Below are 72,089 nucleotides of genomic sequence, written 5' to 3'. Positions count from 1 at the left end.
CATTTACATATGGAACATACTAGAAAATGCAGTCTTTAAAGGCAAGATTGCAATGGCCAACACACCAGATATATAAAGTAATATCTTAGGGAAAAAATGACGTGATTCATTAAATCGTATTATGGTTACATATAGACTCAGAAATGTTGGCATCCCTTGATGATAGGGATAGTAAAACAGAAAGAAAAAGTGGCTACAGGAAAGGGTTACAGATAATTGATATACAACATACAACAGGTAAGTACTAGAGTTTCTAAATGGGAGTTTCCAAATGACCATCATAAGATCACGTGATAGGATTATCCGTGATTTTGTGCGTTATCCTTATCTCTTTGACACTCCCCCTCAAGCTGAGTGTAGATCCGTGACTCCTAGCTTGTGTATAAGAAATTGAAAGAGATCTCGGGGAAGGGCCTTGATAAACACATCTGCAAGTTGTAATTTTGTTGAAATATATTTAGTGCATATGGTTCCTGATTGTACTTTTTCATGAACAAGATGACAATCGAGCTCACTATGCATAGTTTGCTCATGAAATACTGGATTTGCTATGTGAATGGCAAATTGATTATCACAATACAATATCATTGAATCTTCATGCGTGATTCCAAAATTTGTTAGAAGCGCTTTTAACCAAATTAATTCACACATTGCAGTCGCCATGGACCGATATTTTGCTTCAGGCAGATGATCGCGAGATGATAGCTTGTTTCTTGCTTTTTCATGAGAGAGGGCTAGTACCCAACATGGTGAAATATCTTGTCATAGATCTTCAGTTCATTGAACAACTAGCCCAATCCACATCATAGTAAGATGATAACTTAAGCTCGCTTTTGACAGGTAATAGAATTTCATGACCAGGGGAGGATTTTAGATATCTCAAAACCCGAATAGCAACATTATAATGTGGCACTCTGGGCTCATGCATGAATTGGCTCAGAATATAGACTAAATAGACGATATCCGATCGAGTCACTGTCAAGTATATGAGATGTCCTAATCTCCTATAGCATGTTAGATCTTAGATAAGTTGCCCATCTTGTGTATTCAATTTAAGTTTTTGATCCATTGGGAACTCCACCGTTTTGCACCCATAAGTCATGCATACTATAATATGTCCAATACATATTTCTTTTGAGTGATGGTGCTCTAGCCACCACAATTCTCAAATAATATTTTAATCGGCCCAAATCTTTGAGGTGAAACCATGAGTTTAAAAAGTACTTGATTCAGGCTATGATATAGTTATCATTCTGTGCCATAATAATGTCATGGACATAAATTAAGATGACTTGACTACGATTTTTTATCCAACCCTCTTGGTGAAAATAGTATAATCTGATGATGATTGTGTAAATTCGGCTTCCTTAAGTGCAGATATGAGTTTGTTAAACGAATTTTTGGATGATTGTTTTAATCTATAAATTGATTAATTTAACTTGCAAACATAGCGAGTCTCTCCCTGATGTTGGTATTCCAGTGGCAAATCCATGTAAACTTCTTAGTAAAGGTTCTCATGTAAGAATGCATTGTTTATTTTCAATTGATAAATCATCCAATTATTAATGACAACAATAGCAAGTAAACAATTCACTTGGATATAGCCTTTGACGATTAAATGGGTCTTATAGCGCTCGATTGATCCATCAGTGCTTGACTTTATAAATCCATTTGCATCTAATGAATATTTTTTATAGTGAAAGAAGCACTACGACCTATGTTATTTGCTTCTAAAGCTTGGATCTCCTTAGCCATAACTTCATGCCAATGCATATGCTTAGTGGCTTTGCTATAATTGTTAGGTTCAACTGTCATTAAAAACCATATGAGAATGAGAAAATTTAGAGAAAGCAAAAAAAAATTGGGTGGGATACGAGTGACTCGAAGAGGCGTGGATGATGAAGCTTGTGAGGGCACCATGACCAAAGAGCATACCTAATCAAGTAGGTATGATGGATGGGTATGGGTACGCGTGGAGTGTCGAGTAATGGAGGTTAGGTGATTATTTGAATGGGGATCCACATCCGGTTTCTTTGGTTCATGGTATAATTCTAAAGATGGTGGGTCATCCATGGCTTCTGGGACCGATGAATCCGGATCTAGACTGTCAAATCCAGTTCGTTTTGGTGAAGTGCCTTGCTACGCATCAACGCATATATATATATATATATATATATATATATATATATAATGTTATTTATGTATCCATGTTCATGCATCTAATTTTTCAGGTCCTGTTGTGTCCGACATTGACACATGCATCAATGTCCAAGTAATATAAACTTTAAGTGAAGATTCACCAAAGAAATACATTCAGCAGCTCAAAAATGAGTTGAACCTATTTAAGTTTACATGAAAAAACAAGACCATCCAACCCAAAATTCAAACCAGCAGCTTCACACATCCAGTTGGCACCTTCAAAATTATGTCGATTATGCCTTTAAAAAAAACGGCAATGCTCCCCCATGTGGGAGGAATTCAGCGATCAGAGTGAGTGAATCTCATGCTACACAATAGTTGGAAGATGCCCTCTTCTAGGAACAAGCATCCCATCGATGTTTTTTTTTTAAATTTTGTCCAAGACTCCAAGCCAAGCATAACTCCCACAAGGAGGAGTAGACCAAGCTTTGACCTTGCATCAAGGGAAGCTCCCCGTGGTTTTTGAACCATGATCGTCTCATATCAAGTGAATAAACGAGTCTCCCTTAACCAGGAATGCAGGACCTTGGCGGGCATCCTATTGATAGATTTGTGAATAATGAAGCATTTTCTACCAATTTTCAGATCTTTATGGCATCCATAAAGTGTGATAAAGAGTCTCAATTTTAGGCTAAAGGCAAAAACAATCAGCGCTTGGATTGAAGTGATGGCGAACAAATCAATGCTCTCCATAAGTGTGGAACCTAGGAGATAGCAGACCAACCTTATGATAAGAATGCGGTAGTTTCAAGTGGATTTACAAAATAAAGCATAGATATGACGGAAGCATTGACTGACTAGTTGCTAAGGGTTATATATAGAAACATAGATTGAACTATGACGAAACATTCAGTCTAGTGATATGATGGACACTATTCAAGTTGTTTTATGATTTTTATCCTTGGCATTTAACTTCAAGTGGGAGTTCGAGCATTAGATGTTAAAAATGTATTTTGCACCACAATTTATATAAGTGCAGTGCAAATGGAACAATCTCCTTATTATAGTGAAGGTGCTCCATCAACTGCAGTATACCAACTTGGAGAAGATATCTATGAATTCATAAAAAAAACACAAATAAAGGGAAAGTGATGAAATAAAACCTAAAGAAGTGGTTGAAACTAAAAGCAAAGGTCAGGAAAAAAAAAAGCACACAAGAAAGAATTAGATCCGCCACTGATTTCTTAAGAAGGACAATTTTCTCGAATGGCTGTTATTTTTGGTAAAAAAAAAGGATGATTTCATCAAGATTATGACAAGGATGGAATGAGAGAAGAGAGCAACAGTGACTGGATAACAGAAAAAAAAATCAATAGAGAGAAAAAGAACAAAATTAAGAAGACAAAGTGCAACAACTTCATTGTTCCTGCTTTGTTTTTCATAGATACAATTTCCCATCAATATAAAGGGCAAAGAAGGGTCACTCAGATAAAATGCTGTGGAAAAATGACTCTAAGTGTTTCAAAAGTACAACTCTCCATTATCTGGTGAAGAGGACCTAATGCAGGAGAAGCTGCAGCTCATTTTCCCATCAGATATAATGATATGGTATGCTAAAACACTAAAAGCATCAACACTTTTTCTCAAAGTTGGGAAATGCAAGCAGCAACCTTAATTAGGTCTGGTAAACGAGCCGAACAACCTGAGCTTGGGCTGTTCGGGCTCGGCTCATTAAGGGTACACCCCAGCTTGTCACGAGCACAGCCAAGCCCGAGCTCATTAAGAGCCGGCTTGTTTTCTTTTAAAAATTATTTTTAGGTGTTTTTTAAGCTTGATAATACATAAAATATATAAGTATATAATATGTAGAACGAAACTATACCAGCCGAGCCCGGTTTGCCATGTTTGTGATCGGCTCGGCTCGGCTCAGAAATTGAGCTTGGGGAGATGAGTTACGAGACGGCTCGTTTACCTAATCAGAATATAATACATATGAAGGTAGAAAAGACAATATTTTCCTGATCAGAAACATCGTGCCAGTAATAATAAGACAAAATACTTCAGAAAATGGCGCTCTCTTATATGTTCCTGAAAAACTTTATGCTTTGGGATTTGGGTGATCAAGATAACAAAAGAAACAATAAGAATATAATAGTAATAAAAGATAAACAAGGTTGCTTTGGCAAATTATTTTCTCAACTAAGAAAACAAAAAGGTTTGATGAAACTTGGATGGATGATGATGATGGTCTATTGGTTATGCAGTCTACAACAATAACAGTAACCATAATAGTAATAAAAGGGAGACGGGATTTGTTAAGAATGCATGTTTTTAGCCGCAACAGAATAGAAGAAAGTTTTCAAAAGGAAGAAAGCAATGGAACCTTGTCTAGAGGCTTGAATTGATTATTGGGAGCTGTTGGTGTGGATGTTGGGGTCCTGGAAGAATCAGAGGCCATCTTTCCTTGGGGAGGGGGGGGGGTCTGATGGAGCTCAGAGTGGTCCGACGCTTTTCTACTGATTGGTGACTCTTGTTCAAACTGTGCATCTACTGCTTTGCAGGGAGCCGTATTCTGAGCAGAACCAGAATCAGTACTATCTGCTGACTGGGAATTGGTCTGCCAAATATTCCAACCTCCCTTTGATCACAATATTCACACTCTCAAAATGGAATCTCCAATACATTTTGCTAAGAAAATCGAGATAGACAACTTGGTGAAAGCATTATTTGCAACACTGAACAATGATCCGTACAAAAGCAGCATGAAAGTGGTAAAACCTTGAAATACTTCTCAAATCATAAGTTTCTGTTTGAACAGAAAGGGTGCCTTTTTCTATCGCCCACAAAGGATCAATGATAACACGGCAAACCATGCCAGAAAAAATCGGGTAGCAGAAAGGCAAACATAGCAGTATGCTACTAATGCAGCGTCATTTTATAACAATGAAGGATACCAAGTTTCTTCACAAGAAACACACGGCAATTGAGATATAATAGTAAAGCTACCCTCTAATATCGGCCAGAATAATCCTCTAATATCGGCCAGAATAATTGCAAGAAACAAGGCGGACAAGCATCAAACAGTCTCAAATTTCTTGAGCATGTCGCAGTGCGGCGTCTGGTATGAAAAACCCCACTGGAGACGCTGCAGCTCAGCCCGGCAATTGCTTGTAAGTATCGAAAAATATTCTCTTTCAATGCGATCCTCGAGCCTGGAGCGCTCTGAGCTACCCTGAGGATAGTCCCGGTGGAACGCCTCAGATTTGACAAAATACGGTACCCCCTTTGGGGTGTCCAGTCGATGTATATAAGGATGAGAACGCTGCAGAAAGTAGACGGGGTCGGACGATGACAGATAATTCAAGACCAGCAAGAGTATCACAGGGAGAACCTGAAACAGAACCCTGAGGTTAAACCCTCCTGAGCTTTGAGCTTCGGCGTGATGGCTCGGCCCTCTCCCGGTCCGGAACCTGTACACGCCGAAGGGAGTGCCCGCCTGAGGCATGCCAAAGAAGAAATTCCGGAAGATCTCATCCGCGTCGATGTCTGCATCGTAGAACCCATTGAAATGGTGGGATCTGGCTGATGGGCGGTCATATACCTGCTCCTCCGTCCCCAAGAGATCATATTTCTTTCGGCTCTCCTCACTGCTGAGGCACTGGAACGCCTTCGAGACGGCCTTAAACGCCTCTTCGGCGCCGGGAGCCTTGTTCTTGTCGGGATGAACCTTGAGCGACAGCTTCCGGTAGGCCTTGCGGACGTCCTCGACGGAGCATCCCTTCTCCAAGCCCAGGATCTCGTAGTAATCCTTCTGTTTCTTGATTTGCCTCACAATCGCAACCTGATCCTCAGTGTACGGCTTCGACGAAGACCCATTTGCGGAAATCGCAGGCGATGCAGGGGGCGGCTGCCCCGAATGGATCGACGAGGAAGGCGCGGCAGCGGAAGAAGAAGAAACCGGCTGCGATGGCGTGTTATCGTCATCGGCAGCAAAGGAAGCAAGGAGATCGTCGACGTCCAACGTCGGGTCGAGCCGGCGGGCTTTGCTGATAAACTTCTGGGCCCGAGAGCGGTCACCGGAGTCGAGGGCTTCCCGGCCGATCCTCAGGCACTTCCGAGCCTCATCCTTGTTCCCATCCATGGTCTGTTTGAGAAGGACACAACTCTCGCCCTAAAAACAAATCCCGATCAATCAAGAAAACCCAACACCATAAACAAAATTTCCAAATTTTAGAGATGGGGAAACCCTCAGATACCCAATATCAGGCAGAAGAAAACAAACCCAAAAATTTACCGGCAAAATTCAAGAAAAGAAGAAAAAGAAAACTTGCATAGAAAGGCTCAGAAACCCCAAAGAAAGAGAAAAAAGAAGAGATCCCCAAAACCGAAAATTAGGAAACTCAGCTCACAATCAAAACCAGAGAGAGAGAGAGATTACCTGATGACGCTGATGATGATGAGAAAACGAGAGAGAGAGAGAGAGAGAGAGAGAAAATGACTTCCCTAATTGGGAATTGGAGGGTTGAGTCGGAAGCGCGTTTCCTGCCCCTCGGGTCAGAAGGAGAAAAGATGGTTAACGTCAGAGCGAGCGCTCGAAAAGAATGGAGTCCGGATCAGGTGCAATCACATGGCATAAAATTTGTGCATTAAGACCTGATCGCCCTCCGTCAGCTTTGGCCCACAACTGACAAGCCCTGTCCCCAGTTGCAGTGTGATCAGATTCTTAATGCACAATCATCAAAGTCTCTGCGAGTCAGACTTCGGAAACCTCACCTTTCCAGCTTCTACTTTTCAGGTCGAGTCTGATTAGGGGTTTGAATCAAATTTCTTAAATTAAAATTTTTTATAGTTAATTTGATTTGGATTTTTCTTTGATTTGATTAAGGTTTTTTTTTATTTTTTAATCATTTTTTATTAAAGTTTTTTATAATTAATTTGATTATGATTGTTTTGTTTTTTTTTTATTAGGGTTTGAATTAAGGTTTTTATATTTAATTTTATGATTTATTTTTTTATAGTTTAGGGTTTTTGGTTTATTTATGATTTATTTTCTTGCATTTAGGATTTTATAATTTATTTGTGATTTTTGATAAAAATTTTCATAATTAGATCCAATATAATACCGATTAAAGCATTTATAAATCAAAAAAATATCAATTGTTTTTTTCTCAATTTTTCAAAAAGTGTAAATATTTTTTGGTATTTAAATCCAATCCGAGATCCATATCTAGGTTAAAAATCTATAATAAACATATTAAAACACTCATATTGTGGGTGGATCAAGTAGTACAATCCAAAATGATGTTATCTAACCCATTATCCATATTTGTCTAACTGCACAACATAAAAATCAAACAATAGACACAAAGAACATAACTTCATATTCAGTCAAAACAAACACTAGAAGCAGTACAGTTGTTACAAAACATATGTTTTGTTGTTCTATCCAATCTTGAACGTGCCATCAAATACACTCTAAGGGGGCAATTGAGTGCATCAACAAGGTGTGTAAAACAGATCTGGTCAGTTTCAAAGGTTTCCTGAACAAGTAGAGTTTTTGTTTTGAGTGTTCGATTATTACTTTTTTCAAATTTTTTATTTTTTAATGTTTGTCTCATTTGTGAGAACACCATTGCTTCATGAAGAGGGGTGGAGCACTATGTGGGAGTTTTTGAGGATGCATTTAAGATTGGTTAGAATAGCAAAACATAACAAACAAAACTCAGGTTCCTATAACAATTGGCGTCCAATGTTTGTTTGGATTGAATAAGAAGTGATGTTCTTTATGTCCAGCATTTGATTTACAATTTGGACACATATAGATAATGAGTTTGATATATTTGTTTTAGATCATACGATCAACCATATTTGTGCTTTAATTTGTTTATTATGGATTTTAGCTCTAGATATGGATCTTGAATTTGATCTAAAAACTAAAAAATGTTTAAAATTTAGGTAATTTGGGAAAAAATAAGAATTAATATTTTTTATATATAAATGCTTTAATCATTATCATATTGGATCTAATTATGAAAGTTTATTAAAAACTATGGATTTTAGCCTCAAATATGAATTTGAAATGGGATCCAAATACAAAAAAAATGGTAATTTGAAAAAAAATAAGAATTCATATTTTTTATATACAAATACAAAAACCATAAATAAATCATAAAACCCTAAAATATAAGAAAATAAATCATAAATAAACCAAAAAACCCTAAACTACAAGAAAAATAAATCATAAAATCAAAAGAATCATAAATAAACTGTAAAATTAAATATAAAAAAACTATAATTCAAACCCTAATAAAAGAAGATCAAAGAAAAACAACCATAATCAAATACAAGAAAAGCCCTAACCAAATAAAGTACAAGAAGCCAAAAAAATTTGATTCAAAACCCTAATCAAAGAAAATTAAAGCAAAAAAAGTCCTAATAAAGTTAAATATCAAAAACCCTAATTAAAGATATTTGATTTAAAGCTCTAATCAAATAAAAAGAAAGCCTTAATAAAATTAAATAACAAAAGCCTTAATTAAAGAAAACCCTAATCAATGAAAAAAAATATAATTAATGAAAATCAAAGAAAAATATACTAATCAATAAAAAAATCTTAATCAATAAAAATAAATAAAAATCCCTAATCAAAGAAAAAAAAACTAATAAGAAAAGAAGAAGAAGAAGAGGAAGAGAGAGGGAAGGTCGGGGTTAGATCACCCTCTCCCCGAGTTTTTTTTAAGTGGCTTTCCCCGTCATGTTCTCATTGTAGCAAGGGCGTTGAGTGGTGTTTCACCATTCCACGGGCGTGGAGGATGCGCATTCGGTGCGTCCAATGTTTGATGGGTGTCGTGCCTCATGCGACGCACGGGATGCGCCATCAAATACACCACGAATGCTCAGGATGTCATGTTTCAGGCGCCCCATGCACCACTGTCTGTATGGATGCTTGAGGTGCCAACAACAGCAACTTGTGGACACTGCTATCTGCACAATCAAACACCTCCTAAATGTAGTTTATCACATGTTGCAGGAGTGCTACACATACCAGTTTGTTTTTGAAAGGCAGTTATTTCAAAATTAGCCAAAGCCCAATAAATTGGGATTTTCATATTGGGTTATTTCGAAGCAAGAAGATGATTTATTAGTCAAGAGAATGATTTAAAGTTCTTAGAGAGACACGAGATATATCTTCCAAGGAACACGGGTTGAAGAGAGGGGAATCTTTCATCTTTTCCATATCCAACTTTCAAAAAAGTAGCAACCTACAGTTGTTAAGTGAGTTATCCAAGAAATTTTGGTAAACCCTAGAAAGAGGATCATAAAACTTAGGTAAGCATTCTTGTAACGACCCCAACTCATACCCCTTGAAAATGCGGATTTTTTTTTAAATCATTACGAAAATCTTCCCAGAAACCCAGGGTCTTTACAGTTCTACTCCCAATAGGATAAAACAACCAACTACAATAGAGCTTACATTTATCATCCATATCAAACCAAACCTTTATTGAAATAATAAGTGATAAGTCTCGAGACGATTGCATAAATGAAAAACTCAGAGTGCAATAACAACTAAATGAAACAAAAAATGAATAAAAGAAGAGCCATGTTGTCCATTTGTGATCTGTCTAGCAAATGTATGACACCCGTAACTCTCCCAGAAGCCAGTCGCTTCACTGATCACCTGCGGCTGCGAAAAACTATATAAGAGGGTGTCAGAACCGAAATCCTAAGCATAGGTACTTCTAATGAAACAAGTGAGCTAAAGAACACAGATAAGATTTCATGCAATAGTTCAGAGGAATATAATTATGACATTTACATAATTCAATTAAGTATTCATGCAATGGAGAGCATTTATTAAGCATGAAAGAACATTAATCAATAACAGAAATCATAATTTAAGCAGGACATTTAACATGCATTAGAAATTAAACATCATGCATCCACCAACATTTAACAATTAAGGGAACAGGTAAAATATGCAAGTTCTAATGCATAGCAGGAATATGCATGATTTATGTGCAATGCATGAACACTTTATTATTTTTCATTAAAGTTTTCATTTCCATATGCATGTCCTTATTAAATGAAGAGAATTTAAGTACCTCTTTTTAATTTTCATTGCTCGCGGATACACCAAATGGGTACAATTTTCCGAGGTTAAGTAAGGTTCCTAGTGTAACTTAATACACAAGTTGTATTTTATTACTGGCTTCTCAACTTAGCCCTCAACTGAACCACCTTCGGAACATTAAACCTTCACATCTAATGTCGGGACACCAGAGACCCTTCACGCCCACAAGTGTCATTTTCTTGGTATACCAAAACAATAGCTGTATTGAACACACCACCCCCAGGTAAAGTGACGAACTCTCCTTAAAACCGTGGTCAGGAGAAAGAAGCTCAACATCGAGTACAGGAGTAAGAAGTAAAGTACACCGAGTTTTTGTATCCTCGTGGTCTCCCAAAACCGAATCTCTAAGATGTTCATTCTTTCGATGGGAGATCTCAAATCGTATACTACACTGTTCTTATTCATTATCTTTTTATTTAAAAGTCATTTATTAAGTTTTGCAATTCAGCGTGCAAAAGCAAAAGCAAAAACTTGCATCTACCCCTGCGAGAGTCATCACAGGACCACCGCCCACGAAAAAGCATAGAACAGTGTAAACACAATGCAATAAAAATAAATATGATCTTAGCGATGCATTTAAAAGTAAGGAAGGAGCATTCAATATTCGAAGCTCTCCAAGCCAGCGATGATTCACTCAGATCATCGGTGCACCACATGCAAAAACCATCATTTACATACCACAATGCATTACCTTTGAATACTTCACCATACACACTCAGGTAAGTCAATTAAACATGAGCTTAAAGCGATAATATGCATGTGCACAAACTCACAATTTTATATTCATTACATATTTCATTTGATGTGTATATCCATGTCAATTGCAGGCTTGAACGTACATGTTTTTATGCAATACCCATTTTAACCATCCACGAGAACATTCACGCAATGGCGCAAAAGCCAAACTTGTTCATTTGATGTATGCATACATATAAGATGCATTACAACAATACACCATATAAAAGTATATTTTGTTTTATTTAAAAAAAATGAATATGATCCAGCACCTAGTCAACTGTCAGTCTGTTGGGGCTCGGCTCTAGCCCAGCCGACCCAGTCGGCTAGGACCGGCTGCCCCAGGCACAAAACATCTAAAATAGAATCTTACCTGTAACCCAGCCGAGCCATGTGGTTGGGTCAAGCACATTGTCAAACTCGACCTTGCCAGGCCTGTCCCAGTCCTGCTCAAGGGCTGAACTAGGCCAGGCAGGTCTCTGCCAAGTCGGGTTGGCTGAGTCAACCCAGCTGACCCTGTCGGCTGGGCCTGACAGCCCATGCACAGGCCCCAATCCGAGCCTGTGTGTGCTATTAGGGTTGAACAACCACCAACACACACCAACAAAAATAAATAAGTCTATTTAAAACAAGCAACCCACTAGCCTAGTCTGGAAAACAAATTTTTTTTCAGAAGCAACTATACATGTATCATGCAAGGTTCCATAATGAACACACTGTAATTATTCGCAAGGTTGCACATACATGTGTTTACATATTTAAGGCTTAAACATGCAGAGTTAAACATGGTTACATTCACATATGATTGTAACCAAAACAAATCATATACACGTTCATAAGTCTAACAGAAACACTAAGCCACTTGTGTATGCTTATTCCATAATGCATACATATTCAATATTTTCAGCAAGCACATCATTACATATGTTTTTTCTGAAAAATTTATGCATACCACATGATTCCAGCCTATATTTTCATGTATGTAAACCACCCATATCAAGATCCATCCATGGGAGTCAACACTCATCAAAGTGGTTCCAAAAAAAGCACTCCTACGACGAAAAAAATTTGTCATAGCATGTACAGAAAAAAAAATCCCATGAAAAAAGATGCAAGAAAAACAAGAATCCAGCCATGGAGGAAGATCCATGGATCATCCTCCATGTGTTTTTGAGAAATCAACCATAAAAACGTGTTTCCCATGGATTTCATCCAAGAGATTACACAAAATTAAACTGGCATTCAATTTCTCACTTATTTTCAAAAGAAGAGACTCGTACCTTGCAAGAGTTGAAGAAAAATATGGGAAACGGCAGTGGAGAAGGGGTTGTTGGAGAAAAAGAACCCTCTTCCTCTCTCTCTCTCTCTCTCTCTCTCTCTCTCTCTCTCTCTCTCTCTCTCTCTCTCTCTTTTAAGTAATGGGTGGGAGAGGGGGTGACACTCCCCCTTTTTCTCCAGCTTTCTCTATAAGAGTTCCCAAAAAGTGGAAATCTCGCCCTCTTTGTTTCCTAATTTTTTGAAACTTTACCAAATGTTGACTTTTCCACATTTGGTAGTTTTTCCAACTTTTTTAAAACTTTTAAAACACTCTTTAATTAAGTATAACGGCTCTTTTAAGGAGTCCCACTCAGCTCTAAACCAAAATTCGGAATTAATATTATTTAATTATTTAATTAATTATTAATTAATTACAAATATCTAAAAACTTCCAAAAATAACCAAATTAACCCAGAAGGCTCCCTAACCTTATTTAAACCCAAAATAAAGCTTTATATTTAATTTAAAGCTAGAAAAACGTTCGACTTAGATTTGAATCCGGATCCAAGATGCAAACCCATACCCAAAACAAAAATTGGAGTAAGACCTTGATCAAATCCAGATTTACGTAGGACCTAAATAGAACCCAAATCCATAAAAATTTGGATCCTAGGCCTTGGATCCAATCCAATCTAACTCTGGATTTGTTTCGATAAACTGCTTAATTTTCAGAAAAATACAATTTTTGGCTCAATCAGAACCCAATTTGAGAAAAGTAAAACATTGTTGCGTTAAGAATTCTGAGATGCATCCAATGATATATTACACGAATATCAAATTCCGAATTTCGCTAGAAAATAACCCAAATTTCGCTCAAAATTTGCTTAAATTTAAAGATTGAAATTAAAACTCTTTCTCACGCATCGACTGGCTCGCCTCAACCTTGTCGATGAGACCTAGGTCAAGCCCAGACCCAAAGACTTCAGTCTAAAAATCGAGCCTCATCAATTTTTCTCTCAAACTTAGCCAAATTTTCATCAAAATTCTAAAATGACTAAGTACTAAAATACGCGATATTACATCCCTACCTCCTTAAAAGAATTTCATCCTCGAAATTAAAACGTACCAAATAAGTGTGGATAGTATTGACGCATATTTGCCTCAGCTTCTCAAGTGCACTCATCCAGCCCGTGATGTTGTCAACGCACTTTCATGAATGAAATTGTCCCATTACGCAACATCTTCTTTTGATGATCTACAATCTTCACTGGCCTTCCCTCTGTCAAGTCACATTGTACCTCGATCATCTCGTAGTGAATCACATGTGAGGGGTCAGGTATATACTTTCTCAATATCGAGACATGGAATACATTGTGGATCTGCAAAAATTGAGGAGGAAGTGTTACTCGATATACGGTCTCCCCTACTCGACCAAGAACCTTAAAGGGGCCCGACATATCGAGGACTTAGCTTCCCCTTCTTTCCAAACCTAAAGACACTCTTTGTAGGTGAGATTCGAACAAACACATGATCACCTACCTTAAAACTGAGCTTCATCCACCGCTGATCGACATAGCTCTTCTGCCTGCTCTGCGCTGTAGTCAATCTCTGCCAGATTAAACGCACCTGGTTCGCATAATGCTGGATAATCTCTGGAGACTCCACTGCTCTCACTCCAACATCATCCCAGCATACCGGGGGTCTACATGGTCGGTCATACAGAGCTTCATACGGAGCCATGCCAATACTGGCATAAAAATTGTTGTTGTACGAAAACTCTGCAAGTTTTACATGTTTGTCCCAATCACCTGCCCAATTCAAAGCACATACTCTCAACATATCCACAAGCGTTTAGATTATACGCTCTGTCTGCCCATTCGTCTATGGGTGGAACGCAATACTAAACCTTAATATAGTGCCTAAAGCCTTCTAAAGTTGGTGCCGAAATCGAGACGTGAAATGTGAATCCTGATCTGACACTATCAAACGCGGTACCCCATGAAATCTAACAATCTCATCCACATAGAGATCGGCTAAGCTCTCCAAACTCTGACTGATTCTGATCGAAAGAAAATGGACACTCTTCGTCAAACGATCTACTATCACCCAAATGGCATCTCACTGTCCTCGGGTCTTAGGCAACCCTACGATAAAATCCATCGAGATGTCATTCCATTTCTACTCTGGGATCTCAAGTGGTTGCAGAAGTCCACCAGGTCTTTGGTGCTCGATCTTCACCTGCTGACAGGTGAGACACCGGGATACGAACTCTGCAATGTCCCGCTTCATCCCATTCCACCAGTAAGTCCTCTGAAGATCTTTAAACATCTTGGTGGAACCAGGGTAAATGGAATATCTAGACCTATGAGCTTCACTCATCAGCTCCTCCTGCAACGCCTTCGGAACCCAGCATCTATCTTCAAACATGATGGTTTCGTCCTCCTCTCGACGAAACTGTGCCTCTGGCTTTTAGGAACTCTCACATAACTTCTCAAAATCTGGATCGGTTGATTAAAGTTTCTCGATCCAATCTATGATCTCTGGTCGCGCCTGCATCCCAGCACAAAGGATACACCTGGAGTCATTAGCAAAAGGTTGTCATCTGACAAACTTCTCAACCAGAACCCAACTGCATCCAATCAAGCTAGTTGTTATGACTGATGTCTTTCTACTAAGCGCAACTGCCACCACATTCGCCTTACTAGGGTGGTAAGCGATAAAGAAATCATAGTCCTTCAGAAACTCTAACCACCTACGTTGCCTCAAATTTAAATCACGTTGCGTGAATATGTACTTGATACTTTTGTGATCGGACATAACCTCAAATTGTTCCCCATAAAGGTAGTAGCACCAAATCTTCAATGTGAAGACCACTGCCGCCAACTCCAAGTCATGTGTGGGGTAATTTTTCTCATGCACCTTCAGCTGCCAAGAAGCATACACTATGATCTTTCTGTGTTACATGAGGACACAACCCAGTCTGGTCCTCAAAGCATCACTATACACAACGAAACCACCCATCCCAGAAGGCAATGTCAAAATGGGTGTCGTGGTCAACCTTTTCTTCAGCTCCTGGAAACTATCCTCACATCAAGGTGACCACTAAAACTTTACTCCTTTCTATAATAATCAAGTCATAGGGGCAGCTATATGCGAGAAGTCTTGAATGAATCAACGATAGTAGCTTGCCAATCTCAAGAAACTTCTGATGTCAATCACCGTCTTCGGCTGCTCCCACGACAAAACGACCTCTACTTTGGTTGGATCAACCTCTACGCCCCTCTCAGATATCATGTGACCGAGAAGCATCACCCTATCAATCCAAAACTCGCACTTTGAGAACTTAGCATAAAGTTGATGTTCTCTCAGTATTTGTAATACGATCCATAGATGCTCTCGGTGCTCTTCCACACTCTTCGAGTAGATAAGAATGTCATCAATTAACACGATGACAAACGAATCCAACCATAAACCAAAAACCTGATTCATCAGGTCCACAAACACTGCAGGGCATTGGTGAGTTCAAAGGACATCACTAGAAACTCATAATGCTCATATCTGGACCTGAATGTTGTCTTCGGAATATCCTCCATCTTGATTCTCAACTGATGGTACCCATAATGAAGGTTGAACTTCAAGAACACCTTTGCCTTCCACAGTTGGTCGAACAAATCATCGATCCTAGGCAATGGGTACTTGTTCTTCACTATCATTTGGTTTAGCATATGATAGTCGATACAAAGTCACATTAAACTATCCTTCTTCTTGACAAAGAGTACTGGCGCACCCCAAGGGGATACACTCGGCTTGATAAAACTTTTGTCAAGAAGCTTCTGCAATTGCTTCTTCAGCTCCACGAGCTCAGCAGGTGCCATATAATACGGAACTCGAGAAACTGGCATCGTACTAGGCACTAACTCGATCAAGAACTCAATCTCTCGATGCGGTGGCAAACTCGACAAATCCTTGGGAAAGACATCCGAGAACTCACGGACCACGTCTAACTGCTCCAAGGGTGTTGCCTGACTGTCTTGCGCGGACACACTAGGCAAGAACACCATACAACCTTGCTTGTGGCATTTGAAGATCTTTAATGCAGAAACAATCTTCACCTTGCTTGTCGTTTCGGTCAAATGAAAAGAAAACGCGGACAAATTGGGATGCTCCAAGATAACTTTCTTGCCACGACACTAGAGGGTCACATTATGTTTGGACAACCAGTCCATACCTTGAATGACATCATAAAATGTCATATCTAGTATGACCAAGTCGACAGACAACTCATGCCCCTCGATCACAATGCAAACTGCCAGAAAATACTTTTTGCACGAAGAGGATGCACCCATAGGTGACATCACATCAAGAGCCTTTTCAAGACTGAAAGGAACTGGTTCGAGCAATTTTGCAAATGAAGCAAAAATAAAACTATGGGTCGTTCTCGAATCAAACATCACACATGCAAAGTGATCAACGACTAAAAAGATACCTTTGATCAGGTCAGTATGATTTCCCTGAGTAGTTATTGTAGCAGTGTAGACTCGCCTATTGGTCTTGCGCTGACCTTATTGCTATTTAGGCTTCTGTTGTTGCTGCTGCAGTGGCTGCTGCTGTTGTCCTCCCTGAGCCGTTGGCTTGTTCAGACAGAATGGAGCGATGTACCCTTGTTGTTGGCACTGATAGCAGACCCCCTTGAACATCAGGCAAAAGCCTAGTGGATGGCTCTTGTCGTACTTGTGACACACTGGCGGGGCCTTTCCCTTCTACCTCTACTGCTGGGGTCGACCCTGTTGTGTGCCCTGCTGTCGCCCATCACTGGTCCACTGTTTCTTGCCACCTTACACCTTTCTGCCTGCAGGTGGGTTCTTCATCGTTCTGCTCAAAGAACCACCTTTGTTTTCACCTCTCTTCTGAAATGTGGTCCTGGAACTGTCCCAGTCCTCTGTCAGGACTGTAGCTGACTCGATCACATCGGCCAAGGTAGTAGGTTGACTCATCAGCACTCGAGTCGTAGTTCATCCTTCAACCCGCGTACATACTTCATCGTCACTGCCTTCTCATTCTTGAAGAGGTTCGGGAAGTACCTTTCAAGACTTCGAAATTCAGTGATATAGTCCATCAGACTAATGTTCTCTTGAGTCAAGTCGAGGAACTTCTGTTGCATCTGCTCCTTGGTGTAAGAGGAAAAGTATGCATCTAGAAACTCTTCTCTAAACACCTCCCAGGGAATCACGTCTATGTCAAAGAACTTCACCATTCGCAGGGTGTCTCACCACTTCTTGGCATCGCCCTTCAGACGGTACATGTCAAATAGTGTCTTCTTGTCCTCGGAGATAGGTAGGATGTCGAACGCTCGCTCTATCTCCTCGACCCAGCTCTCTGCTACCTCTAGGTCGGCCTTGCCCACAAAAGTCGGCGGGTCTAACTTCAAGAACCTCTCAAAGGAAACTTAGTTTGCGTTTAGAACAACCTCAACAGGCGGATCATCCGCAGCTGCCTGCGTAGCCTCGGCCGCCTGTGCAGCTGCACAACCTAGGCCGTTTGTGCAGCCTAGGCCGCCTGCATGGCTTGTGCCGCTTGCACCGCCTGTGCTGTTTGTGTAGCCTGAGCCGTCATGGTCTCGGTCAGGGTGTTGATGGCTTCCATCATGAAATCCTTCTACTCATGCTAGTTTGCTGGAGAACAAGTGGAAGATGAAGTACCTCTGCGTGAATACGATATCTACAATGCACATATTTTTTGCACAAAATTAGACAATTACCGATTCTACCCCCTTGAGGTTGATCTTGAACAAATTCTTTCATAGAATTACATCAAGATTTTTAAGGTACAATATAAGAGAATTAATCACGAATACAAACAAGCATAAGAGATTCAATGCTTAATTAAAGTATTAAATAGCCTTACCAGTGAAGGAGACTGCTCTGGAGTATGAGGCATGGCTTGCTGACACTTCAGGACAGAGCTCACTTACCAAAATTTTAAAACTTAATGCTAAAGAGATGATAAAAATGTAAGATTTTGTGGTGACTCTGATACCAAACTTGTAACAACTTCAACTCATGCCCCTTGAAAATATAAATTATTTTTAAACCATTGCAGAAATCTTCCCAGAAACCCGGGGCCTTTACAATTTCACTCCTAATTGGATAAAACAACCAACCACAATAGAGCTTACATTTATCATCCATATCAAACCAAACCTTTATTGAAATAATAAGTGATAAGTCTCGAGACAATTGCATAAATGAAAATCTCAGAGTGCAATAATAACTAAATGAAATGAAAAAAGAATAAAAGAAGATTCATGTTGTCCATTTGTGATCTGTCTAGCAAGTGCGTGACACCAGTAACACCGCCAGAAGTCAGCTGCTTCACTGATCACCTACGGCTGCGAAAAACCATAGAAGTAGGGTGTCAGAACTAAAATCCTAAGCACAAGTACTTCTAATGAAACAAGTGAGCTAAAGAACACAGATAAGATTTCATGCAATAGTTTAGAGGAATACAATTATGACATTTACATAATTCAATTAAGCATTCATGCAACAGAGAGCATTTATTAAGCATGAAAGAACATTAATCAATAACAGGAATCACAATTTAAGTAAGCAGGATATTTAACATGCATTAGAAATTAAACATCATGCATCCACTAACATGTAACAATTAAGAAAACAGGTAAAATATGCACGTTCTAATGCATAGCAGGAATATGCATGATTTATGTGTAATGCATGAACACTTTATTATTTTTCATTAAAGTTTTCATTTCCATATGCATGTCCCTATTAAATGCATACAATTTAAGTTTCTCTTTTTTATTTTTGTTGTCCGCGGATACACCAAACGAGTACAATTTTCCGAGGTTAAGTAGGGTTCCTAGGGTAACTTAGCACACAAGTTATATTTTATTACTGGGTTCCCAACTTAGCCCTCGACCGAATCACCTTCGGACCATTAGACTTCCATATCTAATGTCGGGATACCAGGGACACTCCACGCTCACAAGTGCCACTTTCTTGGTACACCAAAATAACAGTTGTGTCGAACACACCACCCCCAAGTAAAGTGACGAACTCTCCTTAAAATCGTGGTCAGGAGAAAGAAGCTCAACATCGAGTACAGGAGTAAGAAGTAAAGTACACAGAGTTTTTGTATCCTCGTGGTCCCCCAAAACCGAATCTCTAAGATGCTCATTCTTTCGATGAAAGATCTCAGATCATATATTACACTGCATATTTTCATTTGATGTGTATATCCATATCAATTGTAGGCTTGAATTTACATGTTTTTATGCAATACCCATTTTAACCATTTACGGAAAGATTCAAGCAATGACGCACATGCCAAACTCGTCCATTTGATGTACGCATACACATAAGATGCATTACAACAATACATGAAATAAAAGTATATTCTGTTTTATTTAAAAACAAAAAATTGAATATGATCCAACACCTAGCCGACTGCTAGTCGGCGGGAGCTCGGCTCCAGCCCAACCGACCCAGTCGGCTAGGACCAGCTGCCCTAGGCACAAAACATCTAAAACAAATTTTTTTTTCTTACCTGTAACCCAGCCGACCCATGTGGTTGGGTCAGGTAGGGATGGCAATGAATCGGGGCGAGGGCGGGGGACAGGGTCTCCACCCCCGCCCCGTCTCAAGATTAGAACCTCCATACCCGCCTCCATCTCCGCACGGGGATGAATTTTAACCTCCACCCCCACCTTCATCTCTGTTTCATGTCCTCCATCCCCAGTTCAAACGGGGATGAGGCAGGGCGGGGCTCTGTTTCCTTGTAGTCTATTGCCATCCTTTAGAAGGACTAGGGATGGGGCGGGGTGAGGCTAGGCGGAGACGGTGCGGAGCAGGGAAAAGTGTAAGTCCATCCCCGCCTCCATCCGCGAACGGGGATGGATTTTAACCTTCATCCCCGCCTCCATCCTTGTTTCATCCCCGGTCCAAACGGGGCAAGGCGAGGTGAGGCGAGGCCCCACTTTCCCCCGGTCCACTACCATCCCTAGGGTCTGGCACACAACCAAGCCCGACCTTGTCAGGCATGTCCCAGTCCTGCTCAAGGGCCGGACTGGGCCAGGCAGGTCTCTACTAAGCCGGGCTGGCTAAGTCAGCCTAGTCGACCCTATCGGTTGGGCCTGACAGCTCATGCACAGGCCCCAGTCTGAGCCTGTGTGTGCTATCAGGGTTGAACAACGACCAACACACACCAACAAAAATAAATAAGTCTATTTAAAACAAACAACCCACTAGCCTAATCTGGAAAACAAAATTCTTTTCAGAAGCAACTATACATGTATCATGCAAGGTTTCATAATGAACACACTGTAATTATTCTAAAGGTTGCACATACATTTGTTTACAGATTTAAGGCTTAAATATGCAGAGTTAAACATGATTACATTTACATATGACTGTAACCAAAACAAATCATATGCACGTTCATAAGTCTAACAGAAACACTAAGCCACTTGTGTATGCTTATTCAATAATGCATACATATTCAATGTTTTCAGCAAGCACATCATTACACACATTTTTCTGCAAAATTTATGCATACCACATCATTTTAGCCTATATTTTCATGTATGTAAACCACCCATATCAAGATCCATCCATGAAAGTCAACACTCATCAAAGCGGTTTCTAAAAAATCACTCCTACGTAAAAAAAAAATTGGCATAGCATGTACAGAAAAAAAAATCTCATGAAAAAAGATGCAAGAAAAACAAGAATCCAGCCATGGAGGAAGATCCATGGATCATCCTCCATATGTTTTTGAGAAATCAACCATAAAAACGTGTTTCCCATGGATTTCATCCAAGAGATTACACGAAATCAAACTGGCATTCAATTTCTCACTTATTTTCAAAAGAAGAGACCCGTACCTTGCAAGAGTTGAAGAAAAATATGGGAAACGACAGTGGAGAAGGGGTTGTTGGAGAAGAAGAACCCTCTTCCTCTTCTTTTTCCTCTCTCTCTCTCTCTCTCTCTCTCTCTCTCTCTCTCTCTCTCTCTCTCTTAAGTAATGGGTGGGAGAGGGGGTGACACCCCCCCCCCTCCCTAAAACCAAAATTTGGAATTAATATTATTTAATTATTTATTTATTAATTAATAATTAATTTAAAATATCTAAAAACTTCTAAAATTAACCAAATTAATCCAGAAGACTCCCTAACCTTATTTAAACCCAAAATAAAGCTTTATATTCAATTTAAAGCTATAAAAAATGAGGTTGGATTTGGATCTTGATCTAAATCCAAGATCCAAACCCATACCCAAAAAAAATTTTGAGTAAGACCTAGATCAAATTCAGATTTGCGCATGACCTAAATAGAACCCAAATCCATAAAAATTTGGATCTTAGGCCCTGGATCCAATCTGATCTAACTCTGGATCTGTTTCGACAAACTAAAAATGTGATTTTCGGGTTAACCGAAACCTGAATTGAGAAAAGTAAAACACTGTTGCGCTCAAAATTCTGAGACGCATCCAATGATATATTATACAAATATCAAATTCTGAATTTCGCTCAAAAATTACCTAAATTTTACTCAAATTTCGCTTGAATTTAAAGGTCAAAATTAAAACTCTTTCTCACGCTTCGACTGGCTCTCCTCGACCTTGTCGATGAGACCTAGGTCAATGCCAGACCCAAAGACTTCAGTCTAAAAATTGAGTCTCAATGGTTTTTCTCTCAAACTTAGCCAAATTTTTGTCAAAATTCTAAAATGACTAAGTACTAAAATACGCGATATTACAATTCTTGTCTCTTCATCATTGCACAATCTCATCCTTTTTATGTTTTTTTCAAGTCACTAAACAAAATTTTTTTATGGAAATCGCTAGTCTCATAAACTCAGTTGTTCTCTAAAAAACTGTAAAAATGTTAGCGATTTTGAAAATCACAAACATGTTTAGGAGGAAAGATCCAATGATCGGACCAAGTACTTTGCAAGGTATTCATTCCTTTGGAAGGATAGGGGAAGTATGGGATGTGGTAATCAATGATTGCTTCGAGTAACTTTGCAAAGTAACCGACCCATCACTGAATCTGCTCCCCATGTTTAATGACTCCTTAAAAACATTGTTAACATCATCTGTGATGCGCAGGCTGTAACGCCCCAAAAATCCAGGACTTGTAACTTTTAGAATAGTTTAGAAAGCTTTGAAATCATACAATTAACAGAGTCTAAATAGTACTTCAGCGGAAAATGATATTTTTAAAACAACAAGTCAATGGACCTTGAGCGCATTAAAGCGTAAACTTTCCTTTACCGAATTCCGCACAACTATTGAAATCAAAGGGTTTTAAAATGCAATTTCAATTATTTAGGATTTGTTTGTTGAAACCAAGAAGAAGTTTACTAAAACAGTTTTAGTAACTCAAGGTTTAATAAAAAAAGAAATTTTGAAATACACTTTATACCAAATTTACCAACATGTCCTCAGGAGCGAAACGTCAGGGAAAGAGCTCTATCTTGATCTCATCGCGCCATTGTGCCATCGCAGAGTGTATCACCTATACATCATCTGCCCATAAAATGGGTCAGTTTCACTAAAAACTGGTAGGTGCACATACAGGACGATATAGAACATAGTTAAGCAAAATAATTTAATATATCAAGTAGACAGGCAATCATATAGCAATTTAAGTTCAACAGATTCATGGAGCAACTATCATGAGCAAAATGCTAAAACTAATACAAGCATTTCACTGGCACAAGTAGGCTAATTATTATAAGCAAAGCACTGCATAAGCAATTTAACTAGCAAAATACGATGCTACATCAACCACACACACAATTCCATAAGTATTGAAACCTGTTGCATGCTATAGCTTTCATACGTGCATAACTCAACAAAGTGTGTGATCGGATTTAAATTATGTTTCGATATTAACTGGTCAAGTGGGTACGCACAAGGCACGACTCTAGAAACAGCCTAGACTGATCCGGGGGTTTATTATGCTATGTATTTTAAGATAACCTGGATAGCTGACTGAGTCCGCACCTAAGGGGACGGTCAGTGACCAAGATTGAAATCCCCAAAGCAGCATAAACAATGGATGCATCCCGAACATGGAGAGCTACCACCCAGGATAATTATGGTAGTCCCCTTCCCCTAACTCCGATGACTGGGGAAGCCGAGTCTTTTGCTCGTAACTGCCATTAATGGCTTGTCCATCGAAGTTTTTGTACATTCTCGTCCTCTCTCCTGACAGGAGTCAGCGGTTCGAATGAGTACATCAGGGGTAGTTAACTGAAGACTCATTCTACATACTCTGGTCTTTCGACCCAACTCGAGTATCTTGCCGGTGAAGGCGGAAATCATCACTTATGTAGGTGATCTCAGCATTTTGTTATTTGCACTCATCAAGGTTGCCACAACCTACTCATCCAATCATCGCAACGTAAGAAGACGTACTTGTCAAAAAGTACGGACGGACTTGTCAAAAGTACGACTACGATAAAAGGGGTATGATTTCACCAAAGAAACCCCAACAGATATTATCTGCAAAAGAATTAATACAACACGGTTTGCCAAGATAAGTCTTGAATTCATTTCAACAATACTTTGCATATTTCATGATGCAAGGTCGTTTCGGATCTCTCGTTCGATCAACAAAGTACTTAACATGTTGTGCATGTCTAAAAGTATGCTATACTGAAAAAGGGAGGTGCGTGAGCTTCTCAAAAGGAACACCCAACACACAACTTCATAACAATCAAACGAATATAGGAATGCTCATTTGGCACGATTCATCCTGAAAAGCCACAATTCACACAAGGCACATCACTATCAATCTTGCATCCAAAATTTATATTAATATCGACATGATTCGCACAACACGCGACACTAAGTTTAATAAATGAAGAATGGGTCCTTCAATAGAACCCCACTCGATCATAGGCTCCTGCCCCCAATCGAGGTTATTTAAATTGAGCCACAACTTGAATCAAGGTTATAAAACATCTCTCCCAAGTGTGTGGACTTGGGAGGGCCCAAATGTGACCTCGCAATCCGACAGGACTTAAAACTTAACTTTGCAAAAGCTGTGCATTTTGAAGAGCACTGGGTTTGCAGAAGGAAACCCTCTTTAAAAAAATTATAGCGCACAAGCGCAACTTCTAGTGTTTTGAAAATAACTGAAATCAGGTTAGGCACAAGACTATATTTATGTAAGTACATATTTACCATGAGTGTGAGCATATGCAGGTTATAACATGACGACAAGAAACTCTCGACTTGTGATGCCGCACATCGAGCGAAAATCACATAAGTAACACACGAGGTACCAAAACCATACCTTGACCACTTAGATAGGCAAACACATAAAGTCATAAGTAATACACGAGACACGAAGTAGTACATCACTCAAAAGAAACGTGCAGGCAAAAATGTATGAAAGCAAACAAGGGTATATGTATTTCAAGAAGTACGAAACCACACCTCAAACTCATAAGCAACTATGCAAAATAATGATCGAAGAATGAAATTGTACCTTGACCCATGAGCATACAAACAAGATAATGTGAAATGCAGAAGCAATATAACTTTGAGCATATCTAGCATGAGCATCTTAATTATTTCAACTTAAATAGGTTCATTTATTGCCCTTTGTGCGACTTTACCCTACCTCGGAATGTTGTGTAGCTGCGTACGCCTATGCGTGAGGGTAATACAAGGGTCGGGCCGCGGAGCACGAACGGAGCCTGTTGCGTAAGTTGCAAAGGTACGTTATTAGTATGTATTTAAATGAATAAGGAAAACGACAATAAAGGACTGGGGTTTCGGCTTCTCTGCAAAACAAGGCAGGGATCAACGGTCCCTGCTGACCTGAAACGGAATGGGGTAGGGTCCAATGGCCCATGCCGCCAAAGGAAACAGGTGCAGGGGCCATCGGCCCCTGCCGGATATTTAAAGAAAGGCAGGGGCCATCGCCCCCTGCCAGACGACTAAGATAGGGGCAGGAGCCGAAGGCTCCTACTGGCTTTAAAGAAAGGGCAGGGACCATCGGCCCCTACCATAAAAAGAAATGGCAGAGGCTGATGACCCCAGCCAAAAAATGAGCAGAGGGAGGGGAGCGCAGGGGCCAAAGGCCCCCTGCGGCTTCCAAAAGAGGAGGCAGAGGGCAATGGCCCCTGTCGTTCATGGAGAAAAAAGGCAGGGGCCATCGGCCTCTGCTGGTCTTTAAAAGAGGAGGAGGGCAAGGTCCAAAGGCCCATGTCGGGCTTGAGAAAGAAAATGGCAGGGGCCATCGGCCCCTGCTGGGTTTTAAAAGACGAGGGGCAGGGAGACAGAAGGACGACCGACCTCCTGTCGGTCGCCCGATCTCTCACAGGGAAGAGAAGGAGTAGACAGGGGCCCCATGTCGGCCTCAGATGGATATGCAGGGTGCGGCAGGGGTCGTGCGCCGCCTGCCGGCCTCCCTGTGAACCCCTAAGAAGGGGGAAAAAGAGGGAGGTGAAGAGAGAGGGCACGACAGGGGCCATCGGCCTCCTGTCGTGCCTTCCGGCGAGATGACAGAGAGAGAGGTGAAAGGAGGAGACATCGTACCTGAGGAGAGGATCATCGGCGATGGTTGCATCAGCGGCGGAGATCGGACCAGCAGAAGGATGCGTCGGCAGGCAGACGAGAGAAGAAGGAGCAAGGGGAGGTGTCGGTCGAAGCTGCCAGCGAGGCTGTCGCCCGTAGGGAACGAGGAGGGGGAGGGCGGTGTATCGATCCTCCTTTCCCGCAATGCTCTTAAAGAGTTCGTGGAGGGGCGATAAACGAGGAAACCCTCAAGGGGTTTCCTTATTCTACCGAGGGGTGGAGTGGCGCGGGTGAGGTGCAACGCACAGGGGAGAGGATTTGTTTTTAAACAAATCCTCCCTCTGTGTCTGGTTTTAAAACCATGCCGATAACGGGCCCGGGTCGGGTCCTGACCCGGCTCGGGTCCGATATTTTTTTTTTACGTGGGTTTTACACAGGCAATCCAGAGGGCACATGTTGCACTTTAGGGACCCGAGTACCACCCTAAGTACTCATGTCTGATCACTAATCTACCTTTCCATCCTATAAGCCCTTCAACTGTAGCTAAAATCTAGATTTAGAACTTTTCAATAAGACTCCCTTATTAAAAACATATTCCTAATCAAATCTAGATTTAGATTTGGAGTCAAATGTGAAAAGGTAAATACCAAATCCAAGCCCAATTAGTTAATTGGATGCATTTTGTGTGCAACTGGTTAGACTTATCTCCGGATTCAGAGTCGGAACTCGGATTTGATTGCAAAACTGCAAACCAAATGTGAAATTAATTATCAATCAGAGATAACCTTATTCAAAATAACTAAGATTCATGTTCAATTGGATATATTACTCAAACCCGATCAATTGACATTCTTAAGTGAGCTTTTTCAAAAAAATTAGTAAATTTTAAAGGGTTCAAGAGACAACATGAGATTTAGGATATGTTTGGAAGCGGAAAAATGCAAGTTGGAAAGGAAAAGTGGTAACTCTTCCATTACTCCCAAACAATTGAAAACCTTTTAAAGGATTTTTTTACTTTGCCTACTTTTGACAGGAAAACTTTCTCCATCTTATGGAGAAGTTTTTCCTGTTAAAATTTTTCAATATTGAGGGCAGGCCTCACCCTAACAGTTTCTTATCCTGATATTCTCATGTCATGTCATGTCACACAAAGAAGATAATTTTTTTCATATGAAAACTTCTCATAGGCAATTTTGTTTCTATGATGTTTTTTGCACTTCCAAACGTGCCCTTTACACTATTCAGAGTTAGAAGGGGAACTTTGGTATGTGCCAGTTCAGCTTTAAATCAATGGTAACCATCGGTAGTGTTTTAATATCAGAAACAAGATACTCTCATCTTAAAGGTTTCCCATTTCTAATTGTTGATCTTGTAATTCATTGTATTTTCAAGCCTCAATATTATATAGATTTGAAATAACCTTTTTTGTATCACTATTGGTTTATTTAGCAATTCTTCATCAGTGTACTATGTGGTTTTGCTTTTGATCATAAAAATGGCATTCTTTGAGTCAAAATTAAAGACAAACCAATACCAACAATATAAGAGAGAGAGAGATCCTAAAACATATGAACAAGTTTTCAGATTCAAATTCTCTAAATTTTATCTGAATTTTGAGGTATTCTTCGAGGAATCTAGGATTTTACAAGTTTTTTTTTGGATAATCCAAGGGAAAACCGCTTCTCCTCCCCAATCATTGACCGCATATTAGCAGACTTCTGCTTGGTAAAAACCTTAAGGTCCCCCCTGCCCACCAGAAAGTATGCCCAGCTTAAACATTGCAGAAAGGTCGCCACCCATAAGAACTTGTAACATCATGGTGACATCCACAAGTTAACCATGTTTTGCTTAGCTTATCCAAGACTTGCTTGATTTAGCATAATTGAGCTAAGAGTGACTCGGCTGATGAACTTTTTCGAGTTTGTTATTCGGATCAAACATGCAATAAATCGTGCATTCTAGAGCAACTCTCTCTCTCTCTCAATCTCGAAAGGCAAGCCCAATGAAACTCATTTTAATAAGAGATAATGGCTCTAGCATACAAGGGCTCTTCTCATCTAGTTGTCACCAAGTCGGAATGCCACAAGGTCGAAGCTGGGTGAACTCTCCAGTGGAAAGGGGGGCCTCAAGGGTTTTCCCGATCAAAGGCTAGCCAATGTGTGGTTAATGATTGAAAAGGGAGGAGGGGGGGTTTCCATTGGATTATCCAAAAAAAAAAATAATGGCTTTGGTTGCTCTTGTTTTAGACCACCATATTTTTCACTTTTTGCATATAATGTGTATACCTCTTTGACACTCCAGTACTTCTAAATGACCTTTGGCCTAAGATCCTCGTATACTACGGTAAAGGGCAGCTCTTTCTATGTGTTTGTGCATGAGCATACTTTTGCTTTCACTCTTGCATGTGTGTTGAAAGTTTGCTTGTGCGCTTGAAAGATCTCCTTTCAGTGTTTGGATAACCTAAGGCATTGTGGCAGGACCTTCGTGACAAGTTGCTTGTCGACGTTGGGATTGACAATGTTGTTGAATAAACAAAACATGATTCATTTGGGTAGTTAAGTTTTTTTCGAGGAAGAGTTCATGTCTGATGATCGTGTGACAGCTCTCGTGAGCAATGTCATCAAACTGACGGAGACCATAACCAACATGGAGAAGTTGGTTAGCGATACAAATACTGCATTTGTGATGCTTGATCAATAGATTAAGATTGCAGTAGAGGGCATGGAGGACTTTGTGAAAAATATTTCTACCAAATTCAGGGAGTCGGTGGATGGTCTTGCCACCAAGTTTGATGATCGGCTAGAATGATTCAACATCATAACTACAGAGATGAATGTTGTTAGATGAAAGAATAATCAGTTGGAGCGATAGTTGAGGATTGTCCCAACAGGTGGAGCTGCGACCCATATGGATAGGTCGCATATCAAGTTGCTCGAGCCTGCAAAGTATAAGGACACTCAAAACTCAAGAGATCTGAAGAATTTTTTTACCTTATGGAGCAATACCTTGATGTTGTCGGAGTATAATAAGACGTTGACATATTGTGCATCGTAACAATGTGCCTTGTGGATGATGCTATCCTTTGGTGGAGACACCGCTTAGGCGATGTTCAATGTGGGCTTGTCGTGGTAGATTCATGTGAGGATTTTAAGAGAGAACTACACGACTACTTTTTGCCCAAGAATGAAAAAGGGATGGCCCGCAATAAGCTGCTAGCATTAAAGCAAACATGGTAAACTCATTATTATGTAAAGGCATTCACCTCGATGATGCTAGACATTGAGAACATGGGCAATACAGACTGGTTGTTCCACTTCACGCATGGATTGCAGGGGTGGGCCACCACGAAACTCAATTGATAGAACCCTCCAACTCTCACTACATCACTTATTGTTATCGAGATCGATAGACACAACACGATATTTTAGGGTCGACAATTTGAAAGACTGAAATAACAACAATCAAAGGGATAACCAAATGAACGACAATGGGCACAATGCTAGCAATAAGAACCGACAAAATGATAACCAGCAGAATCATGGTTGACAAGATGGTCAGAATAACAACAATCAAAACATGAACAACTAAAGAGAAAAAAACTATCATCGTCGTGACATATATCATTGTCACGATGATTATTAGGAAAATGACTATCTGAGCAAGAATCACAGTCAAGAGAATAGAGATAACCGCGAGCCCCGAGCTACGAACATTGTTCAGGATGAAGGAATTTGTCAACCTGCAAAGGTGTCGATTATTAGAGCAATGCAAATGATGAACGAGGTGAATGTGACAGTTATCATGGAAACACTTATATGCAAGAAACTGATGTACTTAGAACTCCTACTCAATGGGAGACTCACCAAGGCTTTAGTAGACATAGGTGTCATGCATAACTTCATCTCTCGTGAAGAAGTAGAACATTTAGGATTGCATTGAAAAAAGAAAGAGAATCATATGAAAGATGTCAACTACGAAGCAAAAGTCATCTACAATGTTATCCGTAATGCAACATTCTGAATCCAAAGTTGGTTTGAAAGGACCTCATTTTCAGTAGCACCCAGGGCTGATTTCAAAGTTATCCTTGAGATGGAGTTCCTGAGAAGTAACAAGGATGCCTCACCTAAACACTGCCAGCTTTGAGGGTAAGAATCAGCCATGAATGATTCGCATGTTGCTTGCAAAGAAGTCACGTAAGCGCTTTGTGTTCGTTCTCTAACTAAAGAGAAGCGTGAAAAGAGTTGAGACTTTTCTTATCACCATCAAAGCAATGAAAGAAGAAGCAGCAGCCGTTGATGTCCTAGGGGTAAACTAGGCAAATATGTAATCATGTAACCATTTTTGTAATCTTCCCAGTTTGTAGGATACCTCATCCTCAAAACTTGTTCTTTGTTAACCTTTAATAATTTTTTTCTTCAAAAAAAATCATTCCTCTTTCAAAGCCTAATTCTCTCCAAACGAGATCGCCAAATCATAGTTGTCAGATTATGATCATAAGTATACAGTGTATTGAGATTATTAAATATTCTTTCACCAAAGGCCATGAGTTCTATGTCATGGTAATAGGCTTTTGTATGCAAACGACATGTTTAATAATATGTTACAGCCATTATATGAGATAATGTGATTTGTGAAATTAATCAGTTATCAAAATGAAATCACCATCGTATAACATAATAATGGTGAGTCCTAAAAGATAATAAAAGGAAAATGTTTATAATTTGGACGATTTCAACGAAAAGTGATGATGGATAAACATAAATTAACTAAAATTTGAAATTTATTGCCCTCAGTTTTTTTATTAAACACCATCGAAAAAAAGAAATCAAGCATTTAGTATGATTTAAATAGTGAAGATAATGCAGTTAATTATAAACTGGCAATAAGAACTTCATACCCACCCACACTTCCTAAGTTACCATTTGCTTTTCCAACTTTGAACCTAATATTTATGTTGACATGTCTGGAAAACACTAAAAGGTTTTAGAAAAGGAAAATGGTTACGATGAATGCTACCTCTCATTACACTGTTAAAGCATTTTGGTAGATGTAAAAGAAACATTAAGAATTATTATGGTGATTGATGACTAAGTAGATCAACAAATTGTTGTAAACACAGGACGATGAAATAGAAAAGCAGCATGTCTACACGTGAAAAATATACCAATCAGAAAGGGTCACTAATGAAAACATAATTCAGATTTGATCAGGGATGGTCATCAATCTGGCCTGTATTGGACCTCCAAAAGTAGGCTGTGAAATGAGATGAGCAGCATCTGGCTCTTTTTATTTTTTTGAAAGGCAAGCTGGGTTTAGGCAGACCCCTACCAGTCATATAACTATACCATTGGGTCTTGAACCTGCAACGTCCCAACACAAGGTGACTGATGCTCCTACCAGACAAGGGGAGCCCCCGTTGGTCCCCCCCACCAGTTATTATTCAACATACCACTGGGGTTTGAAGCTGCAACATCCCACCACAGGGAGACTTATACTGCCAGCTACTACATGGCTCTGTTTGTAAAGAGATCGTTCAAACTTGGGTAATAGGCTCAACAAGCTCGATCATGAAGAAGCAATATTCATCTTGGTTTGACTCGTTTATTAATAAAAATATATTTATATTATAGAATGAAGATGGATGAAGTGTTTGGCCCTCAAACAATAAGTTTCGAGTTCCAGTCCTATTGCTTACAAGTTTGAAACAATTATTTATTTTGTAATTAAGCTATTTTAAGCTTGGCCTAGAAAGTTTAGGATTCAAATTCTATTGTTTTCAACTTTTACAACAACAAAATATAGATTTTTTGTAAATGAGCTTGCTCGTGCTCTGCTCATTTAGCTTAGGGTTTTAATGAGCTCAAGCTCGGCTCAACTGCTCAACACAAGAAATGAGCTAAGCTTGAACACACTCTGTTCAGTTCATTCAGCTCATTTACCAGACCTATCGAAAAGGCAATCTTTAGTCACACTTCACTAAGCTCCTATCAGGGCTTTGGACAAGGCCAAGTTCGGACAGGCCTTGTCCAAATCTGTCTGACTGTAAAAAATCAGGCAGTCTGAATAAGATCCTTCATCTGTTGACCCAGCTCAGGCTGTTTACTTTCCATTGTCCAGGCCTAGGCCTGGTTCGATGGACCATGCTCTACAAATGCTGGAGTACATATGTAGAGCCCCTTAGGTCACCTGGTGCAATGCCCACTCCAGCTATCAGTCCAATCAACAAATAGCATTGCATGGGACGTCTAAAACTGAGTTTCGTTATACAACACATTTTACAGCTGCAGGTAGCAGTTTTTTGCACATGCATGTCCATAATCATGCTACAATCTGTAAGTACATTAGACACACTTGTAACACATGATCTTGATGCAACAAGATGCAACAAAATACCTGCAAATAGAATTAACTGCATGCAAATTCTAGCATGTACACAAACCAATAAAAAATAGAATTTCTTCCCTATTCAACGTCAGGGTCACTAGAATATGTTAACTTGAAATATGTGAACCAGAGTGGTCCATTTGCTGAGAATCAACTGTTCGATAATGTATTTTTGTTGAAAAATGTGATTTTTGTATGCTGGAATATTTATGAAAATTCTGAACCATTGATTTTCAAACCTTAAAAGATCCTTTTTATGCATCATAATTGGATGATCCAAGAGTCTCTTTAAAACCAATCATCTAGATCGCATCCGTACAGTGAAATTTAAAGAGAAAAAAATGCAAATTTTGGTTCATACTCCGGTTCACATGTTTCCAGTTAACATATTCTAGTGGTCCTTCAATGTCAAATGCAAGAGTATAAGCAAGTGTACTCACTGCTTGTTTCTTAAACCACAGTGCTAATCTTCACACTATGGATCAGCAACAGAATGAAATTGCTATGACTTTCTTTTTTTCACCACTGAATCCTTTTTGCACAAAAGAGGAGGCCAATCAGAGATGTTACAAGGTGTACCACAGTGGCCAAAAGTCGGATGGAGATTGTGCAGAAACCTGTCACAGGGTCACTTCAACATGCCGTCTCCTTGTATACTATTTTTAATAGAAAATTGCACAAAAATGGTGTGTCTTGTGTCATTGTGACATAGGAAGAAACCTACTTGGGGTTATTTTATCACTCTAAGTTTGATCAAAAGGTCTATACCGTGTTGAAACCTCGACCAGACAATGCAGGAAAATTTGTGCAGACAAAATGTGTAAGATACACAAAGTGAAGAATACACACCATAGTACCAAGGTGGTTATTTCAAAATGGCAGTCACTCACCTCAGGGACCTTTTAAAAGAGGGAACTGGAAAGTCTGAACTAAGAGATAATGAGGTGAACTGATGAGTGATGCAAATATAACTCAACATGAGTAAATGGCAAATCAAAAGAGCAAGATAAATAAGTTTTAAGTGATATAGATCAGATAGAAATTCATTCAATGGAAAGATGGAGATATTCCAATCATGGCTCTGCGATGACAAATTCTGTGCTTACATCTTCCATCCAGTGCTTTGATTCTCCGAATCAATAATGCATGAAACTTTTTTATAGGACGAAACATGAGTTGGACTGGTAGAGCAGCATTATCTTTAACTGAGACACCTCAGGTTCAAATACCATTAAGGGCTAATACTCGGTTTCGCTATCCAAAAAGGACTTCTCTTTAAGGGAACTGGATTCGAGTTCAACTATTCCTTCGCTACTTTCCGGCCAAGAAAGAGGAATTTAGTTGATGGATTCCAATTGCACTGAATTACCTCATCCAAACACACAAAAACCAAAATGTGCTGAAAAATATAAACCAGTAAAAGAAAACCATCTAACGGTTTATGTGAACAAAGAAATACCTGGAAGCACAAGTAGACTGATAAGACTTCAGACAACATCCAAATGATGTAGGCTTAAATAGAAGGTGACGTGAAGAAGATGAAATATCCTAAAGATTTGATTTGATAGTTCAGAGTTGAGACTCAAATGGCGAAAAAAAAGAAAGGCTGGCCACACATCCAGAAGACCATGAACAGCCATACTCCAAGCATCAGTCCATTGCAAAAAGAAATTATGAGTCAAGAACATGCCTAATCTTTGCTTGCAAAATCTTATAAGAAAAGACTGCAATACATATGTTAACTGAAAATACCAACCAAAGGCATACTTGGAAACTGCCAAAGAAGGTTGAAACAAAACAGTGATTAATAACAATAAAAAGATCCTAAGAACTAAGAAGGCCGCATTTTCATGTTAAATTTCTAGAAAGAGCTGCACTAGGAACTGGTACCAATTCATCCAGGCTTGAAATTTTTCACCTCAAAGGCTACTGCCAATTAAAAAAGAGTCAAAGGTGAATTTTTAATCTGCAAACACTGTGGACACCATAATTCCTTATTTCACCACTTACACATCAAGAAAAATGTTTAAAGATACAATCTTGATAAGGTAATGAAGAACAAATGTACCAACCCGGGAAAAGCATTCAGACAGAACCTGCTGGACCAACATAGCGTGGTAAATAGGATAAGAGTTATATTTGGAGGAATCTCCAAAACATTGAAATCTCATTCCAAAAAGACAAACTTACAGGAGGGACCAAGTACTAGAATAGAGATGTTCAGAAAGAAGAAACAATGCCGTACAAGTCTTCATTCATAGACCAGGCCATAAAAGCACATAGTTGCAGCGGTCTAACCAATTTCACTCATTAGTAGATAAATGAGAAGCATGTTTGGTGTATTACTGTCATACTAAATTCAATATGCAGCGTTTGAAACACCACAATTTCCCTAGCTTGACTATTTCATGGATCAAGTGAAAGAGGAGTGTCAGACGAGCCCCAACTACCTCCTACATGCATGATAAAGATGAGCAAGCCAAAAGTTTCCTTAGTCAAAAGACTTTTCGAGATCCAATCATTAGCATAAAGACAGTAATTTTATCTTTACTAATAGAGCGGATAGCCTCATTCACAATGATCCCATATACTGAATCCAGTTTATTGGAAGAAAAGCATGTTGGCTTTGTCATATGCTTAAGGGTTTTTTTTTCCGCAATCCACCAGTCTTTCTAATAATGTTCAAGGCACAGTTAAACAAGGATATAGGCCTCAAACGCACCCCAGCTTCCTCCAAGTATCATACCAAGCCATGATACACTAGGCTCCTCAAGAACTACAACATTCTCAAAGAACTCATGCATCATATTCAACAGGTCCTCTTAAATCATATCTCAAAGAGCTTTGAATAACTCGGATTGGAAACCATCTAGTCCTGAAGCCCACCACCTTCACATCTTCATGGAAATGGAGCCTCCGATCCAAATTTTCCCCCATTAGAAATCTTATCAAAGTGAATGTCTGATATGCAAAGTTCACCAGCCTCTTCTCCTTGGAACCTAGTACTACAATATAAGCTAGTCGGATCTATTAAAGCTCCTTCCATCAAAACTCTTATCTATGGTGAGGGATGCAATGCAGTTTGAACATTTTTTTGTCAAAAAGCTGGTGGAAAGTTCTAGAATTCTGACCCCTTCTTTCACTCAACGAATCCTCCAATCACCTATTTTTTCCCTAAGGAGTTCATCCTCAAGATTGATATTTAAATGGAGCACCTCAACAGCAAAAGTTCCTAAAGTATATAGAGATCAGACGCTAAAGCTTCACCTAGCACAAATAACTATGACTTGGATCTTTAATCCAGATCATAATCCTCTTTTTGAACGGAAATGTTCTCATCAATCTGAATGCTGACCGCTTACTCCATCCTGCCTCACCCTACCAACTCTTCATGTGCTTAGAAAAGCCCAGCACCCTAAACCACCATAATCCTAGTTTCAGCAGCCTGAAGAAAAACACCATCTATCACACCATAATGTTAAAAAAGACCTGACCCTTTCTGTCCAGAAAACATCCAAAACACCATAGGTACAATAGAACAGTTCAATTTCTTTATGCATGGCTGAGAGCTAGCTTACTGGACCAAGTGAACCTAAACACACATCTGCAGAACATATTCTGCAAGAAAATCATTGAATCTTTTCATATTAAGATTAAAGACAGTTAACAATGACAATCTTCCAGGAATCCACAGGGCACTAAAATTCCCTCCAATGCACCGAGGGAAAAGAAAACTTTTGACAGCATCAAACTTCTTCCAAAACTCAAATATGTTTGCACTTGTCACAGAACTGTCATAAACAAGGGCCCTTTCTTAATGGCTCAATTGAAAAATGTTTGAAACCAAAAATTTCTCAATCTATAACCTTCCCATTTTCTCTTCTGCAATATTAAGATACCTACAGATCACCCTCCCACTTCCTTAAAGGGAAACCTGTTCTGGACACCACTGGTCAACTGTCATATAGGTATGGGTGTAGATATGAAGTACAACATGGCTATGAAGGGTACACAATACAAATTTCTAAAAAAGATTGGTATAGAGATATGACTATACATATAAGCACAACAGCACATACAAAATCGCAAAATTATGCTAAATCTTACAAAATCCTCTACATGTGAAGCTATGCATTTTCAATCATGAAGAAAAAATCTAAAACATGTCAAATATATGTAGTTAACCAGATACTCTTGATCTCATGCCTTGATCACAAGTTGACCAAATTGTAAAATAAAATGGGCCGGTTTAGGTTCAAAACCTAGTTCCACACCTAAAAGTACCTCGTACTAATACCCATTTTGACATGGTACAGAATGGTCACTAGTGCCTACCAGTACCAGTTACATGAGTATGATCAAGGGGTTATCTCTGCTACTTTTCCGCCATTTAACAAATACATCAAACCTGTGTTGATTGATGAAGCTTACCAAATAACTCTTCAGCCCCAATTATTGAGACCTCTAACCCCAAGTTGCCAACTTATTGAAGAGAGTACATACTACATAGCCTAGCACTGCTTCCAACCTTATTCAATATGTAAGTGTATCCTTATCTACAAGGAGCACCTTTATCTTGATAAACACCTCTTCCCTTTAGATTATGAACTTCTCATTCTCAAGTTAACTAAGTGGACAGAATCAATCTTACCTCACTCCACGACCATCTAGTGCATACGGCCAGCCAGGCTGGCCCAACCCATTTTCTCAGAGAAGGGAAATGGCTGTTGCAAATCACTGGAAGAGTTGAACAAACAAAGAAAGTCAGAAAGGTAAGGGTTTCATTTTCTTTGTTTCTATTGTTTAATGTTTATATTTACTTTCATAGGACTGCAAACCACCAATTTACACCCACAGACCTGCTCCTATCCAGACCGCAAACAATCGGGCTCGTGGCATGTGGGCTGCCCAACTTAATGCCTACACCTACTAGGCCCTCCTCAAGACCCACACCAGAACAGTATTAGTCAAAGCGCCTAGGGACATCAAATTTTGTTATGCTAAGCAAGGCCTAGTAGATGGGTAACCCCACTCTATTTGAAATTGGATGACCTATCAAACACAACGAGATGCCCTCAGATAAAAAAGCAATGTAACCACCATATCAAAAGAAATGCTTAGCAGTAAAATACATACACTGAATTTATGTGTGAACACCAATAGATATTTTGAGAAAAGAAATATCAAATGTAGGAAGAGGTCCATTAGAAAACATAGGAAGATGTCCCCTAATGAAAATAATATAGGGGAAAGATATCTATATATATAGAGATATATATATATATAGAGAGAGAGAGAGAGAGATTTTCAAAGCTCCTGCCATCACAGAGCCCAAGTTTGTGATTCTGTTCAACTGGCAATTTATGCTTTTATATCCCCACATTCCAGGTTACCTTCAACAAGTCTAAATTGGAACATTCCAAACTACATGATCACTGAGTCTATATTCAAATTGTATGGTCCCAATCATGGAACCTAATTTGCCCATCTTACACGTTTCATATTGCAGGAAACACTCAGCTTGAATGTATTCATTACAAAAAAGCTGATACATACCTGCTCTAAGTTTTTCCAAATTCCAACTTGTAAAACTCAAGGTATGAAAGTAGAAAAAGCAAAATGAAAAAGGAGCACAAACAAATAGATGATAAAAGTGGGCAAGGTTTTAAAAGAAACATCAACTGTATTTCTCCAAAAAAAAATTATACTCTAACAGGCATAGAGAACCTAAGGGTGGTACAAGATGTAAATGACATTGTGTATATTTCTCATATTTTTTTATATGTTGAAATATTTTAGAACGTAATATGAATAGATGTGTTGAAGTAGATCCATATTTCTCATCTTAGTTAAAAAGACCACCCTCCAATAGAGAACCAGATTGACAAACCAAGTTAACCAACCCTTTAATCAAAGTTATCAAACTACAGTCGCTTCAGTAAACAAAAGTAACCATAAAAAGAGAATGAATAAAATAATTAAAAGTACAAAAGAAAATAAATACATCATAACAGATCCAGCATACCATTTAACAAACTGGAATATAATCGTTTATTGAAGTTCAGTTGATTGGATGTGCACTGCAAATGTTGTATCATACTAATAAGAAGTGTTACAATCAGCTCCCAGATCTCATTGCTTCTACGTGTTAAAATCATTATTGGCCATTAAACTATTTTTACTAAGGTAAAGACACCTAATCTGCTACATAGGATAGTGGATATAGATTCAAAGTTATGTCACAGGGATTCGGCTAGCAAGGTGCCGCACCCGCGTCGACGTGACTCGACATGGGTGCGGGTGCGGGTGCGGCACCGGGTGCGGTCAACCTGACCCTGGGTGAGTTGACCGCACCCAGGGTCATTTGTGTCCAACTTTTTTATTAAAAAAATGTGTCCAATTTTTTTATTAAAAAAAATTGTTCTTGGGGGCGCTGCCCCCCAGAGACGCCCCCTGTTAATATATATATATATATATATATATATATATATATATATATATATATATATATATATATATATATATATATATATATATATATATTGCTGTCCTGTATTTTTGCATCTCTTTTTTTGTATTTTTTCCTTTTTTATTTTTTTTGTATTTCCTTTGCTGACTGTGTCAGCTAAAGGAGTTGTTGCACTTCCCATCGGCTAGTTTTCTAACCGTTGGGGACTCCAACAGCTATCTCATGTTGTTCTTATTTAAAGGCCTCTTGGCCTTCTTGTATATCATTGCTTCTTTGAAGCTTTTCTACTTTTTGTTAATAATACACAGTGCGTTAGTGCACTTATTTCCTTTGTCTTGAGTGAGATACAGATTTATATCTGTATTATGTTGAAGATCCGCTGATTTACATGGTATCAGAGCCAGGTTCCCTGTAAACAGCTATTTCTTGTTTTGAAGCATCTCGGTTTGCTGGTTTCTGAACACCAACTGTTTGGTGTTTTGCCTCTGATCAAAGGCAGATCAGTTTCTGATCTGATTCTGTTCTTACGCTGCTGCTGTGGGCATAATCTGTTGCTGTCAAATCTGCTGCGACAGATTGCTGTTTGAAGTGCTGCAGCAACCAACTTTGCTGCGGAAGAATCTTGTGCTGTCGTCGTTGGTGTATTGCTGAAATTTTGAAGACTGCTGCATTTCAAAGGCATTCTTGTGTTCAAAAGTCATACTCTTCTTCAAATCTATAAGGTGTGATTCTTCTTATTTTAAATTCTGTTTTGTTGAAATGGAAGAGAAAGAATTTGGTTTCTTGTCTACCATTCCCAAGCTTTCTTCTACCAATTATAGAACATGGGCCTCTTCTATGGAACATATTTTTGGGGGAAGAAATCTTTGGGGATATATAGATGGATCCGATGAGGAACCTCAACTATCTCTCACAAAGAAAGTTGAAGGGAAAGAAGTGGAGTTAAATGAAAATGAAAAAGAAAAGGCTTTCAATGAATACAATAAGAAATGGAGAGCTTGGAAGTGTGGTCATCATAAGGCCATTCATTGGCTTCAAGCGGGTGTAGATTCGGCCACACAAGCTCAAATATCCAATTTTCAATTAGCTTATGAAGCTTGGGATTATATAAAGGAAACCTTTACTTTAAAGGATGCTGCTCACAAGGCCAGTCTCCAAAGAGGTATTATGCTTGCACAACGAGACAAAACTATTAGGGAATTTTATGGAGAAATAATGCAATTATGGGATCAACTTTTATTATGTGAACCCAAATGGACAACTGATTTAGCTCTTCGAAGGCAACAATTAGAAGAAGACAAACTTTTTAAATTCATTAATAGCCTTCGACCGGAGTTTGATGGAGTAAAAACAGCCCTTCTTCATAGAGAACGACCACCTACAATTCAAGAAGCACTTGCCGAGTTAACAATGGAAGAGACAAGGTTGACAAGTCAAAATCTCAAGAATGATAGTGTCCTTGTCATGTCTAAACCGGGATATAATGTCAAGCCTTATAGACCTCCGCACTTCAACAAGCACAGCAATGAAGATTTTTACAAAAATGTTATATGCCATTATTGCAAACAAACGGGACATATTACACCTAAATGTCCCAAGCTAAGGAAGGAAGAAAAGAAAGTTGCCACCATTGAAAGTAAGGAAGAATCTTCTTTAAGTAACATTCAAGCCTTTATGGGAGGGATGCAAGCTTCTATCTCTCAACTTGTTCAAACACTTCAACCTTTGAGGGAAATTCTTTCACCGGAGCCACCATCTCGTCCAATCAAGGTATGAATTCTTGGCTTCTAGACTCGGGTGCCTCTTTTCATATGACTCCCAATGAAACTATTATTGCCGAATGTAAACCCATCTACTTGGACAAATATGTTTCTACGGCCGATGGAACAAATTTAAAAATTAAAAGTATTGGAAAACTTGAAAAGAACCTTCAAAATCTCATACTTTTTAAAGTTCCTAATGTTAGATGCATTCCCAAATTGAATTTAAATTTTTTATCTGTTTCACAAATAACCGATCATGGGTGCAATGTCCTCTTCTCATCCAAAGATTGCATTGTGCAAGATCGCCAGTCCGGGATGCGGATTGGGGAAGGCCATAGAAGAGGAGATTTGTACTACATGGATTTTCTTGACTTATGCCAAAAAGCTTTTTGTAATTCCATGAAGAAAGTTGATATAAATCTTCTTCATGAAAGATTAGGGCATCCCCACATAGAAAAACTGTCTACCTTATCCTTTACTAAGGAATTTTGTAAGGAAATTTTTGTCTGTAATGATTGTATTTTGGGAAAAATGAAAGCTCTACCTTTTGGTTCAAGGAATTTTCTTTCTGCTAAACCTTTTGAATTAATTCATTCGGACGTATGGGGATCGGCACCCATGGTCTCTAAAGGAGGCTTCTCTTATTATGTAATTTTTGTTGATGACTTTACTAGATATACTTGGATATATTTCCTCAAGTTTAAATTTGAAGTCTTTGGTTACTTCAGGATTTTTCACAAAATGATTCAAAATCAATTTGATGCTAATGTTATTATGCTAAGAACTGATTCAGGAGGAGAATATCTTTCTAATGAATTTAAAAATTATTTAAAAGAAAATAGAATTATTCATCAAAGGTTTTGTCCTTAAACTCCTCAACAAAATGGTTTAGCTGAAAGAAAACATAGACATATCATTAAAACAACTAGAACTTTACTTATTTCAAGGAATGTTCCAAAAAAAATTTGGGCAGAAGCTGCTCTTACGGCTGTCTACTTAATAAATAGAATGCCCTGCTCATGTCTTCAAAATATATCTCCTATTTACAAGCTTTTGAAAATAGAACCTGATTACAATCATCTTAGAGTATTTGGATGTAAATGTTTTGTCCTAACATATCAAAATGACAAGCTTTTTAACAAGACTATTCCTTGTGTCTTTATAGGGTATGCTGAAAACCAAAAGGGATACAGATGTTATGATTTAAAAAATGATAAACTTCATGTATCTAGGAATGTGACCTTTCTTGAAAATGAAAATGGATTTGATAAGAGTATCTCACAAAACTCCAATGATTATTCTTTTCTAAATATACTTGTATTGACTAATGATGACTTTGATACTAATATTGATGATCCATTTGATGAAGAAACCACAAATGTAGAGATTTTACCTATCAGATGTGAATCCATTGATGATCCCTCTTATCGGAATGAGTCTACTAGTGATTCTCCTATTAGAAATGAACAAGAGTTTGTTAGAAGATCTCAAAGAATGACTAGGCCACCTACAAAATTTGTCTCATATGATTAATTTTCTCCAAAACATAGATCTTGTCTTATAGCTTTACATGCATTTGTTGAACCCACTAATTACAATGATGCCAAAGGCAAACCTAAATGGAAGGAAGCTATCAAATGTGAATTGAATGCTCTTGAAAAGTGTAAAACTTGGGAGATTGTTAACCTTCCAAAGGACAAAAAACCTATAGGGTCTCGATGGGTGTATAAAGTTAAGACTAAAAGTGATGAAAGTCTTGAGGGATATAAAGCTAGACTTGTAGCGAAGGAATATGCTCAGGAATATGAGATAGATTATGAGGAAACCTTTGCTCCTGTAGCCCGTATGACATCTGTTAGAGCTCTTATTTCTATTGCTTCCATTAAAGGTTGGTCTCTTTATCAAATGGATGTTAAAAGTGCCTTTTTAAATAGAGACCTTAATGAAATTGTTTATATGGAACCTCCTCCTGGTATGAATCTTCCTCAAGGGAAAATTCTTCAACTTAAGAAAGCTCTGTATGGTTTGAAACAAGCTCCTAAAGCTTGGTTTGACAATTTCAGTAAGATAATGGATCAATTTAAATTCAAATCTTATTACACTGATACTGCTCTTTTTGTTAAAAATTCTCAAGAAGGAATTGTAATTTTACTATTGTATGTTGATGATATGATCATAACTGGAAGTGACAAACATGAGATTACTGAAATCAAAAATATTCTTAAACAAAAATTTGACATGTCAGATTTAGGTTTCCTGACTTATTTTCTTGGTATTGAGGTAGCCTACTCACCCAGAGGCTACCTCCTATCTCAAATTAAATTTACGTCTAGTATTATTGATCGTTCAGGAATCACTGATGATAAAGTTATAGATACCCCTGAAGCTTTGGGTGTAAAAATGAAGATTAATGATGGGGAACCACTATCCAATCTCACTCCTTAGAGACAATTCATCAGAGCACTTTTATATCTTACTATCACTCGTCCAGATATCTCTCATGTTGTGGATACGGTCAGTCAGTTTCAACATGCTCCAACTACAGTTCATATGGGAGTTGTCCTTCGCATTGTCAGATATATCAAGAATACTCTAACAAAGGGGCTTTTTTTGTCTTCTTCATCATCGCTAGAACTCACTGCATATATGATGCAGACTGGGGAGGAGATCCTAATAATCGTCATTCTACTATTGGCTTCTGTATCTTTTTGGGAAGCTCATTGATATCATAGAGGTGCAAGAAACAACAAAAAATATCTTTATCGTCAACCGAAGCAGAATATCGAGCGATGGCTACTACAACTTCTGAACTTATTTGGATAAAGAGTCTCCTAAAAGATATGGGTGTAGGCCTGAATTCTCCATCAAAATTATGTTGTGACAACAAAAGTGCTATTTACATTGTCAGCAATCACACGTTTCATGAAAGAACCAAGCATATAGAGATGGATTGTCATTATATTCGGGAAGAATTTTTCAAGAAGTCCATTGAGCTGCCATTTGTTATATCTGAGCATCAGATGTCTTACTTCTTCACCAAACCCCTCGTGGCTCCTCGCTTTAATTTCCTTCTTAGCAGACTTTCGGTCCTTTGCCCGTGAGTTTGAGGGGGGGTGTTAATATATATATATATATATATATATATATATATATATATATATATATATATATATATATATATATATATATATATTGTTGTCCTTCTGTATTTTTGTATCTCTTTTTTTGTATTTTTTTCTTTTTTATTTTTTTTGTATTTCCTTTGCTGACTGTGTCAGCTATAGGAGCTGTTGGACTCCCCAACGGCTAGTTTTCTAACCGTTGGGGACTCCAACAGCTATCTCATGTTGTTCTTATTTAAAGGCCTCTTGGCCTTCTTGTATATCATTGCTTCTTTGAAGCTTTTCTACTTTTTGTTAATAATACACAATGCGTTAGTGCACTTATTTCCTTTGTCTTGAGTGAGATACAGATTTATATCTGTATTGTGTTGAAGATCCGCTGATTTACACCCCCGCCCGCTGACCGCGCAGCGGGACCCACGCCGGGGGAGCCCCCGGACCCCCCTTTCTGTAAGGGCAAAAACTCTGAATCAGGCTCCACAACTCATCAGCTCGACCCCTCCCTATAATTTATTTATTTTTTTGCCGCACCCCCGCACCCAAGTTTTTTGAAAGTGCCGCACCCCCACACCCGCACTCATGTGACATAGATTCAAAGGCTGACAGAATTCTGAATCAAATTTGATGAACTTAATACATAATTTTTAATTTTGCCATATAGGCTTCGGAGATCCACTCAGAGCATGATGTGATTGATAGCACCAAAAGAAATAGTTCCAAAAATAAAATATTGTTCAGTAAATGTTTTCTGATAACAGTTTGTGGGAACCATGTGAATAGCAAATCTTGAAGCACACTTACCATAAAACAAAACCAGTGATATTAGCATAGAATCTTGTTGACAAGCAAAACATATGAAATGAGGCTCCACAAAAACAATTAAAAATTCCCATGAAGTTAGACCAGCATTTTGCCCATCGAACAAAGTACAGCTCATGAACTTGATATACTAGACTGTTAACTAGGAAACTCAACCAAATCTGAACTATGTAAATCCAATTCAGGAGTTCAGGAAGTCCATTACCTTAACAATAGTTTCCTGCAAGGCTTGAGACTTGGATTCAAGGCTTGATTCCATCTAAGAATGAACAGTGATCCAGGTCAAACGAATCAATAGAATCTGGTAGGGCCCCTATAGGTGTAATAAGAACATAATCCATATATATGATGCAATTCAAAATGATATAAAAAATAACAATCCAATCTGCAAATCCGCACAATTACAAGTCAACTTCTCACACTGAATGATCTAAATGAGTTCCAGTAAATTGTTTAAATTGTACTTTCATACACCTTGCAATGTTATATAAACAGGAGGTAACGTTCACCTAGTTTGTCACAGGAAAAACAGAATTGCCACCAACGGGGGCTCTGCTTGTTTGGTAGGAGCTGTTAGTGCACGTCACCTTGTATTGGGACATTGCAAGTTCAAAACCCAATGGTGCAGTTGTATAACTGATGGGGGTCTGCCTAATCTCAGCTTGCCTATCAAAAACAAAACAGAATTCCCACGGAGTCAACTCTAGGTTCTTGAGTGCACCTTGGCCTATTTGCTTCCTGTGTGTTCCAATAAATTAGGTGCTAGTGTTTAAAATCAACGATTTTGCACTTGATTAGAAAAATAAGTAACAACAAGCAAACAATGCAGAACATTGCGAGGACATGGAATTATGGATGAGTAACCATAATGAGTCAAGATTAAATTTGAACTAGTAATGAAAAAAATATTAAACTTGAATTGCATACATGGAGTTAACATAAAAACCACAAATGCAAGAGATAGTTACTCAGATCCAACAACGATCTCATCAAACACTACGTGTATGTAAAATGATGACTTTTTACTAATGCTGTAACACAAGAGATAGTAAAGGGATCCATTCATATCAGAGTGGTAGACGTGGTTTTGAACGAAAAGCCTCAAACAAGACCCCATAAAGTTTCTAATATTAATGAAAGAATCAAATCATATACCATTAACAATGAAATTTTGAAAAAACAAAAGAACAATACTGCAACTTCAGACAGCAAATAATCTAAATAGCATGCATACATATTTGTTAACATTGTAGTGACATATCCATCGCTCTTTATAGAATTGGCACATGTACTCTGCTTGTCATGTTAAAACCATAGTTAGCGGAAGCTTCTTGCTACATGGGGAAACTTATTTTCCCGGAAGCTCGCTTCAGAAGCAGAAAGTTTTTGCTTCCCCCAAAAGAAGGGAAAGCTTTGGGAAACCCGCTTCCAAAATATGGGAAACTTGATTCCCTTGAGTGGGAAACCTGCTTCCTCTTCATTTCCTATATTGATTCCCTTTCACTTCCTCAAAGTTTCCCTTTCACTTCCCACTCACTTCTTATGTTTTTCACATTAGAAAATTATAATTTTTTTATAACAAGCTTGCATATCAGTTTTAAATTGTTTTATATTTGTGTTCGCATCATTTCTTATTTTCTTTTGCCCGTGCTTCATATTGCTTCCTATGTGTTTCCTTTATATTTTTTCATGCACTTACATAATCACTTCATAATTGTAGCCCGCTTCATACTACTTTTTAACACTCAACGCATCGCTTCTCGTATCCATTTTGTTTCCTGGGAACTATAGTTAAAACACAGTCACCATGTGGTTGATCTCTAGGTCCATGAGTGCACCTTGGATCTATTGATTCCTATAAAATCCAAATAAATTGCATACAACCGTTAACATGAACAATTCTGCACTTGATTAGAAGAAGAATAACAACAAATAAAATGGAGTCCATTGCCAGAATGCAGAACTATGGATATGTAACCATAACGGTTTGAGAACTACACCCATAAAAATACCACAAAAATACAACAGCAGCGTTCAAATTACTCAACTTCAACAATGAATTTATCAGTCCCACATGTATGCAAAAGGATAAAGAAGAAAAAGAACAATTATTTAATGCAAAAATATATTCCAATAGATGGTAAACAGATCTATTCGTATCAGAGTAGACATAGCCTCGGCACTGATCAAAGCACAGCCTCAAACAGGCTTCTACAAAGCTTCTAACATTACTATTAAAACGAAAAGGAAACAACAACAGAAAAATCGAAGCAAGAAATGTTTGACGCAAGAATTACAATAACCACTCTACTGGAAAATAAAGATGGAGGGGCCCAGACCACTCTTTAAATAATAATATGTGACCACCATCACAACAAATTGGGCTGCCAAAACATATCTATCCATGCAGAACCAACCTCCCCCATTTTCGTATCCAATTCTGGAGAACTATGCCCGCTCGTTCGTGATTATCAACCAAAGAATCCCCACAAATCATGATCAAGATCTTCCCGATCTTCTTCATCAAACATTCATGCCGAAAACTAAGAATAGATACCGTGAATTTACCGATCTTACTACCATAATCCAGAAACGAAATTAAGACTAAACCACCAAATTATGCTCTCCTCGACCATTAAAATTATAAATATAAGAAGAACCAAGAAAATGAGAAAAAAAAAGTTGAAAGGAGAATTGGTGCATCCATTCAATCCCATTCAAGAGATACCGCGATCTCAAGCCTGTGAATCGGTCTTCCTGCCGACCCCGGCGGCATCAACGCCCTCCCTCTCGGACCTCTGCTCCATCAGCAATCCCGACTCCTCGTCGGCCTGCGCGGCCTTCTTCTGCGCCTCCTTCATCTTGAGGGCCTGCAGCTTGGAGTGGTTGTAGTATGCAACGCCCAGGAACGCAAGGCCGTAGCCGATGAGGTTGACGGTGGTGACGGCGTCGCGGATGACGGACCAGGAGAAAGCGATGAGGAGCCAGTCCTTGACGACGCCGGCGACGTTCATGGTGAGGGCGGAGGTCTTGCCGATGAGGAGGAAGACGGCGAGGTTGAGGGCAAAGGCGCAGATGGAGTTGGTGCCGAAGACGAAGTAGTCGAAGTGGAAGCTGGAGGTCTGGCGGAGGACCGGGAGCTCGACGAAGATCCAGGGGACGAGGAGGAAGGCGAGGCAGCAGGGAGCGACGTAGTAGAGGGAGGTGATGGGGTTGAGAGTGATGCCCTTGGAGGTGAGGAGGATCTGGATGAGGACGAGCCTGGTGGCCTCGAAGGCGACGGCGCCGAGTTGGAGGCCGACGCCCCAGAGGTCGAAGCGGGCCTCGCCGTAGGCAGCGACGGCGACGCCGGCGGAGATGGCGAGCATGTTGAGCATGACCTCGGACTTGAAGGGCTCGCGCTTGAAGGAGACGCCGAGGGAGTAGACGGCGACGGGCATGAGGGCCTTGAGCATCTGGATGAAGGAGACGGAGAGGTAGATGTAGGCGGAGTTGGAGAACCACAGGGAGAGCGAGTAGAGGGCGCCGATCGGGAGGACGGAGGACACGTAGAGCTCGCGGGTCATGCCGATGGGCTCGACAAGGCGGAGGACGCGGACCAGGAGGACGGCCAGGACAGAACAGAAGAGCATGTGGATCATGGTCAGGCTGATGGGGAAAGGCCAGTTGTAGAGCTTCCGGTCGAGGATGTACTTGTTGTAGACGATCACCGTGAAGCTCAGGAAGATCCAGATCCCCACGTAGGCGTAGCTCAGCAGGATCTTCTTCAGCACGCTCTCGTTGATCGATCCGCCCTTCCCCATCTTTTCTTTTTCCTTCCTTTAGTCTTCAGATACCCTCCTACCTCTCTCTTTTCCTTCTCTTCTCTTTCTTCCTGCTATCTATGCTCTCATGCTCTTCTCCTATCCTCTCTGCAAATCTGGGAATCGAATGTGGAAATTGGGATCAGGATTTGGGGATTGGGGAGGATTTCTGATGATGGTTTTGGTGCAATGCACGCAGAGAAGGAGAGATCGATCGGTTTAGGGGAGGAAGAAGGTAAAAGAGAGAGAGAGAGAGAGAGAGAGTAAACGGACGCGCAAAGGCAGGAAGCAAGTAACGTAAGCCGAGGGGTGAAGTGAATTATAATTGAATGCTTGGAGTCCGTGGACCGGAAGTGAGGAGAGATGAACGTCACATGGGCACGAATAAAATGACACGAGAAAATAATAACAATGTAAAAAAATAAAAATAAAAATAAAAATCTATAAATTACAGAAATCGCATTAATAACATGATAATATTGCGATGAAAACGTTATATTTTCAAATAAAGCTATTTTTTGAAGGACTGTATACGTTTTGAAAATCTCGGGATAAAATTATGAGATTCAAGAAATGACCGGTATCTGTGACCATGATTCACAAAGCTCCGCTCGAAAGAGGTCATTTTCCATAAATCTTTAAAAAGAAAAAGAAAAATATCGTGTTTTTATATTTTTTGAGTAAAACACACAAAAAAAACGTATTCATAGAGACATATTTTTAAGAAAACTCAATAATAGATCGAATTCGATCAGATCTCGAGTTCGGATCATCTTGATTCCTGAAATCTGAACCCTGTAGTTCTTATACCCCTAACTTATTTTCAAAGAAAAATCACATATGGAAGCCTTTTTCTTATCACATTTTATCAAATTAAAAGCGAATCGCCCATCTATATTGTTTGTCAATTTTTTTAAGTATTTTTATATGTTTTTTTTATTTTCCTTATTGATGCAACACATTTTAAATCATGTATTCAGCACATTGCCAATTTTGTTTTATTTGGCATTTTTATTATTATTATTATTTTTTGGAAAGCAACCTAAGGTTAGGCAGATCTCTATCAAGGGTACAACTATACCATTGGTATTCGAACTTGCAACGTCTCAACACAAGGTGACGTGCATTAGCTGCTCTTACCAGACAAAAAAAGTGTTCAAACATAGTTTGCATCTCTACATGAAATGATGGCACCCATGCCTTCTAGTTTTCTCATCGATGCGCTATGGGAAAGAAAATGGAAACTTAATCCGCAGGTTTTTGGGGGGGGGGTTTAGATTGAAATGAGGACCTGAAATCCTTGTATCTCTGATCCTTTTATTTCGGAGTCTCGGGCTCATGTCTTGATCCATGGCATTCAAACGTCCTCTAACTATATAGGGATGCAAATTGGTAGGATCAGAGATGAAGGTTTTGCAATTTTTAGCTGTTTCGGATCGGGACACTATTATTTATTTAGCTATTCCGGATCCGAAAAGTTTGCATTTCTATAAAAAAAAATGACAGCTGTTTTTTGCCACCAGCCTACTTACCAAAGTTTTCGAATATTTTCTCTGTCCATTTTCAATGTTTCCTCATCGTTATAGAATTGACATCAGCGCATGATGAGGACATGGTCTGGGCATCACTACTGTCTAAATTATTTAACTGTGTTGCTCATTCTTGAAAATTAAATATTTAGGTTTATTATATAAAAACTGTAAATATGAGAACTAATGTGTGATTTGAGTCAACATCCACTAAAACGCTCACCTTCGTTCAATAGCTTATGTCAAAACTACGCTGGGTCCAAGGAAACCTCGTGTTCAATGTCCTAAGGTCAACTTGCATATCAGACCCAGTGGGTTCGAATCTGGATCCAACTCTGACGTGCTTGCTATCGTGTCCCGATCCAAGTCCGACTAGACCTACCAAAAACAAAGCTATGCCTAGGTCCTATAAGGATAACCTAATCCAGACCCCAATATGACCAAGTAAAAATGATAGTTTGAAATCAAACGACTCGAACAACTTAGCCTCTTCTTTTTTTTAAAATAACAATATTGTCAAAAACACCAAACTATTCAAAAAACTAAAAAATCATATTTAAAAATACGGAAACAGAATTACAGAAATAAAAGAAAATAAAGCATGAGAGCTTTGCATGGCACCAAGGAGGGGTTCTTCAAAAGCATTCCAACACAGCCCACAGAGCTCAATGACCAAAGAACTTATTATATCATACGACATATGATGGGATCCATCGTATATATGTTGATCATGGCGTCCAACCAATGATAAGGATTAGTTTACACTCGTATTAAAAGCGTACGTTTAATATATATATAGCAATAGCAACCACCACGTCGGCGTCACTCGCATGGCCAGCCGGATGGTTGCGAGGGTGCTGAGATGAAGACACCTCATCAAACCTTGCTGGGTTGCGGGTGTGTCTGTAGCTTTCAGAGGTGGGTCAGGTAAGACATGGTAGTCGTAGGGCGCCTTGTTCCGATGAGGATTCCTTGTCATGAAAATAAAATAATGGCAACCGGAAGGTTGGTTTGCAGTGCCATTAGTAAGGAGGTTTCAAGTTCGAATCTTATGAGGATCATCCTCAACTTGGATGTCACTACATGGAGATAGAGAATCAGGTTCAACGAACCTTGGCCAGAAAACCGTCCAAGGTAACCCAGATGCCGTCCATCATGAACATAAACGGCATCCAAAATCTCTGACATGCTTCGTGTTTAGATAACATTTTATCCATTCATTTCCAAATGATTCATGTCGTTCATTAGATGGTGAACAACATAAAAGATCTTTATGCGGCCATCTAAGTGAGGACCACTGTCTTTGTTGGATGTTGACCAGGTGCCAACCATGTTCGTGATGAACGGTCAAGGAATAGTCTTCCTTTTTCATGGCATAACTTTTGTTGACTTCCAGTTGATAAAGGATGTCATTCATGGGTTTTGAACTTGTGACGTCTCTTCTACTTAATGGCATTCACAAGTCGCCCTTACATGTAGTTGACCTGTGAAAAAGACTCACAAGTGTCACTAAATTTATTATATGCTTCCGTTTGAAAACACATAAGAAATTGGAAAAGGAGCTTTTGGTGTGATCTCCCTACCTACCTAGGCTAGGGCTCATTTGGGTGGCCAAAGACAGAAATAGGTTTAAGTCAGTCGAGTTTTAATTAAAATCGTGTTTGCTAAGACTTGTTTTCTATGTATTTGGATGAACTTACCCATTAAAATCAAGTCCTAGGTGAACCCAATGTTTAACAAGACTTGTTTCTTATTTCTCAAGTTTTTTCCTCTAGTAATTTTTCACTCACCCACTGGTTGAAATGTCACAAGGTTGGCACCATCAACGTTGAAAATATCCATTAATTTTCTTTTTTGATAGGCCTATCTCAACCATTTTTTAGCCATAAAAGCTAACAAAAAAAATGTCTTTGTTGGATGGTGAACAACATAAAAGATCTTTACAAGGCCATCCAAGTGAGGACCACTGTCTTTGTTGGATGTTGGCCAGGTGTCAACCATGTTCGTGATGAACGGTCAAGGAATAGTCTTCCTTTTTCATGGCATACCTTTTGTTGACTCCCACTTGATAAAACCTTTGAGGTCCCTCTTACCCTCCCAGGAGTACACTAAGCTTCGATCATGGGGCAAAGGATGTCATTCATGGGTTTTGAACTTGTGACGTCTAGCTCTTCTACTTAATGACATTCACAAGTCTTCCTTACCTAACCTATTGATATGCATCGATGCAAAAAGTGAAAAACATGACAGTCCAAAACAGGCGTAATGTGTAGTTGACCCATGAAAAAAACTCACAAGTGTCACGAAATTTATTATATGCTTCCGTTTGGAAACACATAAGAAATTGGAAAATGAGCTTTTGGTGTGATCTCCCTGCCTACCTAGGCTAGGGCTAGTTTGGGTGGCCAAAGACAGAAACAGTGAAGCAGGTTATATGTGCAACCCCCGAAGACGGCCGTTAGCTACATCTCGTGTTCGGGGTCCCAATGAGCACCATGTAAGCATGTGCGGCTCGTATCTCCATGTTTGTCAGCATCACTTAGCGTCGGAGTTCGCTAAGGTTGCAAAGACTTAAGTACCCTTTCCTCCATTGGTGCCATAAAAACGATGATTCTAGAAAAAGAGTGTTTGCAAAGACTTAAGTACCTCGGAAATGGTTATTTAAGACCTAGTTTATGCACTACAGGATTATCCGAGAAAGAAATCCCCCCTGAAGAAGGCCATGAACATCAACCATCTCTCTCTCTCCCTTCTCTTTCTGCCTTTGTGCACATCCAGCAGACGATCCTACACTGCTCCATCAAGCATCGACTGACCTGCACACTGACTATAGCATGGTTCAACTTGATGAGTTGTGGAGCCTGATTTAGAGTTTTTGCCCTTATAGAAGGGGGGTCCGGGGGCTCTCCCCGGCACGGGTTCTACTGCGCGGTCAGCGGGCGGGGGTTCAGGGGGGGCGCACCCCCAGAACAAAAAATTTTTTAGGCCTTATATAAATTCTTTTTTTTCTTTCCCTCTTGTAACTGTCAAAAAAGAACAATAAAGTGTTTTGTTTGATCGTGGTGCTCATATGTTTCCTTTGGTTGTTTCTTGCTCGAGGTTTTCGTAACATCTTTTTTCATGATTTTCTATTTTTTTTCTCGCTATGCGATTTTCGTAAATCGCTATTTGATTTAGTGATTTTCTGTTTTTTTTTTTTTTTGCTACCCGATTTTTCGTAAATTGCTACTCGATTTAGCGATTTTCTGTTTTTTTTTCTTACTCGATTTAGTGATTTACAAAAATCGCATAGCGATTTGCTATTTATTTTTGCTACGCGATTTTCGTAAATCACTACTCGATATAGCAATTTACGAAAATCGCATAGCGATTTGCCATTGATTTGAAGGAGAGGTGGGTCCTGTCGGAGAGCACGACGCCAAAGATCGAGATGAGGACCTCGCGGTGCCAAAACCCGATGAATGCCCACCAAGACCTAAGGGTGTGAACGCCCATGTTGAGAAGCGTCAGGGTAGCCTAAAAGGCATAGCCCTAATCGAAAGTATTGTCGACATAGGGGAAGACGGATTATACTTTAAAAGACTCTGTTGTAGGTGTACTTGAGGAAGATTTCGTTGTAGGTGTCCCTTGAAGGCGGCGGAGGGGCCACCGGAGTCGGTTGTCCGGTGGATGAGAGCAATATTTTGGCCACTGCTAGCAGAAAGAGGATGACGATCATCATCAGATCGCCGACTCTTTGCCTCCCTTAATTTCTTCTCTAGAGAAAGAGAGAGGGTTTTACAGTGTTTCACTGAGAAGAAAGAAGAAGAAGATGACGACGAAAAGTTCAAACAGAAAAGAAAGAGAGAGCGTTTCAGGTTCGTTTCGCTCTTTAGACTTTGAAGAGTCAACATCATCTTTGACTTTCTGGATGAAAGACATTTTTGTCTTTTTTTTGAATCATTGTTTCCCTTTTCTTGAATGAAGGATATTTTTGTCATTTTCTTGAATTGTCGTTTCATGACAAGAATAGTAAGAAAGGGTACTTAAGTCTTTGCAACCGTACCAAACTCCGATGCTAAGTGATACCGACATACACGGGAATACGAGCCTCATGTGCTTACATACGTGGCGCTCATTCGGACCCCCGAACACGAGATGTGGGATTCAATGCGTCTTCGGGGGAGAACATACACCACCCTCTCCAGAAATAGGTTTAAGTAAGTCGAGTCTTAATTAAAATCATGTTTGCTAAGACTTGTTTTCTATGTATTTAGATGAACGTATAAATTAAAATCAAGTCTTAGGTGAACCCAATGTTTAACAAGACTTGTTTCTTATTTCTCAAGTTTTTCCTCTAGTACTTTTTCACTCACCCACTGGTTGAAATGTCACAAGGTTGGCACCATCAACGTTGAAATCACTCTCAACTTTTTTTTTGATAGGCCTATCTCAACTATTTTCTAGCCATAAGGTGTTTGAAATTGCCATAAAAGCTAAAAAAAAAATTTGTTTCCAGTTGTTTTCAATTACCCAGTTGGGTGAAGCAACTAAGATGACACTATTCAGCATAGAATCTCATCAGATTCTAATCACCATCTATCTACAATGTGTGAAAACGGTGGTGGGTTAGGAAAAGGGTAAAAATAGCGAGCAGACATGGACATCCCCTTCCTCCAGGGATGTAAACGGGTCAGACACGGGTCAGATCTAGAATTATTGAGTCCGGCCTAGTGGGATTGGAACTAATCCGATTTAGATTTGGATTTGGAGTCAGATGGAATAAGACAAATATCCAGATTTGACTATCTTAGAATCTAATATTTACGCATAATCAGATTCCAATGGAAAACTCAATACCGAGTGTAAATCCAACTAATGACATTCGGATTTGGGTAAGATGTCGGATTACATCTAACTCGTTGACATCTCTGCTTTCCTCCCTGCAAACTATGTTTATTGCATGAAAAAGAGGGGGAAGGGTCAGATTTTTATGAGCACGTTTTTTTAATAATAGTCAGGTTTGTGAAACCTAGTTTTGTATCACTCGAGTAGTGCAGAAAACCGGGTTTTACCTTGTAACAACGTTTTATGTCAAATGCAATTTAATATTTCTATTAAGGTTATTAACAAATATCAAAAAACAAATCTAACTTAAAACTAAAATTAAAAAGTTACAACTAAAGATATATATGACAAAAATCACCAAACTGAAGGGACATCATGATTTCAAAAACCATGGGTAGGCAATCCTTGCTGCAAGGCTGAAGTCGGTATATTCTCTAGTGGGCAAGGAAGAATTGAGATTTTCACATTAATGACTTCACGAGTAAGTGAGGTGGTTTGTTTCTTGTCTCTTTTTTAAGTTTTTTTAAAATAGAAAAAAACCAGAAAACCCGTAACACTACAAGAAATAATATATTTACTGGTGTGTCTCCCTTGGCATTAGTAAAAGATCATTAAAAGATCATTTTCACTTGCCCCAATATACTTAGGGTGAGTGAAAAAGTAACTTATACTAGTGCCAAACATAGGGCACTAGTCTAATAAATTTTCCCTAGTGCACTGAGAAAGTGTGATAAAAAAAAAGTTTTTCATTGGCGCATCTACTTGTGCTTGTAAAAAATAGTTTTTTTTAGGCACATAATAAGTGTTTCAATAAAAAATGGGAATTTAAAAAACAATCAACTTCTAGAACATTCATGCTTTCTCCCCCTTTCTTTGTAGCTCGACCTCTCTCTCTCTCTCTCTCTCTCTCTCTCTCTCTCTCTCTCTTTGTGTTCAGCGACCATCACCACTGATCGATATCTCCCTCTATGTCTCTTTGTGTGTGTGTAAATGGCCACCGCCAATGCTTGCTCCTACCATCGGTAAGGTATTTTTTAATTTTTTTAATTTTTTATTTTAGGCCTTTGGTATTTAAATTATTAATTTAAAATTTTATTCAGTGAAAGTATGCTAAATCTAGTTTTTTCTTATAATTGATTTAGATTTTAAGGGTTTTGTATTTTAATTCCTAACTTTATAATTTATTTAGTGAATGTATGCTAAATCTATTTTTTTCTTATATATGATATAGATTTTGAGGGTTTTATATTTTTATTCTTAATTTTATAATTTATTTAGCATAAGGATGTCAAATTTATAGTTTTTTCTTATATATAATTTAGATTTTAAGGGTTTTGTATTTTAATTTTTAAATTTATAATTTATTTAATAAATGCATGCTAAATATGTGTTTGTTTTCTTATATATGATTTAGAATTTAAGGGTTTTATATTTTTATTCATAATTTTATGATATATTTAGTGAGAGTTGCTAAATCTATTTTTTTTCTTATATATGATTTGAATTTTTTGGGTTTTAGATTTTAATTTTTAATTTTTAATTTTTAATTTTATAATATATTGAGTGAATGCATGCTAAATCTATATATATATATATATATATATATGTATGATTTAGATTTTAGGGTTTTGCATTTTATTTCTTAATTGTGTAATTTATTTAGTGAATCTATGTTAAGTTTATTTTTTTTTCTTATATATGAATTAAATTTTAAGTGTTTTACATTTTAATTTTTATTTTTTAATATATTTAGTGAATGCATGATAAATTTATTTATTTTTTATATATGATTTAGATTTTAGCAGTTTTTTTATTTTAATTTTTAATTTTATAATTTATTTAGTAATGCATAATAAATATATATTTTTTCTTATATATAATTTAGATTTTAAAGCTTTTGCATTTTAATTTCTAATTATGTAATCTATTTAGTGAATGCATGCTAAATTTATTTTTTTATATAGGATGCATAATTTAAGGGTTTTATATTTAATTTCTAATTTTGTAATATATATAGTGAAAGCATGTTAAATATATAGTTTTTTTTATATGATTTAAATTTTAGGGGTTTTGCATTTTAATTCTTTATTTTAAAAATTATTTAGTGAATGTGTGCTAAATATATAATTTTTCTTATATATGATTTAGAATCTAAGGGTGTTAAATTTTAATTCTTAATTTTGTAATCTATTTACTGAAAGCATGTTAAATCTATTTAAATAAGTTATTTTTCAGAATGATGGCTAAAAATCAATTAAGTTATTCACAAACTCCTTAGGTAAGTTTATATAAGTCAAGATTCTAATCTTGTATATGAATTTATATTTGGTTATATATATATGCATGTATGTCTTTCATCTATGTTTATTCGTAGATCTCGTATACAAGCGTAGTGTACCTTCGGTTCTGAGACTGTCTCTTTTACATGTAATTCATAAACTTTCAAAGTGTAAGTGTATATTTGAAAGAAAACATGTATGAACTTTTTTATATTGGTTTGAATATATGCATGAACTTCCAAACTATCTAATTTTTATACAAGAATTTTTACATAACGGGTTGAATATGTGCATTATGGAGTTATGGAGGGTTGGAGTTATGTATGTGTATATGTGAATGTTAGAGTTATGAAGGGTTGAAATTATGAAGTGTTGAATGGAGATAGTTGTGTTTCTTGCAGGATTTCATATGTGAATGTTGGAGTTATTATGAAAGGTTGAATGAAAATAGTTGTGCATTTATGTATGTATATATGTAGTGTCTCTTATAGAAGGTTTCATATATGAATATTGGACTTATGAAGGGTTAGAGTTCTAAATTATTGAATAAAATTAATTGTGTGTTTATGTATCTAAAAGAGAGAGCAAAATGATCAATAAAGAAAGTAACAATTGAGGGAGCAAAGTGACCTATAGAGTGAACAAGCAAAGTGATTGAATGGTAAAGATTAAACTCAATAAGAAGTTGTCATTTCAGTGCCTAAGTGAGATAATATGAGACGTCACCCACACTCTCTCGCCAATACAATACCTTTTGAAAAGGATAAGTTAACAAATCAATACCCTTTTCAAAAGAAATAACTAACTATTACTTACCTTTTTAAAAAAGTTAAACACATCAAGAAAGTATTGTTTGTTAACTTAAATGAGAAAGAAAAGATATATGTTTATGTGTATATTGGTCTTTACGAGTGTTAGGCAGATTTTTACTAGCCCTAATTTAGGGTTAGTAAAGATTTGATTTCTATTAGTGTAAAACATAAAACAGTGACTTTTACTATTTTTTACCACTTATATGTGAAGTGTCAACTGATTTTATTGAGTGAGTGACCACCACAGTATACCCATGTGGTCAGCAGGTCAGTGTCAAGCGAAAGGCTTAGGATTGAATCCCACTAGTGCATTGGGGTTGTTGTTGCTTTGTCATGGTATGGGCAGGTAAGGCTAGGTCATATCATCAACCTTGAGTTTTACCTCACAGGGAGGTAGGCCCATTAAGTGACCTGGTTCTCAATTAGAGGTTTCCTTCATAATAAAAAAAATCTTTTTATTTAGCGAGCGGATCAGCTATTTTCTTAAATCGGCAGGTTGGATTGGTAAAAATAGCAGATCTCACCCAATTTTTACAGCATTGGGACTTTTGAAGAGGCCCAATTCAAAATGTGGCCTTTGTAGGATTCCAGCTGTAGTATCTCCCTAGTAGAATTCACGTGTAATGCATGTGAGGATGCAAAAGGTTGAGCAGGAAGAAAGAGTTCATGCCAATGGTGAAAATTTTAAGTAATTTTGTAAAATAAAAAAGATGTATAAAGTAATTCATGTAATGCTTAAATCGACTTTACAAGTAGTTGAGGTGCTTTATTGTTGTGGTATCAGTATAAAGTGGTGATTAAGTAAATTGGTTCACGTGTGATTGCATTTGGGTTTGGCCCCATTGGATACAATTTGTTTTGTTTCTAAAAAAATTCTACCATCTTCCACTTAATTAAAGTTCCTTGTTTTACATGTATACAGAAAAGAGCCCACCAAAGAATCAAACTATTCAAAAGCACTGCCTTGATCAATTTAATTGACCAATAGAAATACTTTATATTTTCCCATCTTCAACTTGGTGATTTTATCTTAATCTTCTATCAAGTGATTTCTCATACAACAACCTTATGAAATACCATACACACCATACACAATTGAGAGGTGTCCATATAAATAACACACCTGTAGATACTATCCAAATACAAAGACCTCAAACAATGTGAAACTACCTGTCAATGCCCTAAAAAAAGGCAAGGAGGTTTCTTTGCTCTTCACCCTCAAAAGCAAAGCCTTTAACTATGATGATACACAATGATTAGTAAGGTATTGTAGTATTACGAGTAATATGGTTGTCAAAATAAAAAGCTTTAAACTTATCACAGTTGTACTTACCTCATCCATCAAATCTAATGACCTTGGTTTTTTTGCTTAATAATCGTTCAACTTTGTATCTATATGCTTTAAATCTTTCCAAAGCCATTGATTTCTTAGAAATTAGATAAACATACACATATCTTGAATAATCATCTACAGAAGTGATGAAGTATGACTTCTTCTAAAGGATTTCATCAGATAAAGGGCCACAAATATGTGGAGTATAGTCAACAACTCACCATCTTACTTTTATTTAAAAAAGGTTTCATAATCATCTTTTTAGTTATACAAGTTTACATTTGTCAAAATTTATGTTTTCAAAAGTAAACAACATGCCTTGACTTATTATCCTTTCCAATTATACAAGGTTCATATTTGTTAAAATTCATTGTGGCCAACATGAATTTGATGTGAAGTAGAAAGATTAAGAGTTGGTTCATCATTACCTAATTGTTCTTTTGAATCATCAAAGTCATATTTGATATCAAATAGATTATCTTCATTTATTTTAGGTATTACTCGTTTCATGTTTTATTATTTCAGGAATATAACATCTCTACCTTCAATTAAACCCTTATAGAAATCATAGAATTTGTAACCTTTGGATCATTTTAGATATCCAATAAAGATACATCTTATAGATTTGCTATCTAGTTTATCTTTTAACTGATCTATAATTTTTATATGTGTTACTGAACCCCATTTTTTAAGATAACTAAGGTTTAGTTTTCTTCAATCCCATAACTCATAGTGTGTAGAGACAATGACCTTACATGAAACCCTATTTAGAACGCATGTAGTTATATAAATAACTTTTCCCAAAATATCTTTAATAATGAAGCATAAGACAACATTCATCATACCATGTCAAGAAGAATTCTATTATATCTCTCAGGTGCACCATTTTGTTGAGGTGTTGAAGTTTGAGGTTTGATTTTATTTGCCTTGCAATATTAAAAAAAATTATTTGAGGTGTATTCTCCTCCTCAGTCAGACCTTAATCTTCTTCCAAGTTGGGTTTCAACTTTTTGATAATATTCTTTAAATTTCTCTAATACTGCATACTTATATGTTATAAGATACATATCACTATATCTTGAGTAATCATCAATAAAAGTTATAAAATATTGTGTTACTTTATGAATTTAGGTTCTAAAAGGTCCACAAATATTTATATGGATAATTTATAATAATGCAGACGCTCTAAATACATCAGTTGGAAATGATTTTCTTGTTATTTTTCATGGATATGTGATTCACATTGATGAAAAGATGTTTCTTTAAAATTAGACATTAGATTTAGTTTGACAAGTCTCTTCATTTTATTTAAATTAATGTGTCTTAACCTTTGGCGTCATACATTCACATCCACATTAAGAACATTAACAATATAAGAAAAGGACGATGTAATTTTATTCATATAAAAATTTTTAGGTTTAAACAATCCATGGTCTTTGTCAAGAACCCCTTCAAACTTAACCCAACCATGTTTTCCCATAGTCACTTTTTCATATACAAACCTGACTTTAAAACCCTTATTGATCAGGGCTGAAACATACACAAAGTACTGTCTCGTGGATGGTACATATAGGACATTAGTGAATTAGACATTGTTTTCAAGGATTTCAATGTGATAAGTTCCACCACCCATAATATCAGAATATATGTAGTTTTACATGTACACCCTATGTTCCTCTATAATCTATCATGTCCACCATGTCTTTGTTGCTCTTGACGATGTTGTCGAGTTGCTCCTGAGTCCACCCACCATTCAAAAAGTTCATGGTTTGCATACGAGAACTCTGATTTCATATAGATTATGTCACACCTCTCTTGTTGCCTGCCATTCTTGTTGTACCTATAGTTATTATTCTCATGATTCCAAAAATCTCTCTTGAAGTGCCCAAGTTTTTCACACTTGAAATACTTTAACTATGAGGTATTTCCCTTTAATTTGTGAAATGTTAGAGTTTTTTTCTTATCAAATTTGCCAAAAAAATTAAATAACTTTTAAATTGTGGGTGTTTAGGAGGTCTACAATTGTTGTTAGGAGATTTTTCAGCGAAGTGTAATTACTCTTCTTATCTTGCTGCATGTGTTATTCTTCTTATCTTGTTTCATGTGTTATTGCTCAAATTTCAATTAAGCAAGTAACTCCTCTAGTGACAGGTTCTTAGAGTTCAACCTAAGAGCAGTGGTGACTATCTTCCATAAAGATGAATGACTATGCAAAATAGTTGATATTTGCATACGGTCTGAGATCACATTCTCAACAATAACTAAGTCTTTTGTCTTTACTAGCATCTTGTGCACGTGATAAATTACAATGTCATTATCTTACATCTTGTATGAATTATATTATTTTTAAGAGTAACTGAATATGAAATTTTGAGGTAGTATCATACTTGGTAGATATTGGCTTAAATATAAATTTAGCAGTAAGGTAATTCTCGAATGCCCTAATGAGATGATCTTCCATGTACGCAAGCATGATGGTTCTATCTAGTACATTTACTTTTTGTATTTGTTATATGCATTTTTATTTTTATTTGAAGTTGTTTCACCAGAGTCTTGTACTTCTATGTTCAGAGCATTTTTTATGCCTTCTAAAGTCAAAATAAGAGAAATCTGCGTGTTTCAGTTGTGAAAGTTTGTGTCATTCAGTTTAAATGGGTTTTAGTTAGTTTGGTAGCACACACTCTACTAGACATTTTGTTTTTATTGTTGTTTCTGTTTTGAATTTTTTATGATGAATTCTTCCGAACGGCAACTTCAAGCAGTGATCAATCACTACAAGAAAAACACTTATTAGCGATAGCAAAAATCCATTGCCAATTGGCTACGGATTAGCGAAAGAAAGATATTCGTCGCTAAAATATCATTTATTTATGATTTTAGCGATGAAAAATAATTTGTCGATAATCCACCGCTACTTTATGATGGATTAGCAATGGATTTTATTCTGTCGCCATATCCTCCGCAACTTAATGATGGATCAGCGGTAGAACTATTTCGTTGCTAAGTCATCGCCAAATAGCGATGCCCTAGCGACGAAATTTGGTCGTCGCTAATTTCCCCGTAAATCCCTAATTATTTCCCTTTTCTTTTTTCTTTTTTGTTTTGTCTCTGCCGCGTCTTCCCGGCTCGCCTCCCGGCCCACCTCCCGTCGCCACCTGGCCTGCCTCCCGTCGCCCCTCAGCCCGCCTCCCGTTCCCCCCGGCCCGCCTGCTGTCCCCTCGTCAGCCCGCCTCCCGTCGCCACCCGGCCTGCCTCCCATCGCCCCTCAGCCCGCCTCCCATTCTCCCAGGCCCGCCTGTCGTCCCCCCGTCAGCCCGCCTCCCATTCCACCCGACCCGTCTCCCGTCCCCCTGTCGGCCCGCCGCCTGTCGCCCACTGGCCCACCTCCCATCACCCCTGACCTGGCTCCCATCGCCCCCCCAGCCCGCCTCGGTGACGCTAGAGCAGCCACGATGCTGGCATTTGTCGTTTCGTCGACCATAGGTGAAGGTTTTCCCACCTTCGTCTGTCTTCTTCCTCATTTTTTTCATTTTCTGTCAGGCAGTCGAGCTGCCTCCTGCACCATTTTGTTGGTCGGTAGGGGCATTTTGTCGCTTTCTTCTTTTCGATAGGCCGGCAGGGGCCAAGCCCCTGCCACCTGCGGTTGTTCTCGGTAGGACGGCAGGGGTGAGGCCCTGCCATCTACATGTGCAGACAAGGCCGACAGGGGCCAAGCCCCTGTCGCCCCTTCTTCTTGTCGTCAGGTAGGGAGGGAGCCCCTTGCCTCTGCTTATTTTTCTTGGTGGACAGGGGCAAATCCCTTGCCTCCGTGTCTTTCCGACAGGAAAGGGGGCTTCGCCCCCTGCCTCCATGATTACTGTCAGACAGGAAGCTTAGCAGGCTCATCCTCATCCTTGTTTTTTTTTTGCCAAGGAGGGGTCAAGCCCCTTCCATGTCTCCTTGTCTTACAAGATGTGAGGGAATAGATTGTTTTGTATTATATTGTTTTGTATATTTATGTGTTGCAGGTACGTAGCTGAGCTAATTGCGCGATGCTTAACTAAAAATACAATGCAAAAAAAAAATACAAAGGCAAAAGCAATTCAAATCAGGTAAATACCCTTAGTGAGTAAGTGATGCAAGTGCATCACATGTTATTTAATTTTTTGGATGCAATACTTTTCTGTTCACACACTCACTTAGTTGTGAATATTTAGAACTACTTTGATGGAGTTTGGAGATCATGCTGAGCATGACTTTAATGTATGAGAATAGAAGTGTTCTTATTTTTAGAGTACGGATTCTATGCTAGTCATGGTAGTAGTTAGAGAGATATTGGAGTCTGTTTGTTGCAGGTACATGTTTGATATTGTTTTGATATGAATGATTTAAATGTATTGCAATGATTGATATTTCTGTATTCATGCTTGCATGAAGTTATTTTCCATTTGATTATGTCTTCTATGTGAAATTATATCATGATTTTTTTGTTTAAATGAATATATTTGTGTCATCATAGCATTATTAAGATTTTCTTTTAACTGGTGATGAAAATATCTATAAAATTTTAGGACAAAATGGATGCAAACCATGAATGAATGTATTGTAGGATAGTTGATAATGAAGTGTCACATGAATATATGGCTGGTGTTGACAGTTTTATTGAATTCACAACGGCAAGTGTCAGTACAGTGGATCCTACTGGTCGGATCAGATGCCTCTGCACGATGTGTAAGAACAATCGATTTGTAGAACCTCATGGCGTTAGACATCACCTATACATGAAGGGTTTTATTAGTGGTTATCAAAATTGAATGCTTTATGGTGAATAATTTTGAAATAATTATGACGCAAGGGTGGATGTGGTGCACGATAATTCATATGTAGACCTGATATTTGATGTTGCAGGACCAAAAATATGTTCTGTTGTGGGACATAGTGATGCACCAACTGGGGTAGAGGAAGAAGCAACAAATGATGCAGCTAGTACATTCTATGACTTACTTAGAGATGCTGATGAACCCCTGTGGAATGGTTGCGAGAGTCACACTATTCTGTCTACAGTTCTTCAACTACTGAATTTGACCATCGGTGCTCTATTGTGAAGAGTATGTTGCCCAAAGATGAGAAATTACTAAACAGTCTCTACCGTGCGAAAGTTATGGTCAATGCTCTAGGTATAGGGTATCAAAAGATAGATGCTTGTCCCAATCATTATATGTTGTAATTTGAAGATCAAGAAAAAAGTAGATCATGTACATCATGTGGGCATTCTCGGTTCAAGCCAAATACAAAGGGAAATGGTAACACAAGGTCAAAAGAAGGGTCGTATAAGTCACTCTGCTACTTCTCTCTCACCCCTAGATTACAACATCTTTATATGTCTTCGAGGGGAGCTAAATAAATGATATGGCATACAAATCAAGTTCGACATGATGAAGACACGATCACACATCCTGTTGACGCAGAAGCTTGGAGGCACTTTGATCATACTCATCAGAACTTTGCTTTGGAAGTGAGAAATGTTAGGCTAGGTTTATGTACAGATGACTTTAATCAATTTGGGGGTAGATCAACCTCATACTCGTGTTGGCCGATATTTGTCACCCCATACAACATTCCTCCAAGTTTGTGTATGAAGCATCAAAATCTTTTTTTGTCTCTATTGATCCCTAGTTCGACGTCTTCCGACCAAAATCTTGATGTATATTTGAGGTCATTGATTGATGAACTGAAAGTACTGTGGGATGATTGTGTTCTCACGTACGATGCCCACAAAAAACAAAACTTTAATATGAAGGCTGTTGTTCTATGGACAATCAGTGACTTCCCTGCATATGGTATGTTATCTGGTTGGAGCACACAAGTGAGGTTAGCATGTCCATACTGCATGGAGGATATAAAATCGTTTAGATTGATGCGTGAAAGGAAGTCATGCTGGTTTGATTGTCACCATCGATTTCTACCCAGCGATCATCTGTTCTAATGATAAAAGAATGTGTTTCGAGCAGGCACAACTGAAATGGAAGGTTCACCAACAAGGTTGTCTGGTATAGAGATTTTAAGAAGATTGTGATACTTTCCATGTGGACTGACAGATGCCCATAGGGCAATACCCTTTACTGGATTTGGGAAGGATCACAATTGAATAAAAAAAATCTATATTTTGGAAACTACCATATTGGCCAACCTTATTGATACGACATAATTTGGATGTCATGCATGTGGAGAAAAATGTGTTTGATAATGTATTTAATACAGTAATGAACGTGAAAGAAAAAACGAAGGATAATCCGATAGCACGTATGGATTTAAAAGTGGTGTGTAAAATATTAGAATTGAAACTCAAATAGTACAATGGCAAAGTATTGAAAGCAAAGGCAAGGTTTGTGCTTAGTCCAGATCAAGTAAAATTGGTATGTCAATGGTTAAGACAGTTGAGATTTCCAGACGGCTACATTTCTAACATTGCTCGGGCTGTGAAGATAGACGAGGGACAATTATATGGGTTGAAGAGCCATGATTGTTTTGTCATTATGCAACGATTGATACCTCTAGCATTCCATGATATGTTATACAAACCTATATGAGGGGTATTGTTCGAGTTGAATAGATTTTTTAGAACATTGTGCGCAACTGAAGTTGTAGTATCTGAGGTAAAGAATCTCGAAGAATCTGTCGTAACTACTATTTGTCAGCTAGAGAAGATATTTCCACCAGCATTTTTTTATGTTATAGAACATGTGGTCATACATTTGCCATATGAACTTAGGGTTGATGGACCTGTGCAATATCAGTGGATGTACCCATTTGAAAGGTATATGTTTATTTAAATTTTGTTTTTAATACTATTGAGAAATTTATTGTAATCCGAGATGTATATTGTTGACAGATGCATGTTTGACCTCAAAAAAAAGGTTTGAAATAAAGCAATAGTAGAGGGCTCTATTTGTGAGGCGTACACCTTGGAAGAGATTTCAAATTTCTCATCTATGTACTTTGAACCTTACATTCCAACACGTTACACATGCCCACCTCGTATTGATGATGGAGAACAATTAACTATAACTGACAAATTGTCTATATTTCAACCACTTGGACATGCATTTGATAGTTGCCGGTCATGACTCTTGGAAGATCGAGAGCAATACCCAACATAAATATATATCCTTTCCAATTGCTCAGCAATCGACCCATACATTGAGTAAGTATAGTTAATATACAATATTAAGTTCTATACATGTGTACATGGTTCGGTAAAATAAGTTTATGTTAAGTATAGACGATTTGATCTAAATTTGCGAAGAAAACTTTCACAACTCACTGATGCAGAAGTACATAAAGAACGTGAAAATAAATTTGTGGCATGGTTGAAAGAGTTGGTAAGGACGATTGTATACATTTTTTTTCCTTTATACAACAATAAGATAATTTGTTGTGATCATAGTCCTTGTTTGTGCTTGTAGGTCCACCATGGTGATGTTAAAAATCAAAGAATATGTGATTTACAAAATGGTCTGTCTAAAGTTGTGCAGTGTTACAACGGGTACATCGTAAATGGTTATTGTTTCCATATAAAAGACTACGGTGTCAACAAGTCAACGATGAATAGTGGCATGTGCGTCAAGGGTAGCAACTATGGTGAAAATGAACATGACTACTACGGTGTTATAAAAGAAATAATGGAGTTGACTTACTTATGTACAAATAATAGCTTAACTTTATTTAAGTGTCAATGGTTTGATCCCACAACAACTAGAGTCAACAAAGTCTCAGGCATTGTGGAGGTAAATGGTAAGTCAATATTTAGAATATATGAACCATTCATATTAGCCTCGCAAGCTCAACAAGTGTACTATACTTCATATCCGACTACAAGAAAGTCAGATAGAAATGAATGGTGGGCAGTTTGTAAGGTAGAGTCTAAACTATATCCCGAGTATGATCAGTTACAGGAAGACAAGATTGTTGAAGAGGATGAATACTATCAATCAAATGATATGTATGACTTCTCTTATTGTCACGATGTCGCACATGATATGCATGTCATATCTCCATTGGCTGATAGCACATGCATGGAAGAATGTGATCCAAATGATATACGAAGTGGATGGGCGTTAAATGAAGAAGAAGAAGATGATGGCAAAGAGGAGGAGGAGGATGAAGAAGACTATAAAAGTCAGACAAGTGATGATGAGTCATTCACGAGCTAGTGAAATACAACTTGTAATACAATTTGATCTGAATGATCTAAATGATTAGAATGATTTTAATGTATTGAAATATATTGTATTGATTTGAATATATTGAAATGTATTGCAATGTTTGAATGTCTTGCATGAAGGTTTTTTCAATTTGATCTGAATGATTAGAATGATTTGAATATATTGAAATGTATTGCATAGATTTGAATATATTGAAATGTGTTACAATATTTGAATGTCTTGCATGAAGTTTTTTTCAATTTGATCTGAATGATCTGAATGATTTGAATGTATTGAAATGTATTATATTGATTTGAATATATTGAAATGTGTTGCAATGTTTGAATGTCATGCATGAAATTTTTTTCAATTTGATCTGAATGATTATAATGATTTGAATGTATTGAAATGTATTGTACTGATTTGAATATATTAAAATGTGATGCAATGTTTGAATGTCTTGCATGAAGTTTTTTTCAATTTGATCTGAATGATTTAAATGATTAGAATGATTTGAATGTATTGAAATATATTGTATTGATTTGAATATATTGAAATGTGTTGCAATGTTTGAATGTCTTGCATGAAGTTTTTTTTCAATTTGATATGAATGATTAGAATGATTTGAATGTATTAAAATGTATTATATTGATTTGAATATATTGAAATGTGTTGCAATGTTTGAATGTCTTACATGAAGGTTTTTTCAATTTGATCTAAGTGATTAGAATGATTTGAATATATTGAAATGTGTTTCAATGTTTGAATGTATTGCCAGTACATTTTAATTTGTTAGAATATGGTTCATGGAGGACACAGTCATCGAGCACCCAGTGGTAGCCAGTCCGAGCCTTCATCTTCATGGGCTCGTTCGATAGGTATATCATTTAAATAATTGTATATTTGATTAGTTGAAATTTACATTATATGAATTTCTAACTCACTGTTCTGTAGGTGTTGTTTCGTCTACACATAACCCACATACGCCTGATGTAAGGTCTTCTCAGTGTGACCCATGACAAGTAATTCAAATAGTGTATATCGATGGTCGACTGTAAGTATTTCATTGTCACTTGTTCAATATTTAACTTATAAAAAATGTATATTGACGATCGATTGTTAATGTGTATCTTTTCATGTGTAGTGTGAGGTTTGAGTAGCAAGAAGTAATACGAGGAATTACAAAGTCATTACTGCATCATCTTTCAGGACCGGTAGCGCAATGGAAAGAATACCCAAAAGAGGTGTTGGACAACTTAATTTTTTCATTCATGGTATGTAATCATTTATCATAACAAGCAGTGTTTTATATTTATGTATGCTAACGTTCTGAAAGTATTTGTAGGCCTCCCATCGCTTTGCAAGTGCAAACGAGGAGAAGGACGCGAGGGTAGTGTAGCAGAAGGTGACTGTCAATCGATTTGCCGACATACTACACAATATGAAGACTGCAACAAAAAAATAGCAGGTGGGATATATGATCCACTGCAGTGGAAGGGCCATGGGACGGCTACTATCATGAGAGATTATTGGAAGGGCATGTGCGACAAGTGGGCGAGCAATGATTTTTTAAACCACTCAGCAAAGGTTGTACAAAACCGAGCAGCGATGTCCGATGCGCATCTACACACAGGTGGATCTAGGACTTTTGGGAGCCACCAGAAGAAAATGTAAGTCATTAATATATATTGTCAAATTTGTGAATATTTTTGCATACGTATTAATCAATTTTTTATATCATGTCACATTGCAGGAAGCAGAAAAAGGAAGCATTGTGCCTTACAAGGATGTGTTTGTTGAAACATATAAACGTAAGAGCATGAGAGATTTTGTATCAGAGAAGGCGAGAGCGACAACAGTATGTATTTATTGTATTAATAAATATTGTAATATACAAATTACTTTGAATTATGTTATCATAAACATTATAATTATTAATTATTAATTCACATTCTAATTATTACTTTGTAGGAGTCATACGAGCAACAAATGATACAACGATATGGCGATAACTCTACCCAGCATCCGTCTTTTGATCCTGCAGCATGGGTGACTGCTACAGGTGAACCCAAAAAGGGTCGTGTGTTCGAGTTTGGGAGTAACATGAACACCACACCAGTCGTTGCCTCCTGCAGCCCATGCTCACAGAGTTTTCCTGTCAGCATCAACTTTCAACGTCCTATTGACCCTGCTATGTCTTGGGATGGTGTTTGTCAACGTCTTGAGGACAAAATGCAACACTTTTTAAATGAAATCATTCTCAACCTTTTCCATAATGAGTTGTGCAACTTTTTTCAAGACAAGAAAACTTTATCTGCATTCAACATGAGTTCAGGTGCCTGTCAGGTATGCATGATTGAATTGCTATAAATTTTTTCTTATAATTTTGTTAATGTCCTTCAGTTTATTACTAGTTTATTTGTCATTCAGTCATTTACTTTGTTGCCTTAGATTATGTGGATTGCATATAATTTATTTCATTATGTTTTGTTTATAAATACTAACATTTTGGTTCTCTTTTGTAGGATGATGGGGATGATCAGCGTAGAGGAACTGATGGAGGCATGGAGGAAGGGGCAGATTGAGAAAATGAAGAGGATGATGCCCAAAATCTTGGCGAGGATTAGATTTTTTTGTTTAATTTGTTTGACAAACTTATAACTAATTATAACTTCGCAAGGATTGTACTTGGTAGTTAAAGTTTGCTTAACTTAGCATTTATGTTTAATTTGTATGCATTTTTTATTTGTACTGTTTTTTTATAAGCAGGATATATGAATTGTACGAAATTTTTTTCTCAATTTTCAAAATATTTCAAAAAAAAAATTTTATTTAGTCGTCGGTTTGTGGCAGAATTTAAGCTGTCACAAATGTTCATCGTTAATTAAAGACAAATATTAGCGACGAATATTCATCCGTCGATAAATGGTAGCAATGGAAATAGTGTCAGATTAAATTTCGTCGCTTAACCAAATCGGTCATCGTTTAATGATGAATTCGCGACGTACATGATCCGTCGCTAAGCCGTCGCAACATAGCGACAGATTGACGACAGATAAATTCTGTCGCAATTTAGCGACTAGGGTTATGCGACAGATGATATCTATTGCTAGTCCATTGTAAAATCCGTCGTAAACATGTACAACGACGGACTAGCGATAGATAGCATCCGTCGCCATTACACATTTTTCTTGTAGTGAATGGCTTCGAGCGACGTTTAGGGACTTTGAGCAGAGAGCGTTGGGGTTAAGTCACTGTGCACTCAAGGTATGGATCTGATACCACTATTGGAATTGTGCAGGATGTCAATGAATATGGATCACCTAGATGTGCGTAGAGAGAGAATAGAGAGAGTGAGTTAACAACCTTCTTCATGAGAGATAACCTCGAAACAATTCACTCCTTTTCAATGTCCATGTGTATGCTCTATATAGAGAGTAGAGGCTGGGGATAACATGCCCTCTCTGGGTAGCCATTTCTCAGCATTATTGCCATGTATCCGAGTTATCCTCATAAAAGGTAGAAACTGTTTATAGGATAACTTTCAAATGGGGTACATTTGGATACGCCTACATTTTAACATTCCCACCTGTATGGGCAACCCATGCGTTAAGCAAAGTGTGAGCCCAACTCTCTCCTTAATGCATGAGTTCATGCATGTGAGGGTGTATGACCATATGGTTGCCATATATGGCCAACAGGTTTTGCTTTTGGTGGTGTTCTTTGTAAACACTAGTCTCTCTCTCTCTCTCTCTCTCTCTCTCTCTCTCTCTCTCTCTCTCTTAAGCACATAAGGTGGTGGTTAGCCTGAGGTTCTTTGGAGATTAAAACCTGGTTTTGGATGTGTCCTTTTAAAGTCAATGGTGTTGGGGTCATCTGAGAAACTTGGATTCCGTGGATGATCAAATTATGGGCCCTCACTCAAAATCTACCCTATTAATTAAAAGGGCTTTCCTTACATTTTCTTTCATGGAGAACGAGGGAACCACTCTTAGAATCACAAACCTAATTCTGCTGGTTAAGCCTATCTTACTTACGATTACTTTTTCATGGTATAAACCTGTATCCCACCCCTGGGTTGCAGGTAGGACTGGTAAACGATCTGAACGAACCGAACAGGGGTTGTTTGAGCTTGGCTCATTAAATAATTGGAATAGCTCTTGGCTCGTGTTCATCACGAGCTTAGCTCGACTCGGATCTGTCATTAACAATACTTGTTCATACTCTTCTTATGAGCAGTTCCAACAGCAAAACAAGCCGAGTTTTTTTATCGGCTCGAGCTCAAACTCACATAGCATTTTTTTGACTGAAAAGGAAGAAATATAAAGAAAGAAATGTAAAATATTAAGTTTTTTTTTGTCTGTTTCTGTTATGGAATTCATAGCGTCAATAGCGTTCAAACCCATTTTGTCTATTTCTGTTATTAAATAAAATATTAAGTTTTTTAAATCAAATGAATTTCTTTTTAAATATTCAGGATGAGATTTGGTTGGTTGCTCATTTTTTACTGAAAAGAAAGAAATGTAAAGAAAAGAGTAATTTTCATTCAAAAAAAATAAAGAAAAGACTAATTGAAGTTACAAATTTATCTATAAAATGTGTGACACAATATTTGAAAAATTTTATAATAAAATATTTAATTGAGGTTATAATTGTAATTACAAAAAAGTATTTTATTACTAAATAATTTTTAAATATGAAATTAATATATTACATAAATGTTATCATTAGTTACTTTTTAAATTAAAAAACAACGAAGATTCTATTTCATATTTATAGAATGTATGACATTTTATTCTGTAACATTATATATAAAAAATTTATTATATATTTATGGATACGAGCCAAACAACTCGTAAATGGCTCTTTAAGATGACGAGACCAAACAAGCAGAGCCGAGACGAACATGCATTGTTCGGAAACAGCTAAATACATTGGATAGTCGAAT

The 72,089-nt window shown here is 37.9% G+C and overlaps 1 protein-coding gene and 1 pseudogene across 2 annotated transcripts; both read right to left on the bottom strand.

The window, feature by feature from the left end:
* Positions 1 to 5,027: 5,027 nt before the first annotated feature.
* Positions 5,028 to 6,729, bottom strand: LOC149815142 (chaperone protein dnaJ 49 pseudogene; annotated as a pseudogene). The gene is made up of 2 exons (XR_016427851.1): positions 6,578 to 6,729; positions 5,028 to 6,310 (listed from the first exon to the last, which is right to left on the bottom strand). The product of XR_016427851.1 is annotated as a chaperone protein dnaJ 49 pseudogene (transcript).
* Positions 6,730 to 46,464: 39,735 nt separating this feature from the next.
* On the bottom strand, positions 46,465 to 48,464 carry LOC149815141 (putative sugar phosphate/phosphate translocator At5g25400). The gene has a single exon (XM_089988375.1). It carries the CDS (start codon positions 48,176 to 48,178, stop codon positions 47,111 to 47,113), a length of 1,068 nt encoding a protein of 355 aa, XP_089844501.1. The 5' UTR covers positions 48,179 to 48,464; the 3' UTR covers positions 46,465 to 47,110.
* Positions 48,465 to 72,089: the final 23,625 nt, after the last annotated feature.

This window comes from Nuphar pumila, chromosome 15 (assembly GCF_984573655.1).
Source record: "Nuphar pumila chromosome 15, dmNupPumi1.hap1.1, whole genome shotgun sequence".
In the NCBI taxonomy this organism is placed as follows: Eukaryota; Viridiplantae; Streptophyta; class Magnoliopsida; order Nymphaeales; family Nymphaeaceae; genus Nuphar; species Nuphar pumila.
Note: the sequence above shows the minus strand (reverse complement) of the source record. Positions and strands in the feature narration are given on the sequence as shown.

Coding starts and splice junctions, on each gene's coding strand:
- LOC149815141 (XM_089988375.1), bottom strand. CDS start 48,178: ATGGGGAAGGGCGGATCGATCAACGAGAGCGTGCTGAAGAAGATCCTG.